Here is a 72,089-nt window from a genome sequence, read left to right as displayed (position 1 = left end):
GAGGTGAAGCTTGAAAGGCAGGAAGTGCCTCTCAGAGTCCTGGACTCTCGGGACTGGAGGGAATTACGTGCAGAAAGGCCCTCAGAGGGGGCTCCAGCTAAAGATGGAGTTAAATGGCCTGGAACTCAACTTACAAGTAAGTTAAAAAATAACAAGGGTCCTCCCTTTTCCCTGTTCCTTTAATTGAAGTATCTTCTATCTTGGAGGCCTCTTTTGAAATGCAATACTCCTGGGAGTGTGGTCACACCTTAAATTATCAGCTGACACTTTCGGAGAGATTAGCGGCAGCCCACAGAAAGAAAGAATGGGATTTAGGCAAAGTGCCTGGGAGTGGAGGGAAGGCCAGAGACAAAGGGGGGAAGAAAGCTTAGTTGATAACCAGGCAAATTCTCCTACTCAAGAGTGTTCTGGTCTGCAATCCAGACTCCTAACCTCTGAGTGCTGTCCTTTGACCAAAAAGATAAAGGATGGCTCACGTGTTGCTATGTAAGCTATTTCCGCACAGTCTCCCAGGTTATCCTGGAAGCAATTGGAATTCCCTGAGTGGGGCAGGCAGGACGGCAAACGAAATAAACCCTTAATACAATTGAAAAGCATTGACTTTTTACTTCAAACATATTTAGACAATCCCTGAGGGGTGTTTGTACACTTGAGATCAGACTTTAGAAAAACTATAAATGCACTTTAAGGTAAAGACATAGTCAACAGAATAGCAAGTACTGATAAATCTCTATCCTGAAAACTCATCAGATTCTTCTAGCGATGCAACTAAGATACTCTACCAAAAACTATGTTGCTGAAGGATTAGAAAAAGAAATTTCTGCTTCAGGAATCTATTCTTTTTTTCCTTTTTCAGGTGTACTTTTAAGATGTACTCTTTTAGCAGAATGAAATAATGCCATTGGCAGCAACATGGATGGACCTAGAGATTGTCATACTGAATGAAGTAAGTCAGACAGAGAAAGACAAATACCATGTGATGTCACTTACATGTGGAATCTAAAATATGACACAAATGAAACTATCTACAAAACAGAAACAGACTCACAGACATAGAGAACAGACTCGTGGATGCCAAGGGGGAGGCAGTGGGGAAGGGATGGAGTGGGAGTTTGGGATTAGCAGATGAAAACTCATTATATAAGATGGATAAACAACAAGGTCCTACTGTATAGCACAGGGAACTATACTCAGTATCCTGTAATAAACCATAATGGAAAGGAATATGAAAAAGAATATGTATATGTATACACATATATAAGTATATATATTTATAACTGAATCACTTTGCTGTATAGCAGAAATTAACACAACATTGTAAATCGACTATACTTCAATAAAATAAATTTTTAAAAATACTTACTCTTGGGCTTCCCTGGTGGCGCAGTGGTTAAGGATCCGCCTGCCAATGCAGGGGACACGGGTTCGAGCCCTGGTCCGGGAAGATCCCACATGCCGCAGAGCAGCTAAGCCTGCGCACCATAACTACTGAGCCTGCACTCTAGAGCCCGCGAGCCACAACTACTGAGCCTGTGAGCCTAGAGCCCGTGCTCTGCAACAAGAGAAGCCACCGCAATGAGAAGCCCGCGCACCGCAACAAGGAGGAGCCCCTGATCGCCACAACTAGAAAAAGCCCGCGTGCAGCAACGAAGACCCAACGCAGCCAAGAATCAATCAATAAAATAAAATAAAATAATTAATTAAAAAAGATATATATATTTACTCTTTTAGCATCTTTCAAATATGTAATTCAGTATTGTTAACTATAGTCACCATGCTGTACCTTACATCCCGTGTCTAAAAATAATCTATTTTTAATTTTTCTTAGTACCCTGGCTAGAGTATTTATACATTACCTTCAAATATTTGCTTGTATTGATCAATTTGCAACAAGCTTGTCGCAATGCTTCCTTGGAACCCTACCACGCAGAGAAAATAACCTGTTGCGTTTTTTTCGCACTTCCTCCTATAGACTTCCTAGAAGCGATAGCACGGAGCAAGCTCTTCAAAGTTTAATTGACCTCGCTGGGTCTGACGGCATTGGTAGACGCTAATGGCCTTAAGTGCCACCAGAAGTTGCTGAGCACGGGCTTTGGAAATACATGTTTTGTGAATATTAGCTCCATTTCTCCAGGTGTGATAAGGGGCAGTGTGTACAGCACAGAGAGAAGAAACCAAAAATTGCCTCCTAACTCCACTTTCACATCCATTTGTGTCTCTGTTGCCACGAAACTTTCCACCATCACTAACAATGAGCAGCAAAACAGACGTGAGTTTTCATTCATTCTCCCTATTTTCACACTCAGGTGACCATATTCATGAGCAATGGAAGGGTCAAAACTATTAGTATCCTTAGATGAGCATGAGAATCATTTGAAAGTGAGCGTGAAGGGAAAATAGGTTTGTTCTTTAAGCTTTAACGTGGCAGATGTAGCTGAGCTCCTCTTGCGCACCAGACAGTGGGTTTGAAAAGACAGGGGAGGGAATACGGCCGTCGCCTTTCAGGACAGTATCATGTGGCCATGTGCAAACTGGGTCTGATTTACGAAACAACTAGTAACGGTGGAATTGTGCTGAGAAACACTCAACTAATATCAGGAGACTTGGTTTATGATCTCAGTGTTGTCAATTACTAGGTGTGTGACCTTGGACCAGTCACAATGTCTGTCTCATGGGTTTCTCCCCGTAAAATGTGACATTTGGCCACGGCGAGATGGTTCCTTTCTGATCCAGAATTGTCTGATTCCATGTGAGTCAAGTCCAGTGAGGGAGCCACCAGGGTTCATGGCTAGAGCACCTGTCACCCGTTGGGTGGGTGACATGTGTTACATCCCTTAAAGCACCTCAGTCCCGTCCACACCTCTCTCTGCCGAAGGTCCTCAGTTTAGGCTCTTAACTGCTAAGGAAGAATAATTATTTAAATGTAGACCAATTGGTAAAACCAGCATATTTTAGAAAAAAGGGGAGGAGAGCTCAACTTCTCATTATGTAAAAAATTCAGAGTATCATGTCGGATGAGGGAAATGTGTAATGCGGACCAACACAGCCCCTGGTTAGTACAAGAATTCCACAAAGCTGAACAGTGATTCAACTGATCTGATTTGATTGAGGCAACCAAAAATGAGGTATTCTCTTGCTATTAGATTTTGGACTTTAAACAATTTTAGGGGAAAGTTCTATTAGTTAGCCGTATAAATACTATAAATCTACTCTGATTTCCCTGAATCTTTGTATGAGAACCTGTGTGTGTAAGGTCAGTAAATCTTAGAGAAAGCAATAAATATTGAACAATCTGAAAAGGTAAGTCAGAGAAATCCAATTACAAAGGCCACAGTTCAACCCCAAATGGATGTATTTGAAAGGAACGTGGCTAACACAGGCTCGTCAAAATGGATGACACCCAATCTACAGTGTCTGATTTTCAAAGCCTCACTCTCCTTCTGCCCCCATGGCCATTTCTAGGTCTTTCAAGAGAAGAAGGTCTTCTTCAGCTTCCTGGGGTGAGGGGTGCAGGCAGAAGGGAGCCTGAAACCCTCCCTCTCCACACGAACCCTCAGAGATAGGCCGCCTGCCACCCCAGGCTCACACGACGGACGGGAAGCCACGCTGCTTCCCAGGCAGCAGTCACTTGTGTGCTGTAAACAGTGACCTTGTCATTAAAAGTATATCCTACGTGGCAGCCACTGGCTTTGTTCAGGACCCAAACCCTCTGTCGCCAGAGATACCAACAGCCCTGTTTGCTCGTCAGCTCTGAGGTGATGGCCTACGGATGTGATGACCTTCTTCATTCTAACAGATTCTCCTGCTGTTTGGAGACTAGGAATGAAGAACCCTACTTAGTTTAATGCCCCCTGAACGTTAGACTGATTTGAAAACATCGTCGTTGTTTTGACAAGGATGTTGACATTTCAGACAGAAGAGCCACGCACAGTGGGGATGCCTCGGGCTCAGATCCAGCAAATTGGAAGGACTTCACGCAGCCCGGCTGAGGGTAGCGGCTCTGGAGCACGAGGTATGGTTTCCACCCTCATTTCCCACCTCCACGCTGGGTGGTCTTGGGCGAGTTTCATCATCTCTAAATCTTAATGGCACTGGAAGCGTAAAGATCACTGGGAGGTTTATATGTGACAATGCACTGAAAGCATTTTGCTCTACACCTTAAAGGCATGCAGTACCTGGCATATATATAATAGATATATAATATACGTAATAATAACTAATAGTGTTGCTTTTATTCCATTGTCAGGGCTGCCATAACAAAGTACCATAGACAACAGAAATGGATTCTCTCACAGTCTGGAGGCTGGAAGTCCAAGATCAAGATGTCGGCAGGGTTGGTTCCTTCTGAGGCCATGAGGGAGGGTCTGCTCCAGGGCTCTCTCCTAGGCTTGCAGGCAGCCGTCTTCTTCCCGTGTCTTCTCACATCATCTTTCCTCTGTGCGTGTCTGTCTCTGTGTCCAGATTTCCCATTTTTCTAAGGTCACCAGTCACATTGGATTAGGGTCCATCCTGGACCTCCTTTTACCTTGATTTTCTTGTTAAAGATCCAATCTCCGAAAACAGTCACCTTCTGAGATGAGCACTTCAAAATACGACTTTGGAGGGGACACAATTCAACCCGTAACACTGTTGCTATAAATAACAATAATAATAATTGATATTTTTACTGTAATTATCATGATCATTTTTGGAGCAGAGGTCATTCATTCCAGGGAAGTACATGATGTCTTTGAAACTGAGAATTCTTACCCACTATCTCGTAATAGCTGACTGAGAAGCGGGTGACTGGTTAAATGAAAGAACGAGTAAGTGGGTGAATTGTGGGCAGGATGTAAGTACCACTAAGGATTTATAACCAACAGGACTAACAGAGCTCCCAGCACTCGAGGGAATGAGTCACAGACACGAATAAGATACCCCATAAAGAACCTGCAGTTCCAAGCCCACAGCAATAGGAGGTCAAAGCAAAGACGTCTGTCTCAGAGGAACCAAGGTCAGAAAGAAAGTTGCAGCAAAGCAGGCTTGAGGACTTCCCTGGCGGTCCAGTGGTTACGACTCCACACTTCCACTGCAGGGGACACGGGTTTGATTCCTTATCAGGGAACTAGGATCCTGCATGCCACGGTGCGGCCAAAAAATAAAAATATATTAAAAAACATAATTCTTATTAAAAGAAGAAAAAGCAGGCTTGATGCTGAGTGGGGCTCCCTTTCCCCTCCCCCACTCCCCAGCTCTGTACTTCACCTCTCAGTACCTCAGGGTCCACAGAGTTGAATCTACGGGTAACTGTAAAATCACCCAGCTCAGAACCTACACATCACACCATCATATGCCCACAAACATGTTAGGTTTTTTTTCCTTCCCGCAATTATGTGAAGCTTCACAATTCTGGACCCTTCGGGATGGCCCCAGGAAGCCCAGGGATCAGCAGTGGAAATCCTGGAGGAAGTGCCCAGGGCTCTCCTCACTGCAGCAGGGGCGGGAAAGCCCTCCAAGCACAGAATTTCCATGGAAACCACCCTGAGGCGTGACTCAGAGGACATGGGCCTGTTTGACTTAGGTTACATTGTCGCCAGGTTGAGAGCATGGGGGCAACATGGCCTACGGTGCGTAAGAGACTCAGTGGATTTGGGGTTATACTTAGAGGGTTTGTTTGTTTGTTTGATTTTAGTATAAGAGAAAATTGCTTTATTTCAAAGGCCAAACTCATTTTCCTCAGAAGTCAAAATATTATTTAATATATACCTATTAGCCAACTGGAGTTGAATTATAACTTAAAAATGAGAAATAAGAATGTCCTTTATGAAAAGCAATAGGGGGGCTTCCCTGGTGGCGCAGTGGCTAAGAATCCACCTGCCGATGCAGGGGACACGGGTTCTAGCCCTGGTCCGGGAAGGTCCCACATGCTGCGGAGAAACTAAGCCCGTGCTAAGCCCGTGTGCTACAACTACTGAGCCCGCGAGCCACAACTACTGAGCCCGCGCCCCTACAGCCCGTGCTCCACAACAAGAGAAGCCACCGCAATGAGAAGCCCCGCACCGCAACGAAGAGTAGCCCCCGCTCACCGCAACTAGAGAAAGCCCGCGCGCAGGAACAAAGACCTAACTCAGCCAAAAATAAATAAGTTTATTTCAAAAAAATAAAAATCAGTGGGACACACACACAAAATCTAAATCCCTAATTCAACAGGCTGATTGTAAATATGATTGTAAGTAGCCTGTGGGCTACTCCTACTTCCAACAAAATATGCCTCCTTCCGGGTGACAGTAAAGCTCAGATAAACAGATAAACAGACACAGGGAGTCTGACTGATTAATATGAAGGGTGCTAGAAGGGCAGAACTTCGGAAGAAGAGAAAGTAAAAACGCCCCCCAAAAGGTATTATCAGTCTCCTACTGATTTGACAAAACAGCCTCATTTGTTCTTGGAACTCGATTCACAGTTGATGGTGAATTACAGAAAGGGCAAAAAGATGAAATTCCTTAAAGTATAATTCTCAAGCGTATGGAAAGGATTCAAAGAACCTGTAAAACTGAACACAGATCATGCTTTGTCTTCAAGGAAAATCGTATTTGAATTACCAACCTAAATATTTCAGTACACTTTTATGAGACAAACATTTTCTTGGGATGATAAAATATGCATTTTGCAAAAAATAGAAACCATGTCCAAAAGGACTGAAATACGTATTGAGGGTGTGTGTGTGTGTGCACATACACACATATGTACTTATATAATATAGACATCAATATGCATACACACCACATACATGCCCTGTATCACATTCATACACTATCTATCTATACACACACACACTAGTAGTCATTATTCATACCAGATCTATTTCTGAATACTGTGATCCAGCCTCACAGCCCCCACTTAATGGAGATGCACTACCACTGTGCCAATCACCAGGGTAAAACGCTGTGCCTATAGTTAAAGTTTAGTTTTACACTTAGAATTCACAGTTGGTCTCACAGACACAATGGGATTTGAGTATTTAACCGTTCTCAGGACTTCATAAAGACGAGTAAAAGAGAGATCCCATTGCTTTTGGAGAAGGAGAAAACGAGTGGTTTGTGCAATATTTATAATAAATGTAGATGGAATCCCAAACAAGAATTTGTCTTTAGGATGAACAGCTGAATTGGCAATACCCGGGCTAGCTAAGGGTCGTGAGCTCCTTGACCGTATTCGGTTCAAGGACTTTGATAAAGGACCGGTCATGGGGTTTTGAAGGTCCAGCCAGCTCCCACTGCGACACTGCCTACTGTGGACAATGGATCCTCTTTGGAAGAGCTTGGACCTTGTTAGGACAGAGAACGGCTGCACCAGGGTCAGACCTGAGAAACCAAACAACAGCAACGCACCCGCTCCCAGTCCCTGACCAGCCCTGGCGTCTGGACACACAGAACCCAGAGCAGAGGTCAAGTCCTCTGCAAACTGGCAGCAGGCGTGGCTCTGGGGCGATTCTGCAGACAGCCCAGTCACCCTCAGCTGGTTGGCTGAAGGATCGAATTTTACCACCTGTTGGAGACAGCGTCTGATTTTGTTCCAATATCTGAAGAAACTTTTAAAGCCAGAGTGCAATCACGTGGCCTCCTTTCCACATCCAGCAGGGGCTGGGAGGGCAGAGACAGACACGAAGTTGTCCTGCTGCCTGCAGTGCAGACGGTGTGCCGCAGACAATACGCATAATGGGAGACTTAATCAAATTTCAGTTTTCAACTCTGAACCCTGAATGGAGCCCGCCTTGTCCCCAAGTCATCAGCTAAAGAGAAAAGGCTACACCAAGTGACCACGTGGATACGCTGATTGCTGACCTCGTGGATGTCGGACGTTGGAAAGGATCAGGGGGCTCAGGGGGTTCCCTGAAGAGGAGGGGTCCCAGCAGGGCTTTGAAGGAGACGTAGGGTCCATGAAGGCAAAGTGAGAAGGGAGATCTTTCAGAGCCCCACACCCCAATCTATAAACCAGTCTTTCCCATTTTCTCATCAGTATTTGTCAGCATCATTTACCTTGAAAATTCTGTGCAAACGAAAACCATTGAAAGCAGTTCAGTTAATTCAAGATAATTATTTCAGTGGAAGAGATTTTTGTTTTCCTAACCCCCTCTCTGTCTGCAGAGAGGCAGCTCTTGGTTACACCTACCGTGGAAAGCCTTCGCTCTGCTTACTTTAAAGAATAAGCCACTGTTTGATTTGGTTTCTCATTTTCAATATGTAAACCCTGGTCTCTTGTGTCTCCATTCCAGGAAGGAAAAAGAAAAGAACAAAGCTCTTTAAATATCAGAGTGATGGCTGCTTACAGATGCACACAGCCTCCATACCTTATATAACAGCAGCTTAGGGGGATGCGTAAGAATTTCCCGGCTGGCAACCTCGATTTGACAGGTGAACCTCCACTGAACCAATCACTTCTTATTTGGCTGCAATTTGTTTCGTTTTGCTGGCTGCATTGCAAGAGTGTGTATTTATTCCAAAAGGCCGTTCACCTATTCCACGGTTCAAAGGGGCCATTTTGTTCATTTGAAGGGTGACTGTAATGATAAAGGGAGACACAGCCAAGGAAGGTGAGTTAGAATTGTGAGTCAACTTAGTAGGAAAACTTAGGAGTATAAACCACAAAAAACAAAATAAAAATATCATTCCTTCGTTTTAAAAAAAATTGAAAAAACAAACAAACAAAAAACCGCTAGAGCAAACCACACTGCGAGAGTTTTACTCTATACTAAAAGTAATAATCACAGCTGCCGTAAATACTTCGTTTATTTGTTTGATTCATATTCTGCATTGGCAACATATTCTGTCTGCTTGATTTAACTAACCCATAGCAAATGAAAATAGAGATTCATATAAATTTGTACCTAGATTGTAATGGAGTCCCTACCTGAACTTAGGGTTTACTTGATTGGATGAATAGTGATGTGTCTTACCCACCTCCTGCCGTACTGCTTGCCGCGTGACAGGACAATAGGTCAAGAGACCAGTTGTTGGGACAAGGAATAGTGACTTTATTCAGAAAGCCAGCAGACTGAGAAGATGGTGGACTAGTGTCCCAAAGACCCATCTTCCCTGAGTTAGAATTCAGGCTTCTTTTACACTAAAAGGGTAAGGGGTAAAAGTCCTGGTTCTGGTAAGACTTAGGAGGGGATATGTTCATTGCTTCCTTCCTGCAGCCATTCACAGGTGGGCCTGGTCAGGATGTCTCCTGTGAGCTAAAAAAAGGTGTCTTAGCTTAACGCCCATAACCTGGGAGGCACACTTCCCAGAGATGGGCCAGTATGCAGGAATTAAGCTTATAAGCAGCACCCCCTTAGTGATAAACTCACAATAGAATACAAAGGTTCTTCTCTGCTACATGAATAGCTTTCCCTACCCCCATGGGTCGGCCCACTTCCAGTGAACAAAAAACTAGACTGTGGCTCCATCATCTATCTTTTTATTCAGAAAAGGCCATGCTCGCAGCAAGGATGAGGGCAAGTATTTCCAAAAAGTGGCAGGTGTACTAGCTACGATCATATTCGACAAAAATCTTGCTTGGCCAATCAAAGGCTATCTTCAGGTAGGACAGGTGGCTGTCGTTGGTTGTACCATATTGAAATATATGATCTACATCAGATTTTTATAATCATACTGCAGTGGTTTTCACAGATGTTTGGCCTGTAAACATGCTGAAGTTTATAATTTATGTGCTACCATCTACCTGTATCTATGGAGGCTACGAGAAAGAAACCAGAACCACTTGGGAGCCGAAAAGCATCTGAATGAACTTCATCACGGACTGCCATAGGACTTTCGGATCTGAGTCCCCTCTGAGTCTGATTTTCCTCAAATGTGAAAATGCAGACAATATGACCTACAGCAGAGCTGGTGCAACTGCCAAGTTCACGTGGGTGGAAGGAGGGCTGAGCACGCTGCCTGGCGGGAGAGAGGCATTCGGGGATGCTAACCAACGCCTTCCCCTTTAGAAACCTCCGCATCGTCCCAACGGCAAACACAAGCACTGACAGGTGTGTGTCTGACCCCTCGGCAGGTGTGCCGGGCTGGGAGCAGAGGTCAAGCATCTGGACGGCTGTATTTATCCACTAACTGACACCCTTGCTCTCTCTCCTTAGGCTCAGCCTGAATATCTAGATGCAGAAGCCCGCTCTCCCCTCGAGGTGGGAACGCAGAGTCATGGACGCGAATGCAGACGCGGTGGGGTAATTACAGCTGTGTGCTGCCCATCAAGCCTTTCCTGTTATTTACATGCTCAGAGGAAGTGGGCCCTCTTCACAACCATGGTATCGACCCTGGGACTTGTACCAAACAGAACCTCAAACACAAACCAGAACCAACTGCGCTAATTTGCTGAACCCCAAATGGATCCAAATTCAAAGCTTTTATTTTCGAAAGTGCCAGTAGGGAACCACAGTTTCAAAAACACCAGGAAAACAGTCTCAACAGGACATCACTACAGGAAAGTTTCCTGCAATCTATTTCAGTGTGCTGTGGGTTTTTCTTCTTCTACTTTCTCAAATTGCTGAATTCGTCATTAAAACAATAACCGAAGTAATTTGACGTCTCCACCATGGAGCCACGCTTTATTGACCCTAAGATCTCTCAATCAAATGGAGATATGATCAGTGTGATCAATTTAGAGATTTCTACGGCATCTATTCTGTGACATAGTAAATCTATGTCTCTGTGAGACAAGTACATTGATTTTTTTCCAGAGCAGGATTATTTTTTTCAGTTCTAAGAAAGAACTGCTGAGGGCTGCAGAGCTGAGCAGATCGCCCCATGGAAGAATCTGCTTGGTTGATAAGATGGTTTAGAAGAAAAATCACCTTACTGCACATCCTGAATAACTGTCAGACTAGGTCACAAACACTGTTTGACTGGACCGTACCAAAATATTTAAGGTATCGAATTTTCCAGAGCTCAAGGTAACTGTCTTGCCTAAGACCTGGACCTCAGCTTAGATTTTCCCGTCATCCCTTCGTTCACAGCGACCATGTCTGCGGATCCAGTCTTTACTCTGTTGACTACACAGGTGTCTTTGTAATAATACCGCGTCTGATCTGAGTAAAAGGTAAACAGTAAAAGGTGATACTGAGTGCTGGGTGGTCATCACCTGAAGACAGGGTTCAAGGACCTAGCCAAGACCTGAAGCTGGATATGACTAAGTAATTCTGTAAGTCCTCAAACAAGCACAGTGAGGTGTTTATCAGAGCAAAGAGATGCTCCTTTACAAAAGAAAAAACATTTTCTTGATCTGTGGAAATGGCAGAACATCTCCCCTCTACCATGATGGGCAGCCTCTGCCTTGAACAGCAAACTTGCAGATTAATGAAGGTAGTAAAATACAGCACATCCTCCTGCCTCCAGGTATAATATTTTATTCATAGAAGAGCTGTGTGAGCCTTGATGTATATGGACTTCCATTAAAAGGCAAAATTCAATCTGAAGGTGTCACCTCCAGGCTCCCTTAAATTCAACTCTCAGTCAGATGTGCTGGGCGTCCCCCCTCCTCAGGTAATTCTTCCCAAAAAAGAAAAAGAAAAAGCAGGGGAAAAGGAAAGACAAGCAGGTTAGAAACAACTTGAGCGCCAGTATAACTCGTGCGGGTCTAGGTAGAGCCCTGAATCCCCCAGTCACAGAGAGAACAGCTCTAGGTTCCAGTAGAGCCATTTTATTTTATTCTCTAAATTTGTACTCCCAAGTTTATTTATTTATTTTATTAATCGAAGTATAGTTGACTTACAATGTTGTGTTAGTTTCTGGTGTACAGCACAGTGATATATATATAAAAAATATATATGTGTATATATATACATATGTATATATTCTTTTCCATTATGGTTTATTACAAGATATTGAATATGGTTCCCCGTGCTATACAGTAGGTCCTTGTTGTTTATCTATTTTTTATATAGTAGTGTGTATCCGTTAATCCCCAATTTCTAATTTATCCCTCCACCTCTTCCCCTTTGGTAACTGTAAGTTTTGTTTTCTATGTCTGCGAGTCTGTTTCTGTTTTGTACATAAAATTCACTTGTATCATTTTTTTACATTCTACATATAAGTGATAGCACATGACATTTGTCTTTCTCTGACTTACTTCACTTAGTACGATAATCTCCAGGTCCATCTATGTTGCCGCAAATGGCATTATTTCATTCCTTTTTATGGCTGAGTAATATTCCATTGTATACATGTACCACATCTTTTTATCCATCCATCTGTTGATGGACATTTAGGTTGTTTCCGTGTCATGGCTATTGTAAACAGCGCTGCAATGAACATTGGGGTGCGTATAACCTTTCAAACCATGTTTTTCTCCAGATATATGCCCAGGAGTGGGATTGCTGGATCACATGGTAGCTCTATTTTTAGTGTTTTTTTGAGGACCCTCCATACTGTTCTCCATAGTGACTGCACCAATTTACATTCCCACCAACGGTGTAGGAGGGTTCTCTTTTCAGAAGAGCAATTTAAAATCTTGTCAGATAGGTAATGTGTGGTGTCAGATACACCAAAATGTGTGATTTATTTTCTCCATAAATTGTGAATGTTTTCCAATTAGCCCCAAACCTTTAAGAAGCTCTAATTTGCCTTAAATAAAAATTCAATTATACATTTATCATCACTTCTATTCTCAAGTGTTTGATTTCTTTAGGTTCAGAGCCTTCATTCATCCACTCATTCATTCATTCACTTGGTTCCGAGCCTGACATCACACAAAAGCAGAATTGCAGGAAGTGTATAAAATCATGTAGGGACCCCCAAGTTGATTACTTTTAACTTTCTTAAACCATTAAAATGTAACTCAAGTACATAAATCTATCTGCCAAGAAAGGAAGTGGGGTGTTAAATTTTCTGATATATAGGACAGGATAGTGGACTCCTTGGGATTTGAAGCCCAGTATTTGAAGCTTCCAGCCATTCTAAGCCCTTGGCACTTGCCCATGACATTGGTGCAGGACCCTCGACCCACCCCAGAACGGCTCCAGTCTGGGCTGAGGGCAGGGATAAAGGCAGAGCTGCCCACCCCACAAGCTCACCGCTGGCTGCCACTCCCAGAGAAAACAGAAAGGTCAGCCCTTCCTTATGCAACTCCTAAAATTAATTTGGTGCTTAGCCTCAGAGGTGGATCAAAGGGTGGATTACCTGAGGTTGCCTCTGTACTAACAAAGGCATCTCTTCAGCATGGTAAATCGGTGTGATGGCCCTGGGCCCAGAGCAGCGATTTGAGAAAATCACCCATGGCAACAATTAGGCCATGAGTCTTCAGTGACTGCCAGGAATCTCACTGAATATTGGAGGGAGAGAGAAGTTATATGTAATCCAATTTAGAACAACAACATCAACTGAACATTCCCTGTTCTGCGAGGGCGAAACCCAGCCCAGGTCTGAAGGGACCCGATGGCTGTGCCTCCAGTGAGACATTTATCTCACAAAGCCTTGGCTTCCTCGTCTATAAAATGGGATATCAACCTCACAGGCTCCGTGAGGCTTCAAGGCCGGCACAGAAGCGCTCAGCACACAAGTTATTATTATTATGATCCTTCAGGCTGCTGTGATAGAAGGAAGCCCACACCAAGAAGCAAAGGCCTCCCAAACAAGGGAGCACCCTAATTGCCCTAATATAAGCCTCACAGAGATGCTCTCCGTGTGGAAGCTCAGAGGAGAGACCTGCAAGAAAGAGGTACAGAGCTGACATTATCAGCTCCAAGAGGAGGGAAAATTCAACCTCACAGCCTTCTTGCAGACCTGTGAATATCTGAAGTCTTTGAGAAAACTTCAACAAGGAAGAAATAGCAAAGCCACAAAAAATGAACTTTAGCAGCAGGAAGGAGCCCCTTTGGGCCCCAGCATCTCTGACCAAATGGAAGCAGATCTTGACAGGTGCTAATCAGGTGAGTGCTTCTGAAACACATGCCTCATTTTCCAGTGGAGACCCTCAGCCCTCACATGAACGGATGGAGGGCTGCAGTCACTGGTCAAGGAGCAAGAGATGGGTGAGGATGAATGATGGGGGAGGTCATCCTCAACGGGGCTGCACTCTGTCAGTTCCCAGGCATCTAAGGAATCACCTTTACTGGGAGAGGTAGGGGTCCAGGACGAAGCAATCGTCCCTTAATAACAACTATCTTTTATTCTACGTATTCTATGTGGCAGCAGTGTGGTGGCTATTTGAAGCAGGTGATACTTCTAATCCCCTCAATGGTCCTGGGACGTAATATTATTGAATCGGTTAGCTGGATAAGTGAAATGAGGCTCTGTGAGACTGAGTACCTTGCCCAGCTCAATACACATCGATACATATCACATTTTGTCCACCCTAACGTCCTTCCTTTCACTAGGATTCTGAATGCGGGTGGGCAGGAGAGCTGTCACATAGGGTGGACGCTGACCCAGGCTGCGGAATCAGGCTACCCCACAGGGTCCCCCGGTGACTGGTCTGGGAGTGAGCATGCAACCCATACAGAACCAGAATCATCTGGAGGAAACTTTGTATGATGTTGGGAAAATCTCTTTTCGAAATTGCTAACTCTGAAGGGAATGTAGGCCTGGGGCTGCCGGGAGCTTACTGTGTCAGGACTTCAACCCATAGGAATACAACACGGAGAGGTGAAGAGAGAAATAGACTCCTAGGAATTTCATCCCTGAGATCCAGCAGTGACGGGATCTCTGGGCCAACGGTTCTCAGAGTGGGATACCCAGGGCAGCAGCAGCAACATCCCTTTGGACCTTGTTGGAAGTGCAAATTTCAGCCACCCCAGACTCAGTGAATTGGAAACTCTGAAGGTGGGGTCCTCCAGGTGAGGCTGATGCAAGTTCCCCTAGAAAACCACGGCTCTAGGTCAACCACGGAGTCTTCACTTTCATGAGCTAATAAATGCCCTTTCTTTGCCTAGACTTTGATTAAAATAAAAGAAACAAAACCAAGATAGTTTTGAATTATTTTCATGAAAAAGTTAAAGTCTTTCTGTACATCCCAAGCAAACAATTATTTTCTAATGAGAAGCTTTTCACTACAGAGGTGCCTTGGGGGGGGTTTTAGTTTTGTTTTGTGTTTGTTAGTATCTGCCTGATGCTTACAAGAAAGAGGAAATTTGAAGCTCCACAGACAGAAGTCGCATTTGACGCCATGAGTGCTGAACAGTGGAAAGCACTGCTGGGGATATGGAATCTGAGTGGCTGTCATTTACACAGGAAGCAGTTAGCAATAGGAGTCCAGGCCACAGAGAAAGGAGGGGGCTGGGAGCGTAGATGTGGCCACTGGAGAACACCGCGATTCAAACAACATAAAACTCTAGTAAAGAGGAGAAAAATGACAGACGATGAAATCTTTGAAGAAAAATTTGAAGACTTGGAAATGACATGCATCCTTACCTTTGCTAAATGCATGGAGAAAGAATGGCCGAGAAAGGTATCACAGGAGATCAGAGGAAAGGAGAGCAGTGGATGAGGGGACAGTCCTCACCGGCAGTGGTCCACTGCATGCGGTGCTCCTAGAAAAGCAGGATGTGGCCAGTGGTTTAAAACTCCTCCCAGAGGTCCAGGGCTGTGGGCTTAGGAGCGTCCTTTGGATCTGCCCATGGAGAAGACTGGTGAGCTGTTTCAGCAGGGGATGGAGACGGGAGGGAAACTAAGCTGGAAAAGGAATGAGTAGATGCTACAGGCAGTTGTCCTGGGGGTGGTGCGTACACCCCAGGATACAGGTTGTGGATGGCAGGTGGCTGACGTGGAGCCTGGAGGAGGGCGTGTCCTAGGAGGATGGATGGCCGCATGCTTATAAACTGAGTGGAGGGGTGAGTAGGAAGCAATGGAAAAGAGAGGAGGTGTGAGGTATCCTATGAGGCAACCCTCTTGTAAAAGTGGGGAGGCTCATGGCTGCAGAGGTGTGAGAGAGAGAGAGACAGAGGCATCACAGGGCTCTCGGGCAGAGCTGGGCTGGAACCCCCTACCTTCTGGCTCCTGGGTTCCGTGCTTTCCATCCATAGGTCTGCACTCTGTCCCTCCAGAGTCACCCATCTGTTCATCCAACAAATGTTCAACGAGCACCTTCTACGCCAGGCAATGTGACCGTGCACAGAGACATAGCAACTCCCAAGGCGAGAGTCGTGTGACCAAGGCTGTCGCCCCAGAATCATACCCCTGCCCCTCCCTTGAATAGAAAACAATTACTGTTATCCAAGTTTCAGGAGGAAGCTACAAAGAGAAAAAAACAAGAACTGGTTCAAACCACCGTGACCCAAGATGGCATAAGATTCGACTTCCGGTGGACCTTGAGCCTCATTACAGGCTCACTGTGATGCATTAGCTAAATGACACACCAACCAGCTGCACACAGTTGCCAGTTGCCATGACGACAACCGGGAAAAGCCAAAACAAGGACTGAAAAAGACGGTTGCATCAATTCTGGGCCCAAGCCACAACCCTGTTTCCAGATAACTCATGTATTCCTCTCACTCTTTTCCAAATCCCTCCCTTTTACCTCGACCTTCCTATATACTTGGTGTCTCCACCCGAACTGTGTTGAGAAGTTGCTTTGCAAACTAGGTTCCCACTCCCCCATCCTTTGGCCACTGAATGAAACTGGTGCTGTTCCAGTCTCAGCATCAGTTTTGTTATTGGCTGCGTGAATCTGATCAGAAAAAGAGCCTCCCCAACCGAGACAGGTCGTCTCCACCCGGGCTACGACCCCAGCATGGGTCTGGTCAACAAATCTGGTAACAGTTGCAGGGTAGGGTTTGGGGCCTTAGCTCCTGCCCTGTGTAATCTCCAAGCCCTCAAGCCCCCTCAAATAGATGCTGGATATAAGTTAGAAAATAGCATTTGCCATGAAACTCAGCTTCCAAACAAGTGCCCTCCTCAGATCACCACCTCCCCACAGGTCCTCCCTGTAGAAATCCGGGGCTGCCCCTGCCCTGGGAGGTTTAGAGATGAGGACACCAACGACAGAAACTGTGACTGCAGAAACCCAAGGTCAAGGTAAGGAGGTAGTGACGATGCTGAACTGCGTAGAGCACAGAGGTCGACCCCAGGTGCTCCTGGGAGGCTCACGAGTCCATCAGAGCATGGAATTCCCGGAGGAAGCGAGAAGGGCCTGCGCCTTAGACCAATAGGAGCTACCCAGTTGGAGGAGGCGACTCACAAAGAGGCAACAGGATGTAGCAGGAGGAGAAGCAGGAGGACAGAATGACCAAGTGCAGGAAAACCCGGGCCATTTGGCATCCCCAGAGCAAGGGAGGAACTCCTGGGACCGTGAGGCCAAGCTGGTGATTGGGCTTCATCGTGAAGGCCATCGGGAAGCCCCGGGCACACGGCAAGACACCTGCCAGCACCGCGGATGGAAAAGAAACCAGTGCCAAGGCTGGAGGGTGAGAGTCACAATCCAGGCGAGAGGCAGGTGGCGGGCGGAGTTGCCAAAGGCAGCAGTAACAGTGGAAATGGGACAGCGGGGCAGAATGTGCAGGAGACAGCGTAACTGGGTTAGAAGGGGGCATGTGAAAAGCTGTGACAACGGGGGCAGATTTTGCATACGTGTGCAAGTCTGCCTTTCTCCCTGGGGACAGTTTTCATTCTTAAAGATGTCCGCGACCCAAGAAGACGTCCTTATCTAATTTTGGAGATGCATGCTGTCCATTGGGCGGGATTGGGTGTTTTACTGGTTAATGACAGGTAGGAACGGGGCGTCACTCTTAAGGCTTGTGGCTTCTCTCCAGGGAGCCTAGGGGGAGGGTAGCCTGCAGACACGCCAGGGAGAGGGCAGAGTCAGAGGGCACACGCGTTCACAGGTCGGCAAGTCTTAGGTGCACATGTTCTTTTGTGTGTTTTTTGATGTATCTATTTATTTCTTTATTTTTAAACATCTGTATTGGAGTAGAATTGCTTTACAATGCTGTAAACATTTAGTTTCTGCTATTCGTATACATATATCCCCATATCCCTTCCCTCCCACGTCTCCCTCTCACCCTCCCTACCCCACCCCTCTAGATGTGGCTATATATACAATGGAACATTACTCAGCCATAAAAAGAAACAAAATTGAGTTATTTGTAGTGAGGTGGATGGACCTAGAGTCTGTCATGCAGAGTGAAGTAAGTCAGAAAGGGAAAAACAAATACCGTATGCTAACGCGTATATATGGAATCTAAAAACCAAACCAAAAATGGTCATGAAGAACCTAGGGGCAGGAAAGGAATAAAGACGCAGACGTAGAGAATGGACTTGAGGACACGGGGAAGGGGAAGGGTGAGCTGGGACGAAGTGAGAGAGTGGCGTGGACACACATACACTCCCACATGTAAAATAGATAGCTAGTGGGAAGCAGCCGCATAGCACAGGGAGGTCTGCTCCGTGCTTTGCGCGTGTTCTTTAATTGGGTTAATCGGTCCAGCACGGAAGGAAGCTGTTTCAGTTCAACCCAGGGAAGACTCGTCAGCCCTGCTTCTTCAGGCGCCTCACCTCGGAGGGACCAGGGTCTGCTCAGCCCAGGGAGGTTGTGATACACTCTGCCCAGGTCGGGGCTGCAGACCTCAGCCCAGGAAAGAAGCTACAGTCTCACCCCAGGCAAGTAGGGTCTCCTGAGCCCAGAAAGACGACCTGCTTCACACGTTCCAAAGGTAGCCAGCAGCAGCGAATAGGAAGCAGCAGGAAAGAGAAAGAAAGGCAGCCGCTCTCCCCCCCATCAACGCTGCTTTCAGGCTGGTCCCAAACAATCGCCCAGAGCCACTGGGAGGCCCTTCTGATGGCCTCACCGAGGGGAGGGTGCATTGCAGATTAAAAACAACAGCCTGCCCGTCAAAGGCAATGCTGTTAAGCATAAGAAGAGGAATGCCACGGCAGGGAGCAGATCAAAGGGCTCTGAGCATCGCAGAAGCGGCTCACAGACTCACAAAAGCACCTCTGTGCCTTTAACAGCAACCCCTGGAAGGGTCCCCGGGTTGCACAACCTGAATGCTGCCCAGAGTGATGTGGTTTGGAAATTAACCTGCCTTTTCTTCCCACTGCTGTTTTACATGTTAATTAAAGTGTTTTCCCTGGATCTGGAATGCCTGCAGGCTGGCTGGGCTCTGCAAAGGCCCTTCACTCCTCCGGCTCTGCCCTGGCCCCAGGCTCCCTCGTGCAGGGTTCCGGGATTAAATCTCTCCGAGCCTGCAAGGGACCCTGTCCTCCCTGGCTGGTACCGTGCTAGAGAACACACACTCCAATAAGGCCTTTAAAAAGTCACCCGTCACTTCCCCCAAAGATGACTGTGCTGTGCAATTTAAGGGAGCTGGGCTGTAGGAGAAATTGCTGGAAGGGCCTCCATCTCTCTCCTCCCCATCAGCCCATTCCTTTCTTTTCTTTTCATGAGCCTATTCCTTTCTTTTTCTTGTTTCCTATTCCAGCAGTGTTTGGAAAAACACCGCCTATTCACAAGCCTATTCCTTTCTTTTTCTTGTTTCCTATTCCAGCAGTGTTTGGAAAAACGTGCAAACAACTCACATTTTAAGAATAAGCTGACTTGTTTTAGATCATATATTTTGAGGGAATCACAGTGGCTCAACGTTTAAAACCACGGGAACCTGAACCCTCAACATGCAGAATTGTTCCGCAGAGCTCAGCTTCCATCCGCCTGCTCCAATCTCAGGCTCTGTGTCCCGACGTGCACCTTCGAATATCTTTTTTTTTTTTAAATTGAAGATTCACAGTGCTGCTTCAGATATACGGTAATGCCAGGATTTTCTAGTTAGATACATGTGGTTCATATATCTGTCACCAGGATAATAAAATTAAGTCATAGTACTGCCTTAGGTTTTAGATAGCTCAGCCTAATACATCCTTTTCAGTTCTGAATTATAATTTGGACTGTATCCATGAACTTCTTGGATTATGATAAGCTTACGTATTTCTTTGTGATTTTAGAGAACTTTGTTCCCTATAAAATCAGGCGTCGGGTGATTTAAACTCAACAATGCCAAATGTAGGACTAATTGGTCATCTGTCACAAAGGCAACTCTGTTTCTATGGCAAAGAGAAGATTATTCCAAAATGTATCTAACACGTGGAAGTAGATAGCAGTATACATAAGGAAATCCAGTTGATTTACTGAAAATAAAATAAAGCTACTCTCTCTATTTCCCTACTTAGCGTTCATTTATAAAATTCAAAAGAGATCAGAGAAGGTCAGGATTCATCGCAATGAGGGTTTAGGGGTGCCACGGAAAGGTGGCCTCCACACCAAACGTGAGCTGTAGCAGCAGAAATTCCATCACCGTTGACGTATTCCTTGGAAGTATGTCTACAGTATATACCACACGCTCACCTCCACCCCGCCCCTGCGTAGTAAGAGGGCACCAGTTAGGGTGGCAGAAATCCTGTACCAAACTGGTTTAATTAATAAGGAAATGCAGCGGCTCCTCCGGAGCCAGAGGCAGGGCCAGAGGCAGGGCCTGCTTCAGGGCTGGAGGGGCTGGGAGTCCTGTGTTGCCCCCTCCCCTGCCATCAGCCTAGGTCTGCATTCTTCTGCTTGTTCATCCCGCATTAGCTCCGTCCCGGGCTGGCACCTCTTGGAGTCCTGGGCTGATTGCCTGAGAACTTACCTACATTCACTGAGTGAGCTGCTTCCAGAAGGTTCTCAGCGGTGCTGGGGAAACCCTTCCATAAGCCCTAAGCCTCCCTCACATGCCATCTGGGGTCCCAAACCACCCAGCAACGAGAAGACAGCCCCCCTGGAGCTGCAGGGGGACCAGCCTCCTTCTGGCATAAGGTCCGTCGGGGCCTCAACGTTCTCTTAGAAATGTCTGTGGAATGAAGCAGGGGATCTCTAGCAGAGGAACAGCGGTGCGAAGTTGCAAGTCCCCAACCCAAGAATAACTCAAGGGGACGGAAGTGATGGATTGCCAGTCGGGAAGTTCATCCCAGGGTTTCCGTACTGAGAGCTAGGACTCAAGCCCATCTGAGGCTTCTTCCAACTCCAAGAGCCTGTAACGTTACACCTGTTTGAAATGTCCCACTTTGTCAGGACAGAAGATTCACAAAGGATTTATCGAATGCCTACTGTGTGGAGGGGACTCTTCTTATAGGGTCTGGATAGCAGGAGTGAGCAAAGCAGACCTCACCGCCCAGGTCACTTACATTCTGGCAGGAAAGACGGACAACACACAGGGTCAGCAAATGGAACGACAGAGGGACAAGCATGAAAAAGCAACAGATAGGAAAGCGGATAGGAAGTATGGAGGCAAGGCTAGAGTTTTCATTTTAAATAGTAGCCAGGGAAGTACTGACTGTGAAAATAACCAGCCCCCTCAAGGATTTGGGTTCAATTCCTTTATCCGGGAGGCAACTCCAGGAAGCCCAGCGGGGAAGTAGGAGGTGAGCAGGGAGCCTGGAGAGTGAGCTGCACTGGGGCATCTGGGACTCAGGGCGGCTGAGGACCAGAGGGAACATGGGGAACACAGCTCAGGACGCCCCTCAGACAGAGGACCAGGGGGGACAGAAGGTTCTGGAGCACAGGGGGCTGCCCGTCGTGGTGAGCACGGGGGCACTCGCTGGGCACCAGGCCCCGCCTGGTGACTTTGGGAGATGCCGTGTGGCGTGGCCTGGGGAAGCAGAGCTGGGAATGGAGCCAGGAAGGTTTTCAGGACACAGACTTTTCCCCCGAGTCAAGTGGGGACACATCTGACCTATTTTCTTAACAGGGTCACAGTGCTTCCTAATGAGGAATGAACTGAAAGGCAGCGAGAGAGAAGCTGGGGGGTCAGTCCGGAAGGAAACCAGGGCCCAGGTTGGGGAGTGGGCTCTTCTGAGGACCACGTGGAGAGGTGTCGGCCGGGCAAGAGTTGGGTCAGGGGGTCCCAGGCAGCATTAGGTCAAGTCTGCATGATTGGAATGTCTGCAGGAAGAGAGAGAGCTGGAAACTGGAGAGAGGGAGAGAGAGAGAGGAGAGAGAAAGATGGAGGGAGAGACGGAGAGAGAGACGGAGAGAAAGATGGAGAGAGAGAGACGGAGAGAAAGATGGAGAGAGAGAGGAGAGAGACGGAGAGAAAGATGGAGAGAGAGAGATGGAGAGAAAGATGGAGGGAGAGAGACGGAGAGAAAGATGGAGAGAGAGAGAGTTGGGGCAAAAGTACAAGGAAGTTGGAGGCAGAGGGAGGAAGTGTGAATTAAAACAAATCTCCTTGTGTCGCCTTGTTTGTGTGTTTGCCTTTCTGACGCCAAGTCGGGATTTCAAACTTTAAATATAGCATAAGAGTGTGAAACATGCAGCTCACTGGAGTAAGGAAATCTTTGTATTTGCTGCTGATGGGGTAAGAAATGTGGGTCTGGGGGATGATGTCCTTTTCCATTAAGATACCTTGGCCTCAGGGAGGGAAAGCTGGACTCCGCTACCCGCCGCCTCACACCCCCGCCACGACTCAAATTGTTATTTTATTCCTCGTCATGTCTCCACATCATAAAAAAATGACTGTGCAGGGCTTCCCTGGTGGCGCAGTGGTTGAGGGTCCGCCTGCCGATGCAGGGGACGCGGGTTCGTGCCCCGGTCTGGGAGGATCCCACGTGCCGCGGAGCGGCTGGGCCCGTGAGCCGTGGCCGCTGAGCCTGCGCGTCCGGAGCCTGTGCTCCGCAACGGGACAGGCCACAACAGTGAGAGGCCCGCGTACTGCAAAAAAAAAAAAAAAAAAAAAAAAAAGACTGTGCATATTATGGGGTTTAACATAATTTTCAATGAATGAAAGAATTTGGGGAGAGGGTTTCTCAAAATGCCAATACCAACTGGTTAGATCTTCTAAAGATACAGCTAGGATTCTTCTATGAATAGATTTATTTAATCTGAGAGTCCAAATAAAAGAAGCGATACACACTTATGATATGTTTATCCGAGTTACACATAATCCTATCATTCAAGAACAGACCTGTCAAAATATAGAGAGCAGAGTGTAGCTGGCTAAGCTGACCTGACCACAAAAGTCATTTATCAAAATCCAAAGGTAGCTCCCTACAGAACGGCCTTTTCACACCAACCCGCCAGTCCACAAATGATTTTGAAGACCCAAACTTTGACATTCTTTGAGATCCAGTAGCAGTGGGGCGAACACTTTGACCAGGGAGAGGCCAGCCCGTCACTAGGGTTAATCCCCCATCAAGCCGTTCGCGCCCCAGCACCCGCGGAGCTTACCTCCCCCGTCCACTCTTCCGGAGTATGTTCACGCCGCTAAAAGGACTATCCCCGAGTTATAAAACCACAGCTACCACCATACTCTCATTTTGAGTCAATGTTCTAAACATTTACATCCGTGAAAGTCCAGGTTCGGGGTAGGCTGGACATTCGTCCATCCCTACCCTCGGAGAACATACACTTTACTAGAGGGGTGACCAGGTACCTCAACTCAGGGGCAAGCATGAGCCGCCGCAGCCACCTCCGTGCTATGGGTCCGTCGTACGTTTGAGGGAATCAGGGAAGTCTTCCGGGAGGAGGCAACAGTGGCGAAAGGCCTTCGAGCATGGCTAGGCTTTTACCAGGCCAACTTAGGGGACAGAAGGAAACAGCATCCACAAAGACAGGGGGGCGTAAATGTGTAGGGAGGGCTCCTGATTCCTTCCCGCCGCCCCTGGACCACACGGCACCGGGGACGCCCAGATGAGTCGCTGGAGATGGGGCTGAGTCGTAAGGGCCCGGAACCCTGAAGACCAGAGTTTAGACCTTGCTGGGTAACAAGAGGGAGATCTGTCGAGGTTTTGTGCGCTGAGCAGTGATGTGACCTGAGCTGAGCGTCAGAACGCCGAATCTGTGACGCCACAGAGGCGGGCTGGACGGGCGGAGTCCAGAGGAGCTGGCGCAAGACGCAGCATCCTATCAGCGGGGACGGCGAAGCAGGGGTGGAGCTGAGTGAGGCCCCGAAGACAGAAACTGGCTGGATGTGGGGAGGGCCCAGGGGGCTGTCGGAAGTAAGTTTCAGCCTCACTGACTCAGAGAACGTGGTCAGGAAGTGGAACTGGTTTTCAGGGAAGACAATGGTCCGTTTTTGGACCTGCTGGATTGACGATGCCATCAGGAAAACCAGGTGAAGGCATCCTGCAGGCCACTGTCAATGCGAGACCGTGGCTTCTGGGACTGAGAGATGGGAGCAGACACCAAGAAGGAGGTCGCGGAGGAAGGAAACGCCGAGCCGGGAGGTTACAGAAGCAAAGCGGGGCTCGATGAGGGTCAGAGGGCAGAGGACGCAGGAAGGGCTGGAGGAGAAGGACAGTTGGGCGACCAGAGCCCCGGGGGAGGGTGGACGCCGTGCGGAGGCGTGAAGCCAGACAGACTGGGCGTGAGCCCTTGGCCCCCCCTCCTGAGGCCACGGTACGCGAGGCTCCCCTGCCAGCATCCCCTCGTGTTCCAGGGGGAGGTGCTCTGAGGATGAAATGAGACCACAGGGTCTGGCCCACGACCGCCCCGCGGAGGCCTCTCGGAGGAGCCGTGACGTACGGCTCTGGTGGCCGGGAGGTTGTCAGCACCCGTGGCACCTGCTGGCAGGGGGCGCCGGAGCCACTGCGGGTCGTCCCTTCTCTACCTGGAAAACATGGAGACTGTCTGTCTCCCTGCCTTCCTTCGAAGCTATAACTGACAGTTTCTCCCTCGAACGCTCTCCTCAACTCTTCAAAGCAGAACTGGGATCTCAGCGACTGGCGTCTGCTGGTCTTTGTTCTTCATATGAGGCCCAAGGGGGGGCCACTGAGTTTCTCACCAGCTGGTTTGGCACCAGCCCGCCCACACGGATTAGACAGACAGAGACTCAAGCAGGAATGATGCCCATGTCCCAGAGCAGGATGGGATCAAGTGCTGGTTGTACAGTTGGCTGATGAGAATGAGGCAGAAGGAGGGGAGGGAGGGGGCTTTGCGTGGTAGACACTCCGTCGCCCCCCCCCCCCCGCCCCCATGCAGAACCAGGATCCCTGGGGCTGGCTGGACGGGGGGAAAGGGAGGGAGAAACCCAGGCAGCCAGCATCCTGGAGAGCGGGAGGGGCGGGGAGCTGTCAGTTACAGACCCGAGCCGGGATTAGAAAGTGCAGATTTGATGTGGGGTGTCCTCGTAGCCCGAGGTCGGGAAGGCCCTGACCACAGGGTCCTCTGGGCCAGGAAGGTGAAAACTGTCAGGCCTTTCTGGACTGATCTCCTGACTCTGTTTATGCTTGCCCACCTGCTTCAGGATAAATGTGCACCTGAGACCACGGGGCGGCAGGGAGGATGGGCTGGGGACGTAGAGAAAAGCGAGGGACAGTGTCATAACCATGGACAGCACGGGGGGAAGGGGGGCACATTCAAGAGGAGATCTTCCTGTCACCGAACAAGCAGGGAAGCCCAGTGGCAGACAGACCTTCCCCTTTGCTCCGAAGGGTGGGCTGGGAATCTTTGAGTCAGCTGGGTGACTTCTCCTCTAGCCTGGGCTCTCAGAAGGCTTTGGGACAACCGGCCTGACGGGTATCTGCTGTGTGTGGTCCCCCGTCAGCCAACAGACCAGCCTGGGCTTGCTCCACGGCGAGCCCCAGGCTCCAGTGGGGCAAGCGGAAGCTGCCAACCTTGGGGACGACCAGGTTCGGTCCCTGTCACTTGTGCCAGCATCCTCCTGGACACAGCAGGTCACGGCCGGCCTGACTCAGGAGCGGAGAAACAGACTCCTTTTCCTGATGAGACGGGGGTCACATCTCAGGGGTGAGATGCAGGGCGGGGCCGGAGAGGGACATACGTGGGAGCGTTTTTGCAGTAAATTTATGCCTGAAGCTTGGGGAAGAGGAAGGAGACAAAGAAAAACGGCGCTACGGTGGCGTCTGTCGTCAGGCAGGGAACTTCGGAGCGTGAAGTCTTGGCAATGGGTCATTTTCAACTCCTGATAAGGCCGAATGAGTTGCCACTTGATACGATGGTCTGTCGTGTAGAATGTCGTTTAGGGAATTGGGGGAAGGATCTTCAGAGTTTCTTATATGATTTATTTTCGTGCTTGTCACTTATTATAAAATTAATGAACTTTTATGAAGGACCTGTGCCTGACACAAGGTAGGTGATTAGTAGAGGTATTTGCTGAATGAATCTAATTCAGTCCCCTTTGAGATAATTCACGTGTAAGGAAAATGAGGCCCAGAGAGGCAGAAGAGTTTGCTCAGTGTCACACAGGAGAATCTCTTTCCCCGAAGCCTAGTTAATCCTGCCTCCTTTTCATTCTCTGTTAATTGTGTTTTTTTTTTATACGTGATAAGAGAAGAGAAAATGATTGAAGACACTGTAACATTAAATCACATAATCTGTTTTATCATTTTAAATTTATTTAACCTATAGCTTCGCTCAAAAGTTTTGTGGCTACGGTGGTATATTACACGACATGAAATAGATTATCCTGTAATATAAGGAACCAGTTTCTCTGCCGACTACCTAACACCACGCCTTGGGACATCAAACCCAAGAACGTTGTTCAATTATTTTATCAAATGGTACTTATTTTAGCCTCAGATTTTTCCAGGACAGCTGATTCCATATTCACTCCAGATCCTCTCTTTAGGTCTGGAGAAGTCGTTTCTTGAATAACTCAGCAAAGACTTCAGTACAAGAGGATCCTCTGCTTTTTATACTCAATCTGCTGGTCAGTGTTTCCCTTTGTCAAAGGCAAGTGGGGATTCCATCCTCAAACTGCAGGAGGGCCCTTGGCTAAGAGCAGCCCTGGACCACAGAGCAATGATACTACGGAAGAAAGCCCAGGGGAAGTAGTCACAGACGAGGTTCCAGAAGAAGCACGTGCCACGGGCAGTAACTGGGGGGCACGTGGTCTGGCTGGGAAGCATCTGTAGCAGCAAAAAAGACGTGATCAGCAAAGGATAGCTGTGTGTCCTGGGAGTGGATTTATGGGCGTCACGTTATGAAGGAAATCATGGGATCCTGTTTTTCCTATAAAGGATTCTATCCTTATCCGCTGATTATATAAATCAAAACAAAGTGGGATTAGTTAAAATAGGTAACCGACAAGGACCTGCCGTACAGCACAGGGAGCTCTGCTCAATCCTCTGTAATAACCTAAATGGGAAAAGAATTTGAAAAAGGATAGATACATGTGTATGTGTAACTGAATCACTTTGCTGCATACCTGAAACTAACACAACATTGTTAAACAAGTATACTCCAGTATAAAAGAAAAATTAAAAAAATACAAAACCAAAGCAAAGCAGGGCAGGTGGCTGGTGTCACAGGAGTGGCCCATGTGGCTTTAACACTTCCTGGCCCGAGGCTTCGCTCACTCTCTGGAGAGCCTTCATGCTTGTTCGCCATGTTGAGGGCACCGCAGGGCTGGGAGCTCTCCCCTCTACCCGTGGCTGCCGAAGGGCTCCAAGTCATTCGTCCAGTGCCGAGCGAGACTCGGACCCAGGCTTTGGTCTCTATCCTGGGCCCCGAGACAGCTCCCTGCAATGTCCAAGCGCCAGAGACTGAGAAAAGCAAGTGCATCATTCTTTGCCGTCTCCTGGCTTTGACTTTGAATTGTATAGCATCCTTTTAGCCATTTTCACATCCTAGGTGGGTGGGTACTTTGCAAAAGTCTCAGTCCGTTTGGGCTACTGTAACAAAATTACCGTAAACTGAGCAGCTTAAACACAGGAGAAACCTATTTTGCATAGTTTTGGAAGCTGGAATTCCGAGGTCCACGTGCCAGCCTGGGCAGGGTCTGGTGAGGGCCTCTTCTGGGTTGCAGACTCCTCATTGTACCCACGTGGTGGAAGGGGGCCATCTCAGGCCTCTTTCATAAGGGCCCTAATCCCACCCATGACCCCCTCACCTCCCAAAGGCCCCGCTTCCCAACACCATCACCCAGGGACGTAGGTTTCAACAAAGGAATCTGGAAGAGACACACACATCCCGTCTATAGCAACGAACAAAGATGAGAAGTTATTTTCTAGAAAATGACACAGAAACCATTTCAACCTATGCTTTCAACTTCCTTACATGTTCATTACGTGTTCATTTCGGTGCCTTTCAATCACTACAAGTCTCACCTTTCTAGCAGGTCTTGAATGCAAAGGAATGTAAGGAAAAGTCTTATTTTCTTCCCCAAGATACGAGCTTAGCGAGCAGGGTAATGAACCCGTGAAGTCCAGAAAGAATGAGGACGCGTGAAACCCTCTTTCCAGAGAACTTAGGGAATCAGCACCCCGGCATCCTTTGCAACAAGCCAGCCACCTGGCCCCTGCATCCCTCCTGAGTCACCAGGTAAATAGCTCAGGTTACTGCGAGCATCGGTGCCCTGCCCAGCTGTCTTGCACAGCTGTTCACTGCCCTCAGGTGTAGATATTTACTCCGGGATTGAGCATATTTTCAGCCACACCTGGATGCCTCCAGGTAGTCAGGAGAACACGTGGAAGGGAAACAACATCCCTTCGGCTGATGGGAGTCTGTGCAGAGGAAGGCTAAGCGGAGGGAGGGGTTTTACTCACTATCCTTGCAGTGGAACAGCTTCGCTTCCTACTGGAAACGTATGTGATGAAAAGCTTCCTGCCGTGTTCAGTTACCCTTTGGAGGAGGCCAGAAAGGGGCCGTTGGCAGCACGACTCCAGAATTTAGGCAAGCACTGGAGGACCACCCCGGGGGCTGCCATCTGGCAAAAAATCAAGGTGGCTGAGGGCACGGCTGAGCCGGAGACAGATGTATTATCAACTTTACATTCCGTGGCCCAAGCTGGATACACTCCCCTTCACGTGAGTCTTCAAAGGTCAGCTTGGTAAGTAACTCGGAGGGGAGTGAGAAGAAGAGGATTCCCCGGGCCTCTGTGTTTCTGCAGGACCAGTGGTCCTGACCTTGGAGGGCTGCTCTGGCCACTGGCCGGACGTCCTTGGTCCAGGCCCAGCAGATGAAAGCAGGAAGCGATGTCTGTGAGCCAAGAGCTGAGTGTTTTCAAAAAATAGACCGGACGGGAGGAAGCAGCACGGGTTTGCTTTGAGAGCAGTAAACAAAACTTTGGCTGCCTGCCAGGGAGGAGCTGACATCTCCAGCAGATCCTGGAAAGCTTGGCGGCTGCTGGGGCCTCGTTAGGGCTGGGAATGGGCAGCAGGAGGGCTGCTGGGCAGGGGCGGTGGGGGGGGGGGGTGCGGCGAGGTGGGGGAGGGGTCGTCCCTTCTCCTCCCTCCCTTCCCAGGGAGGGCCATGGTCCAGAGGAAGAGGAAGAGCCCGGGCTGGCTTTGGTGTTTGGGATAAACGCCACCAGGGCTCAGCTCCCTGATGGGAAAAGAGGATGGAGGGAAACGGCCAGGCGGCATCTCCCGAACTCTGCCAGCAGGTGCTTCTTGCGGGACAGGAGCTCGTTCACGAGAGGGTCCTGTTACCACGGGGTCCTGCAGGGAGGGCCCGTCTGGGTCTTAGCCCAGGGCTTCCCTTCCTCCCTCACAAGGAGTCTGAGAGGGGCATGACCACATCCACAAGGATTAAAGAACTTTGCAAAGACAGACCCTTCCCTGGGGTTTGTCGTCCGGTGCCCTCGCAAATTAACTGGCCTCCCTCGCTTTTTTAGGGAAAAACCTGTTTCTGCACACCCCGCAGGACACAGTTATGAACCGAATCTCTAATCTTGCAAAGTCGCTGTGGGCATGACCACTTCTGGGCATCCTCTGGCCTCGCTGGGTGGTGAAGGTAGGTGGCCTGTGAAAAACACTGCCAGTGAGACGGCAACTTCATTAAAACCTCACCTTCGATTATTGTAACAGGAGGTGCCCATCTCCCCTCCTCAGCACACCCGGAAGCGTTCATTCCGTGTGAGGACAAAAGGACCGTGACTCTTGTGTGTTTCACTTTTTTTGGACACAGCGTGGCCGTGCATAGCAGACATCACTGATGGTCATACTAACCAAGATCACAATAACGTGCTAACAGCAGTTATATCAGCGGATGAAGAAAATACACGGCCCGGCAATTCTGAATCACCCTGACTCATCACATGCGCTATCTTAAATGTAGGGCAATGGAAACAGCGTCATCAAGATCTAAAGAAGCAACGACCCCCTTTGTCTTTCAACTGGTGGCACTGAAGAGCGGAAATGACAAAGAAGTCGAACACTGGTATAGCTCAGGGTTTGGCCACAAAGAGGAATGAACCGCCTGCCCAAGTAGCCTGCAAACTTGCCAAGTGATCTTTAACCTGGGACTCAGGGGCTTCAAGACGGACTAGCTATGATCCTGCCGGACCCTTGAAGATGGTAACAGCATCACTAGATCACCAGGAGTCAATGTGCATCTTCCAAGCTGACCACTAATGGGTCAGAGTCAAACTCTCCCAAAACAGTGCAGGGGGGCCCTTGAGCCTTCAGTGCGGGATGCCCTGGAACCTAGCATTCTCCTCCAAGTTTATAAGTTGGTTTCTGGTGAATAGTTCCAGCATCTACGGGACTTTGAAACAACTCTTCGCTTCTTTATTTACAATCAACTTTTCTGGGTAAATACACTCGCCAATTCCTGCCTTGTACGACTCCCTTAGAATGACAGCCCTCTCGTCACTAAAATAGCAGATTTCAGGGATTTGAAACCCTGCAGATCATGCCTTCTTCCCGGTGCCGAACAGGAGCCCCCAGGAACAATCAGTCAGGGCACCAACGGGCCGCACGTCACCGACAAGTTCCCAGATGCCACACAATGCACGCCAGTCTGTGACTTAAACTCCATCATTTAAAAATCACCTTCCCGGGGCTTCCCTGGTGGCGCAGTGGTTGGGAGTCCGCCTGTCGATGCAGGGGACGCGGGTTCGTGCCCCGGTCCGGGAGGATCCCACATGCCGCGGAGCGGCTGGGCCCGCGAGCCAGGGCCGCTGAGCCTGCGTGTCCGGAGCCTGTGCTCCGCAACGGGAGAGGCTACAGCAGTGAGAGGCCCGCGTACCGCAAAAAAAAAAAAAAAAAAAAAAAAATCACCTTCCCCATCGCTCTGATTTTATTTGTTCAAAAGAGATGACACCCATGTTATTGCATTACTATGATGCCCAGGTAAAGCGGAGGTACAGAAAAACGACTTCTAACAAGGAGGTGAAACCATCCTTGATGAAAACCAACAGACACCATTTTCGTATCTTCCACCTCCCGAACTGCACCTCTTGGCTCTGCTGACCTGACTGCCACATGCTCTGGATGTCATCTGTCCCGTGCCTGTGTCTCGGAAGCAGGATGGCAGCAAGCACACAGGCACAGGTTCCGGGGCTGTGCTTCTGCGTCTGAGTCCTGGTTCCGCTGCTAGTGAGCCCTGTGCCCTCCGGCGAGTCCTTTAACCATTGTGTGCCTCAGTCTCCTCATCTACAAAATGGGATGGCGAATGCCACCACCGAAGGGTGTGAGGGACGATGAAGGAGTGAGTATCTGTGCAGGACTGAGAACAGCATCCAGCACACAGGCAATGATTCTACGTTTGCTGAAGTGAGTAAAATATTCTTTTTTTAATTAACACATCGACTTTTCATAAATGTTGTGATGTGTGGGGTATTTTCTGGTTTCCAGAATACAAATATTAAGTGAATAGGTCACACAGTCACAAAGTGTTTTTAAAGAACCAAATATTTACTTAACGACCCCAAACGCCAGAAGAGTGGCTTGATGTCAAATTCATTATCCACACAGGAAAAAGCATTCTCCAGGCTTTCTTCATTTCATAAATAATGTATTTTATTGTATTGCATATGGCTATTAAGGAGAGCATCCATGATCATTACAGACTAAATACAATGCACTAGTCTAGTTCCATTGAGTCTGGTTTCCAGCAGTGCCATATAGGCCCTTATATACAGCAAGGACAGTGGAAGACAGCAAGAGAAGGTCAGTCTTTTGTCATATCACAATAGCAAGAAATATATTTAACATCTTGATCTCCAGAAACAATACGTACCCCAAAAGAAAACACTGTTTAATAACTGTTAAAGTTTATATAGCAAAAAATATTTTAAATTTAAGGTAAGTCAGGCAAAATGTACAAAGACCCAATATACATTGTGAAGTTTTAACAAACATAACATTTATACATTTTGGTTCCATTCTGTAAACTAAATTAAAAATGTAAATATTGCATATGCCTTTTTTTTTTTGAAATGTACAGAAGAAAATTTAGTATATTATCAACTTTTTACTTCGCTTGTTTAAAGTTGCAGGAGGAACATGAACCATGGGAAGGGTGGCAGGACCAAGTGAAGGATGGGGAGAGCTACTTAAATACGAGTCAGACACTGCGATCAGCAGCGCCCACGTTCAGTCCTATCTACGGGGGGGTTGTGTGTGGGGGTGGTTTCCATAGCAACTCCATCCATCCCGAGTCCCAAAACTAAACCAAAACTTTAGGACATTTTATACATTTTAATAAAGTCTCTCTATATTACACACTGAAAATGACCATCAAACTAACGTGGTATAGTTTACGCGCTGTTGTGCTGTGTGATTCTCTAGAAAAGTGAAACTTGGAAAATGCTCAGGGCGATCACTTTACATTCAACTTTGTCTTGCGGTACAATCCTCTGTTCTAAAAGGTCAGCATGGCAGGAGAAAGACTTTTGCATTGCAATTAAATACATGTTTAAGACATTGAATTTTTTGGTCTTCCTCTAGAAAAGCCTCATTTTATGAATGCATTATTCTATAGTGATATCTATCTATATATTTATATATATTTTTCTCCCACCCCCCCCCAAAAAAAAACCCCAACTCGTATCTCCAATGAATTCATGTAACCTCTACAGGACTCTCAGAGAAGAGGCACTGGGGACCCAGACACGGGAGGGGGGCTCTAGAGCTCCCCCGACGTGTCAAGGCAGCAGAGAGATGCCGTGACATCCCGCAGGTCAAGGGCAGCGTTTCTCCCCAACACCCGCGGTAACTACCACCACACCGATACTTTCAGCACACTGAAAACATGTGCAATAGGGGTAGCCTTGTCGGGAACTTTTTTCACAAGTGACATGTACTGTAAGATTGTTTTTCTTCTTCCTTGTCTATTAATAACATAGGGGCCAGAATGCCTCTTTTATCAGTTCCTTTGTGTGTGTGTGTGTGTGTGTGTGTGTGTGTGTGGCTGGCTGTTGTTGAGGGCAGCCTCGTTGCCAGACACAATAGCATCATAGTAAAGATAATACATTTTAAAAGAAATCTGCCAAACCCTTGACCAGCCTTGAACCGCTAGCATGCCTACGTGAATTTTTGGTTAGAGAAATGCAAGCTCAGGATTAAGGATAGCAGAGACGTTTGAGCTTGTAAATAGGATCAAAGGCGTTTGCAATTTGAAGTACCTACATAAACATCTACAGAGAGAAGATTAAACAAGTCTGTTAAAGGTAAAAAGAGATACTCACCCCCTTCCCAGACCCCGCCCCTCCCACCCCCCCATCCCCCAGTACAGCTGATGGTTTTCCAAAGTAGGTTGCTTCAGTTACATATAATAATTATTATTTATCCATCCATCTTCAAAGTCCAATCTCAAATTTCATCTCCGTTGGGAAACGTCAGTCCCACGCTGGGCTCTGTCTGTGAGTAAACACGCAGGTACCTGGGTTGGAGTCTGACAAGCAGCTGTGTACCGGGCCTGTTCGATGAGGCAGATGACCGCGCTGGGACTCTAGGTACCCAGACGTCCTGCCGGCCCCTGACCACACCGATCTGGCTTCACCTGGAACTGAGGTAGGACGGTGGTAGTTTTGAGAGGATGCCAGTAAATACCAGATTTTACCACTTTAATGCGAATTGGTAGAATCTCCTAGCATGCTGAGGGATATATCTGCTTTGCCAAAATGAAAATTAAGGAGAAATTAAGACACTGGCCACAACGGAAAAGGCCGATGAAAACGTCCAATTTTCTCGTGAATCACTCCTTCCGCTAATTTTGTCGAAAAACAAAACACAACACGACCAGCACAAGGATGAATGCCCCCTGTGGGAACGAGGGATAGAGACGGTTCCACGTCTAATCCAGAGGCGTCCACACGTGGTAATCGCTCAGATTCAAAAGGAAACTGAGCAGCTTCAGATTTTAAAAAAATGCTGAGCATCTTCTGTTCATGTTTTTCTCTGATGTGTGTCGTCACGGGGATAAAGCCAGGCAGATCTTCACTCTGAAAGAGGAAGAAAAGAAGTCAGCGGGGCCGCTGTGCACACAGAGCCATCCTACTGCGGGAGACGAGGCCCCTCTCAACCCTCCTTTACCATCTGTGTCACTTTCAGGAAATGATCCACTTTGGGAAACAAACTTTTCCTCATTCCGTTTTCCAGAGACAAGTTCAATGGGTAAACTCCCCTTCGGTTTCCCCAGGAGCAGGGCGACTGGGTTTACAGTGAGTTGGGAGATCCATAAAGTGAGGTTCACATTTTCAATGCAAGAAAACCATTCATGATTCTACCCTTGGGAGAGGGGCTGAGCGACCTGGCAACGGCCCCTTAAATGCCCAGGTCTCAGTTCTTCGTGCGGACAGAGGGGGAGAAACCACTGCTTTCCTCACAGGGCTGCGGAGAGGATGAAAACCACGCCACGTGTCACCGCGTGTTCTCAGCTACACGGATAATGCCAATGTGGGTCGCGGTAAGAAAGTGGGAGAAGTAATACGTTCACACTTCTGCCCTCGGAAAACCCTTCCCACTGGGTACTCTATCCTGTTGCTAAAACGACCCAAGATTCAAAAATAAGCCCCCGTTACACACCCGCTTCCTCTGCCCTTGGGCGGAGCCAGCAGGACCCTCACCAGCTTCAAGTGCTCCCCTCTTTCTGGGCTGAAAGATCAAACTTCCTTAACTTTTTCCCAGTCCCCAATGTTTTCAGCATATTTTTACTGGATGTGTTTGTCCCTTTAGAGGACACACCAACTGGAGAGACTGACTGACATTTCACAGCATACTGCCTTTTTTTTCTTTTTAAGCCTCTTGGCTTTTAAACAAAAATGCCAAGTTGTTCATCACTCCCCATGCTGGTAACTACTTGGTCACATGCGTGCCCGGTGGGTCACGCCCCACCGTAAACAGAGCAGTGTCTTCCTTTGCTTAACCTGCACCTCTGAATATTCCTCTAATATCACTCAGAATTCTGCGCTCGGCGCTCACCACACTCCTGGATTTGCTTTTATTGTGTGTCTACTTCTTTTCTGTTCATCTTGAGTTCAGAGGACTAATCCCAGCAAGAGAGAAACTTCCAGTATCCCACAGCCAAGGGTAAGCACCTGCTCTGTAGCCCAGCAGAACCCAAACAAGAGCCTGTGTAGACACGTGCTGTCTACACGCAACATAAATACTGTATCTTTTCATGACGTTTTCAGAAGTTCCCTACAATGTGACATTTTGAGGCAGTGCCACTTCATTATTTTTAAAAAAGCTTACGTCCTTTAAGAAACGTAACAAGTAAACTGTTCAGCACATGAAACTTAATGGAGAACAGGGTCCCAAAGTTCCTCCGAAGGGAAGATGTGTCTCCAGCTATTTTATTCATTATTGTGATTTCTGGTGTCCTAAGAGACTCTGGTGAGAACCTGAAGGTTAGTGTCCCTTAATAAATACAGCATTTGCTAAAATCCACCTGGACTTCAGTCTCACCCTAAATGAGTTTGCATTTTGTCACTCAGGCCCTGACTGTGAAAAGAATCTGACGGCCACCCTAGAGGTAGTACTACCCTGTGGGTCCACTTTCAGAAGGTTTCTATTCAGAGTTTATTTTATTTTTACACTAACGATTAGCTAAATGTACCTAATTGTCTCCTGTTAACGCTAAAACCCCATTACCTTGAAAACAGCTAAGCAAGTAAATTCTTTAATCCCTCAAACTCAAACACACAGAGTTAATTATTGCTGAAAAACTTACATTCCTTTACTGCAAACTCATAGGGCCATGGACATTTTTGCTGTGTTTTTAAGGATGCTTTATTGCTATGAAATAATTATCATTAGACCGTCATGAGCTCTAATCAAGTTGAATGTGTAACTTCATTTTTTTGAAGTACAAACAACACAATTGTCAAAACCTTAATTTCTAAGCACTAGCATTATGAAAGAAAAGAGCTGCTAAGAAGCAAGGAAATAATTCATGCATTTATTCACACAATGACCTTTCAACATTACTTCCAATTCTGCTCCGGTGCAGGGCCTCTGTGAGGCACACGGGAGAATGATGAGGTAGAGAATGGGAGTCACATGACAGCTGTTTTCTGGGCAGGGAAGGAAGCAACTCTTTCAAAGGTGTGCTGCCCTCTGCAAACACCTGCATTCTGAAGGATGCTCGGCTGCAGTTACCAGCAAAGGGAGATGAAAGCTCTTCCAAGGGCACAAGAGAGATTCGGGCTGTCGGCCACCCAGTGAGTCAACTTGATGTGGGGACAGTAAGGAACATGGTCCCCTAAGATGCTGAGCCGTGGGCCGAGCAGCCCCAGGCTTCCACAGAAGGGAAGGGCCAGGGATGTGGTCCCACACATGGCCAGGGAGAGCCACGGATGACTGGGGAGGGAGGCTGAGCACGCGCGCACGTGCACGCACGCACAGGTACCATCACAGGGAGGGGGATTCATTCACGGCACGTGGGAAGGACGTGAGCAGCCTCAGGCCAAGGAGACCAGAAAGAGGACGGCCACCAGCTCAGAGACAGATGTCTGGGCGAGAGCTGTGCCGTGCTTCACATATCTAAGCGTATAGATGTGCCCTGGAGCCAACACATCGACCCAACGTGGATGCAATCTGTCTCCTACTGGGTCATATAACAGTGGCCTTGCACAGACACCTCGAGGCAGAGAGCCTCCGAACTTCAGTCCATGCCACCCAAGTCACCTGCCACTGAAACCTCTTGGGTTCACCCCCAACTCGCGGGGAGATCCTCCTGCACGCACCCCAGCAAGAATCCGGACCTAGGATCACCGGGAGGGGGCCACTCGGGGAAGATGCCTGGGATTCGGGGCTCAAGTGCGTCAAGCAAGCAGACTCTCTGCGGCCAGGCGAGCAGCCAGCCAGCAAAGCCAGACCCGCCTGCCACGAGCCGCCTCTCACTGCTGTCGCTCCATCCCGCATCCTAGGAAGAAGGGGACGGAGGCAGGAGCGGGGACCTGGGAATGTGAGCCCACTTTTGCCTTTTATTTAGTTACTTCTAAAGTAAGTTAAATTACCCCTCCCACTGAAAATTAGTCTGCTTCAGCCAACTAGAAAAAAAAATCTTCCAACACTGCTAGCCCATCACACTCAACTGTTAAATATGTGTGCTTCGTAACAATGAGGTTCCAGCAAAATTTTATTTATTTTATGACCTATGTTAATTCTACTAGAGGCAAAGAACCAGTGATCAATTTCACAATTCCTCCACGGTGAATATCATTAAGATGGGAGACGTTCTCTGAACTGTGAGGGTACAGGGGCGACACAAAGAAGAAATAAAGGCCAGAACCATGTGTTGCTGGTGAAAATTACAGAGTAACATGCACCAGTTCTGAATCTGCTCCTAGATGTAATGCTTCTAAAATAATTTAAATTTATTGATACACATTGCATTTGTGGTATAATTACACACTGTACTTGTTCTGTAGCCTAGACATTGCTTCATAAAGAAACTCATTCATGGAAAGCATCAATCTAGAGTTATTTGATTGAAAAAAAAAAAAAAACTTTCAGCACAAAGATTGACGTTGTTCCATATGGCATGTCACGCAGCCCAGCTATCCTTTTCCTTTTCGCTCTGTGACATATGACAAATGACGTTCATATGAGGGATACAGTCCCTTATGCAGTTATCCTAACTCCCTACGGACCAGCGCTAATTCTGCCCTTTCTCTTCCATTTAAAAGACCAATCAGAATGCAAATGAGCACGGGTGTTGTCAACAAAGGCCCCACCTCCAATTTGCTCTATTTTACAAAAAAAAAAAAAAAAAGGAAAGAAAAAGAAAACAATCACTGAAAAACTCTGTCCTTGAGCCCAGTGGGGAAGCTCCCTAGCCACGGAAGGCTCGGATGTCAGAACACGGCCACATCACACCACCGCCGAGCTGGCCTCCAAGATCGCAAACACTTCAGTGGAAAATGCAGTGAGTGTCGGGTCGAGAAGGTTTTAGAAATAAATCGGGTAAACGTGCTCAGGCAAATAAACTCAAGCAGCATTCTGGGAGCATGTTCTGACTCACGGCTCTTTTTTTTAATGATTTCTTATGATTACTTGGGTTTGGATGCAGACAGAGTCCCATGTGGGGCTCCATGACACAGCAGGAGGGAACGGGGCCTGGTCTCATGGGCCTTGGGTGAGCAGCAGTGGACAAAACAGACAGCAAACCCACGTAGCAGGTACCAATGACTTACTATTTTCAGGCAGATCTGAATGAGGACCAGTGCAGACACTTATGTGCATGACAAAAATGAAACACTATACTTCTTAAGATTAAAATTTATATTTCTAGTAGCAACTATGATTGAAAAAAAAAAATAAACCCTATGGTGAGCCCAAACATGTCCTTCAGGTCCATTGAGACTTTTTATGTTAAACACAGAATGACGGGAGAAAATAAACTTTTCTGTTACATGAGAAATTCCTAGAAAAGTCAACCTGATAATTCAGTATCTCCTCACTTTACTAGAAGCAAAAACACTCTTAGAATATACCAAAAAGAAAGTAAGGTCGGGTGTGATAACAAGCCAGGGATTCTAAGAAAAACGGTTACTTGAACTTTGCAAGTGGAAAAAAAAAATAACTTAAAAGGAAAATATGGAAGCACAGGGTTCCCAGGACAAACAGGCTCAGTAACTGACTTCACCAACCCGACTCGTGAAAGATTTAGAAGCTTCTTGGAGTTGAGCTCATCATTTCCACTGACAATTAAAATCATTTCATCCGGAATGCTTGTTATTGAAGTCATTTCCCAGCATCAAGTTGCAACTTGATGCTAATGACACAACGTGAAACAGGATGAGACAACCAAGTTCTCACGTGAGGCTGGGGTTAATGAAAGGCATCTCTCTTTCTTTAGCTCTTGTTTAATCCTTCACATAAGACCCTGTCTTAATCACCAAAGACTAGAGCAATCAGGTGTCCTAGACTGTTACCGCACTTCAAATTTCCCCCCATTGTCCAAGTTTCACCCACAGCAACCAGCATAAACTTTATAGTGAATAGCCTACACCAGCTTTATGTTGTAATACTTAAGTATCCATTCCTTTTCTGTTTGTTATTGAAAAGCCTGGTGTGTGGATCCTGGAAGCTACCCTTTTAAGAGTTTTCTAGCATCATCGGAGAACTATTATCATGCCCTAACGCAAACACCCGAGAGGCAAAAATGTCCTTAAATTGCTGGTGGACCCTTCTCTTAAATTATGAAACGTTAGACCTTTTCTAGGTAAAAACCAGATGAGGGAGCCTTGGTGACTTGCCCGCTGCCTTGGAGCTGATCAGCAGGAAAGGAGGATCCTTAACTTCTCCCAGAACTTTCCTCACTGCTGCCCTGGGGGCTGACAATGCAGCCCCCATTTTTGCAAATAAAAGACGGGAGGACTCGGGAAGGAGTGAGAGGAGGTCTGGAACTTCCATTTGGGTCCTGGAGTTTAAACCTTTACACGGTACCATCAGCTGTTTATCAACTCCCCAAAGACACCGAACCCTGCAAACTGTGCGTTTCTGCTTCGTGCACCTATCTCTCCTGCTGGTCAAGGGCCTGGACCACCTCGGTCCCCAGCATACAGCACATGCCTGTTAGGTCCTTCATGAAGCTCTGACGAGCTAAAGAGAAAGAAAAACCCATGTGGTTCATGCCATGTCTCATAGGCAGAAAAGCAGAATAAAATCTTTTAAAGGAGCACAGAACTTTAGGACTGTCTGAGGCCCAAGAGAAAAGAAAACCTTTGTCGTCTCACACGAGAGTGGCCTTCTAAGGGAGAGGTCAGCAGAGTACGGCCAAATCGGGTCCTTGCCTGTTTCTGGAAATAAAGTTTTATTGGAACACAGCCACGTTCACTCACTTGGACACGGCTGTTTCTCACTTTAACAGTGGAGGTGAGTGATGGTGACAGAGACATTGTGTCCCAGGACACGAGGAAGACAAGGAGGAGAAAGAAGGGTAAATTTGTGAAAGTTACAACACACATTTCCATCTGTGGGTTACACCTGGAGACGAACTGATACCCCCTCTGAAAATTATCGGCAGGCTTACGTGCTTCAGAGATGCAATCCCATTGACTTAAAAGCCTGCTATCCTGTTACAGACCCTACGGAGGAGGAAGCAAGTCATAAAATCATTTATGAAGCTAGCACACACTTTAGGAATTAGTTTCCCTTACTCTTCCACTTGATATTCCATGCATAATACCATAGTACCGAATAAATCTCATTATTACTAAATATATCCTACAGTACTACTCTTTCAACTTGAACATAATAAGTAAATTTATATATGATAGATCTGCAATTCAGAAAGGGCCCAAATCTCTTCTCTTGCTTGAGTCATTTGAGAATGCGACTATAAGCATTATGTTCCTACGCTCTGAAACAACATTTGGGCCAAGTGACGGAACTTGCGTTAAAATTGCAAATATCCTATGAACGGTGTAATTCTCCCTCAGGGGTATATTTTTGTACACTATAAAAATGTTTATATTGTGTCTGTCTGAGGTTCTCAAACCTAAATATTAAAGTTTTGCTATAAATTTAAGGGAATGTAGAATAACAGTTTGTTCAAAATATATCCAACCCCAGATATCCTGTTAGGTATCATTTCAAATGAACCGTTCTTTCCTTCGAATATTTAAATATTTAAGAGTTGCTACTGGGTTTTCTTCGTTTTATGATTTGATACCTTTTTTGTTTTTATTATTGAGACTGAAATAAGCGTTTTCTGGAAGTCTGAAATTATGCCAAATGTAACTCAAATTACCTCTAGAATATCACTAATAGGAAACGTACCTATGAGTACAGCTAAAAAGGTACACCTTCAGGAATCTGAAATTTACTCTGGTTTATACATAATGATAATCCAATAATTTGGAAATGTTCTGAAAACGGGATTTGTGAAGTGCTTGTCTGTCATCACAGAAAAAGAAGAAAAAAGAAAGGATTAGAAAAAATGGGGGGAAACATATTGTGACCCACCACCAGCCCAGCCAGTGCCCCGAGCTGTCTTGCTGGGCACAGACCCACAGGGCCTGAGCAGCCTCCGCCTCCAGACTGCGAGTACATTCCCTCCCATGGATGACACCTCACTGATACGGACGCCAGCGTCCTGGCTCGGGGGAAAGAACACACCTTGTGCAGACGTACACCTGGCCTTTACATTGAGATGCAGGATCTCCCAGCAATGAGGAGGCTGAGGGCCGTGTCCTTTGCCCTGGCACAGGTGGACACCCATTCCTACCACCGGCCACCTCAGGAGCCTTGCTGGGAGCTCAGGAGGGACTCAGGGCAACCGTCCCCACGGCTCAAGGACATGCGAGTGTGGAGAGCCACTGGCCTCACCTGAGTCGGGGTCCCCAGGCCCAGCAGGCAGCACCCACCAGGCTGTTCCCTGTTAGGAAAATGGGGACATTATTCTTCTGCCCTAGGTTTCTCACTGGGCATGGGGAAACTACCAAAAGAGGTTTTATGCATACAGTATATGACTAAGTAGTACAAACAGGAAAAGCATACATACACACACAAAAATAGTTTTTTCCACACACAGTAAGCACGTGCTGCTGGCAGGATGTGCACCTTGGGGCCGGGTCCTTCTGCCTTCTTCCCGCCCCTTTCAACGATGTACACGGGTAACCACACGCTGCGCTGGGAATGACAAAGCCCCAGGCCTGGCAGCCCTGTGCACTGGGAATCTGAGTACATCCATCTGCCGTCACGGCGTCTCCTCCATTCAAAACTACACCCATGAATGACGTCACCAGCAATTGCAACTTCAAGCAGTAAGTAAACAAGCCATGAATGCACAAACACCAGGGCGAAGAGCTCTTGGGGGGGGGGGAAGTGAATAAACTTGTTTTCATTGGCTAGAAGCGGAACAGAAGCAGAATTGTGTGTTTTTTTTTGGGGGGGTAACTCAGGGCCATTTAAAGCTAACAGTTCTCAGACCCTGCCCAGAGCACCCTGCCTGGGTGCTTTCTGCACGCCTCGTGCACAGGCCGCGCGTGTCTCTGCATCACCAGAGAACGCACACATCCCTCTCCGCATCGCAGGGCCCGCGAGCAAGATGCCAGCGGCCGGCGGGGCCCCAACTAGGCGGGGCCTCGGGGCACAGGACCTCAGTTCTCTCGGGGGTCACACACGGCGGTGTCCCATAATGCAGAGAGACATTTAAATTCCTCTGTAAATTCCTCTGTGGCCGAAGAGAGTGATTTACATCCAAAAGGAGTACCCCTGATTGAAATTTCAGGAATGAAGAGTGGAACGTGCGAAGTTACAGACCATCTTTATGAAGTGCATTTGCTAAAAAGTAAAGTAAGACAGCAGCCGCCGACAGCCACGCCTTCCCAGGAAAGCAGGGCCAGGGGGACCCAGGCCTCGGTGCCCCAGGCTGCAGACCACCCCCAGCTTCCCCGGCAGGCAGTGCCCAGACCAGCCAGGTGAAGCCGCCCTGCACGCTCGTTCCGCCCAAATGCTGAAATGTTTTTAATGTCCTTCACAACTTGAGCCTCAGCTGGGTACACCTGCTGAAGAGAACTTGTGCAGACTTGTCAGAGCCCAACCTAGACATTCTACTTGCTCGTTTGCTGGGAGGGACCCTGCACACCAGGGGCCTCAGACCCGGGACTTTCAACGTGGCATCGGGAGATCCGCAGAAACCTGTGGTTGGAAACTTTGGCCCCCAGCCCCCTCCTGGAGTGCCCAGGGCCACCAGCTGTCAGACACGGAGCAGGGAGGTGCCTGCCGCTGCCCCCAGGTGGGAAGCCTTCATGCCCGGGGCTGGAGGGCACCCAGTCCTGTCCAGACGGTGACACACAGGGGGACGCTGCTGGGACACCCCTGATCACAAACCCGTCTCATCCTTCCCTCTTTTCCAGGGAGAAGGCAGAGGGCAGGACCAAAATACCCAGCGACATAAAGTCAGCTTCCCAAACTGCTGAAGGCTTGGAAAGGTGGGAAACGATCCATCCATCCGGTGTAAAGACGGCATTTCTTACTGATTGACACGAAAACCTTCCCGGGCTCCAAAAGCTGGGCAGGGTTTGTCTATGACTTTTTTTTTTTTTTTTTTTTCCTGCGGCACGCGGGCCTCTCACTGTTGTGGCCCCTCCCGTTGCGGAGTACAGGCTCCGGACGCGCAGGCTCAGCGGTCATGGCTCACGGGCCCAGCCGCTCCACGGCATGTGGGATCTTCCCGGACCGGGGCACGAACCCGTGTCCCCTGCATCGGCAGGCGGACTCTCAACCACTGCGCCACCAGGGAAGCCCTCTCTATGACTTTTAAGAATGGATTTAGAGAAGACATGCCTTCCCAACCACCTCTTTAGGAATCAAAAACACAAACTCCAGACTGAGCAGAGGACCACTTGATAGACCACAACGACGCCCAATACATCACACACACAGGCCCCTCCCCTCCAGAAAAGCATCACGCAGACAGGGATGTCCTGTCCGGAGAGATCACTTCCGCCTTTTCACATTTAGCAGCGTTATGATTCTGTGACACTCGGTCTCTATGAATTAACATAAAATAACTTATTTTCTCCATTCTCCTTAGAGGGCAGCCGGCCATTCTGCAAAATTTACTCGTTGTATCGAACTGAACACGAATGGGGGCGTAGGCTTCAAAGTGACCGAAACAGAAGCAGCAGAATAAACTTGCCCATTCATTGTAACTTTCACTATATTTACAAATTGGTTGTTTCAATAGGCTCACATAAAGAAAGATTAATATTTAGCCATTGTCATTCTTTGGAGATAAGCTTGAATTGGAGCCTTATTTGACTTGCCCATACTTCACACATTTTGCACAGATCTGACAAGACTACGCGTGAATCAAGTTATTTACAAGTCTATGCTAGCAATCTGCTTGTAGGGCGAGAGTGGCAGACACAGAGGGGGAAGCACAGCCCCCCCGGCCGTGTGTCCCCGCTGAGACCCTGGGTGTTGGTCACAAACCTCCCCCCAACGTGAACACGCAGCCTCCCGCCATCCACCCCTTCCTGCTCTGATTCCTTACACATCAAATTCTGAAGAATGACTTGAAGAGACCCACGAGCATAAGCGTGTTTCCTAAAATATACACTGGACAGAGAAAATGCAAATTTCACACTTCCGGTCTGGACAAAGTAATAGCAACCCCTACAAGAAGGAACAACTACTAATACAGTAGAAATAAATAATTAGGATGGGATCGTCATTTTTCTCTTGTCTGAATGGATGAGCTTCTTTAAGACACTTCATGCAGGCCATCCCTTTTTTACGTATCTCAGAAAAATTAAGTAAAACCGAGCTTACGTTCTGAAGGTAGACCTAAACCCATGTCAAGTCCTTAAAGTGACATAAGCTACAAATAGCCACAAAGTCCACGTACTAAGGGTGCAGTTTCTCCACAGAAAGGCTAGAAGAAGGGGAGGGTCTTTATCCACACGCGGTACTAGCTTTTCTGGACGTCTTACACCCCTTAACTCCAAGCTCACCCCCATCGGTGCTTCCACGCTGAGGCCCAATCTCCATGAAATACATGGAATAATAGCTTTTCTATCATTTTAGTTTCCCAATGAGCTGATGAAGAAAATCAATTTGTTGCAGAGCCTGAACTTCACGCTCCTTACCGGAAAGCACACTGTGTGGATGGATGCCCTGGGGAGGGGGAGTTGGGAGTAACTGACCCAGTTTTTCAAAGGAAGCCACTGGGGGTTCTGAGAAGACACAGAACCAGGAAGCAGCGAGCGGACCAGAGCATCGTTCCCTACAGCCCGGCAGAGGCTCCCCTGAGGTCCACTGCTAAGACCCCTTCACCCTCGGGTGGTTCCTTTAAAAAATAAGGGTAAGGGCAAGAACGTTCCCTCCTTGGAGGTTCTGAGGATGAAACACCATCTAAACATGTTATAAGGTGCTTTACAAATAACGTCTGGGTAACCGAGCATGTAATTCCACGACCAGACACTTGTGCTTTGATGGCACTGTTTATCTTGTGACAATTTCCCTCTGCCTTCCCCAGTGCAATGACATCTCAGCATATTCCTTCCCCCAGAAACTTTTAGGTCTTTTCACCTTTTACATCATGTTTTTGAGAAAGAAAGTCAGGAGTTGACATATACCACACTAAGTGGAAAAAGATGCTATGGTGAAATGATATGAAAAGTTTTTAAACACTTCACATACTGTTCCAAAGAAACTATATTTTCCATCTTCGCTGTTGAACATGAACAAAGTCTTTACACTGGTTGACCAGGCTCTACACGTCACGGTTCATTGTTAGTTCCTTCTCATCACCTACTACTCTCTCCCTGCTCCCTCTTGCTCAGCTACACGGGTCTCCTTCTGATCCTGGGACACACCAGCAACTTTCTGCCCCAGGGCCTTTGCACAGTTAGTCATTCCCTTTGCTCATGACTCTCCCCCTAAATACCTACAGGACTTGCTTCCTCTCCACCTTCTCCCTCTCTCTTCCCTGCTTTGTTTTCTGGAGCACTTGTTACTACCTACACTACTTCATGCTCCGAACACATGTCAACATTACATTTATTTCCTTGGTTTCAAAGGTAGGCTTGAAGATTCGGTACTTTTGGTTTTGGGTTGGTTTTTCTTTGTTTGTTTTAGCTTGGAAGCCAAACCTCTTTCTAGCCTGCACTGTAATATTTTTCAAATGGGTGAAATAGTTTTAAAGTATGCAACATGTCACAATTAGCATCTCTGTAATGAAAAAGTAAGAAAACGTAACCATTTGGTTAAATCTGAAAGCTGAAGGAAGATCTAACCTTTCCCGCCTCTGTCTCTCCTGCCCCACAAGCCACCTTTCTATCCTCCCAAGGAGCCCTTAAGGGAAGTTCCTGTCATTTCTTTGTTGGCTTTTTTTGGGGAAAAACAGATAAAACACACACTTTTTAAAAAGGCTCAGAGCTGCCTGCACGTGGTTTCAGGTGTGTCTTAAGAAAACAGAACTCTACTTGGAAATTAATAGGACGTCTGAAAATTAAGCAATTTTGAAGCCTGCACTATAAATAGAACTGTGATCACATGAAATGTCTGTGGATCATTTATGAGGAAAAAAACGAACTAAAATCGAAATGTTGACTTCTCACGGACAGGCAGCAGCACTGAGCACATCTTACGTGTGAGTTTTCTCAGCTTTGCAGCTACGCATGCTTCCCATCACACAGACTACAGGTGAGCATCCTTCTTCGGCAAGAGCTGAGGGTGAGCAGGGAAGCCTCAGAAGGAACGCGAGAGGGAGTCCACTAACCTCGTGAAGTTTCTGGAATCCAAAGGCTAACAGCAAAGACAGAGCACACAGAGAAATACTGGGAGTTCTGAGGCGAGGCTACCCAGAGCTCAGAGAGGCTGACAGCTCGGAGCCGGGGCCCAGCAAGATCAAACCTGTGGTTTCTCGGAGGAGAAAACTGATGTGGAAATTCCACTTCACTGGATGGACCCCAAGTGTGTGTGTGGGACTGGGGCACTACACGTTTGAGTGGTTCCACCAGACTTTTCCAGCAAGGACACCTGCAGTCCCAGCAGGGACAGCCCATCCTGTGTCTTTGGCCAAGAACGGCTCAAGAATAAATTCAGAGATGAATTCTGAACATTCCAGCTGAACGGCACGGACTCCAGACTCGTGAAGATGCATGCTTATCACCCAGAGTTATTCTAGGAACCGAGTTGAACGCTCCACGCGTTTAACTTGGGTTAAACTTGGGTATTTTACTGCGGTGCTTATTTCATTGAGAACTAAATCTACTCATAAACCAGCACTACCCACAAGCTAAACCACAAATAACAGTAAGAGGTAAAACGGAATTAAGATCTGTCCGTGCTACTGCGTCTTTACAATTTTGATTATGACCCTCAGCACCAAAATGTCATTCTATCAGTATTTGGAAGCTACTGCAAACTTTCAACTTGAAAAAGAAAATGTTCATTTCAAAAACTTGTCAAAATAAATAAAATCGAAAAACTGTTTCAAAATTCATGAATGTTTGTATTTATAGAAGTGGGTCAATATTTCATATCGAATATTTCCACACAGTTCATTATTAAAAGTTTAAATTTTTTTTGTTTATTCAACCAGTTAAAGTGAGTTTTCTGAAACTGACTGAGATAAACGTCCACTCTGGTTTTATAATATTCTAAAGAAAGAAGAAATACAAATTTTGCAGTTTCTCAACTAAGATATTTTGCGAAAACGCACCTAAATATTTTCAGCTGAACTGTACATTTATTATAAGTCTAACTGGTGAAGTAAGTTTCACCAAACTTATTTGATATAAATATTTGATAAAGTATTTGTTTAAAAAATTTGATATAAATATAACTGGAAGAGCTTATGAGTAGCTCATGGATTTGTTTTGTTTCATTTGCATAATACCAAAAGTATTAGTTTAGGTCCCTTTCATGCTGGAAAACATTTTTTAAATTACCTGCATCATATAAGAATAAAACAGAAGCATAACACCACCACAAATCACGGTAGCAAATTATCTTTTAAAAAAATGCATCCAGGCTGTGGTATAAGAAACTGACCACTTTCCCTTTCTAGGAATTCTTGTTGCCTTAGTATTTCAGGAGCTCTGGCTGTACGTCCATCTCTGATTTTCAAACAAAATCAATGTGCACAGCACCCTCTAGTCCATGCCCTGTTTAATCCTGCTTACTGCCTGGAGTTTCTAAAATACTATATGCACAGTTTTTAAATTTAGTAAGAACGTCCTGGCCTGTTTCCAAAACTTCTCCCCCAGCTAACAATTCCCTCCATCCATCCGTCCATCCGTCTATCCATCCATCCATTCATCCACCCACGTTGGGCTCTGGAAGCCCTCCAGGAAGAAAGAAGCAGGGGACCACAGGGGGCCTGAGCTGGGCCTGGCAGGGCAGAAAACGGCTGCGTCACTCACATGACAGGTTGGGGAGGCTTCTACGACCTGGGGATCCAGGGGCATCAGACGGTCACTGAGCTCAGCCTCTATTTTCAGTTGCTTTCCATCACTAGCACGGGGCCGGGAAGCCAGAGCTCCGTCCCAGGTCCTCCGAGGAAGACAAGTTTTCACAGAAGGGATCCAGACCTCATCCAGGGAAAGACTACCGGGTTTACTTACAAACACTCCCCACATAGCACATCAGCATCTTTATTCCCATCCGCTTTCCACCTAACTGGGAAAGTGCTCCACAGAGCCAATGCCCCCTGACAGGGTCCTCTGAGCTTTGCTTTCTTCTTATCCTGAGAAGCAGTTTCATCACTCCATTCATTCCTGACAGGGGGACAAGCATTCCCGTTTTGTTACCCTGCGCCGCTGGCCGCCAGCGATGCTGGGTGGATTACTGGCGCGCGTGGCTTCTAATGGCAGGCGTGTGGCCGTCTGCTAGGAAGGAAGTGCTCTCTCTGCGGATGCTGGAGAGACTGGCAGCTCGTGTAAACACAGCCCTGAACCACTCCCCAGAGCACAAGGCTATAGATTCCCGACCACGCTTTTTCAAACATGGATAGCTGTTGTGTGAGCTGTTACGTTTGTTTATGTCTTCTTTTATGCCTTTCAAAGGGGGGTTAGAATCACATCTTAGGAAGGCAGTGCCTTCTGAAAAACCATTTCTTATCCCATAACAGTGAAGTTAAGTAAGTTTTTTCTCGGAAAAAAATACAAGATCTTAAAAACAAGAAGGGCACCGGTGAGATAATCCACTCCCCAGAAGATCACCACCTAGCAACCACTGATTATTCATGGGTCCTTAGGCAAATTCTAAAATGGTTCGTTTCCAAATAGACTCATCATGAAATAGAGTGATGACTCGTCATGAAAGAGCTTCTTAGGAAACTGCTAATGGCCTTATTCATAATGACGAGTATAGGGTATCTCACTTAGAGAAGAAATGCATCTTAAGGACCCCTCAAGGAAGGAATGAAAACACAGCTCCATTAGATGTCAGATCAGGGCCCCAGGATGACCCACTGATAATGAAAAAGGACTTACATTTTCCCAGATCACAGAGGCCTTTCGATTTGAATTATCCCAAGAATTTTCTTTCTTCCTCTTTTTTTTTTTTTAAACACAAGTAAGCACATGATCTTGAGTGTCTGCCAGGCCTTCACCCTTCTGCCACATCAGAAAACACTGCCCGCGTGGGCATCAGTAGCCTATTTCTCTAACTTACAGCATTCTTCCTTATTCAAGTGTCTGCTTTCCTCTAGTTCTGTCCACCAGCATACCTTGTAGTATATGCATGAAGCCATTTCCTGCAAGGCTCCCAAATAAAAAAAAAAATAGCACTTCTACAAACAATAAATCATTCTAGAGGGAACAGGCCATATCCTAGGAGAAAGGTATTCATCTCCACACAAAGGCCCACAGAGACAGAGCAAACTGTATTCTTTCCTGATAATATTTACAAACATCTCTACCCACTAATTAAATCAGTGACCTTGGAAAAGACGCACGACCTCCCTCGGCCTCTGTCTTCACAACCTTAAAATGAGTTACATTAGACGGATGGTTCTCAACTCCTCTCCCTCAAAATGACCTTGTATTTCTTTTCCTGTCGCCACTCTGTGTGGAGAGCGTTTTCAAGCATTTAGTGTTGTGGGGGTGGGAGGGTATCTTATCATGTACAATATACAGTTTGCTTTACTAAAACAAAGACAGCTGGAGGAATATAAGTTTTCCAACTCTGCAGACCACTGGAAGTCCAGGAAGAGAGCCTGAGAGGCCCCAGAAGAGACGACCAACCGACATTTTGATTCAGCTCTAAAATTCACCAACATCACAAGAGCTTTGAAAATGTCGAATCCTGAGCTCTTCCAACTGGCAGGTGTGGAAAACAGTTTTAAAAATGAGGGGGACTTCCCTGGTGGTCCAGTGGTTAAGATTTTGCCTTCCAATGCAGGGGGTGCGGGTACGATTCCTGGTCAGGGAGCTAAGATCCCACATGCCTCGCGGCCAAAAAACCCAAACATAAAACAGAAGCAATATTGCAACAAAGTCAATAAAGACTTTAAAAGTGGTCCACATCAAAAAAACACCAAAAACAAAAAAAAGAGGGAGCTTTCTGAAACTAACATGACCTTGTAAATCAACTGTACTACAATAAAAATTAGAAAATAAAATAAATACATTTTTTAAAAATGACAGAGCTTTCCTTTATTGTCCAGTCTTCCTGCTTTTAGCTGTCCCCATCTTACTCTGAATGAATAACGTGTGGAAGAGAGAGAAATTAAGTTACTGCCACCAAGTGAAATAAAAACCCAGCTGCTAACTCGAAAGCTGCCTAAGGCCGATCGACAGTAAAATCCCAAGGTCACTATTGTATATGAGCTTCCAAAGTAGACAGTGTGTAGGACTTGGATAAGATGGGATATAAAATAAAGAGTACTGGTACAACAGCGTCTTCGTGTGGTTCAACCCATCACTACCCTTTTCTGTCTCAGGGATTCCCAGGCAAGTCACTGGGACTCTCTAAGCTGCAGGTTCCTCGTTCCAAAAATGGAGATCCAGGCGGCCCTCCTATGACACAGGGCTTTCGGAGTATTACGTGAGACTTTATGTATGAAAATGTCTTAACGCTATAAAGTGAAAAAAAAAATACTTTTTGGATTTTAAACACTTCTTTTGATTGAAAGGGGAGGGGGCATGCAATTATCTTTCAATATTGATCAGAACAATGGTTACGTTTTCATCCATCTCATCGACTTTAGTAGCATTCTTTCAAAATCATTCACTGTCCACCAAGTTTTGGGGATTGTTAGTTACACTTATAATTTGGAGGCAAAAGATGGGTGGATTTAAGTAAGTACTTCTGAATTTGCATAGAGAAAGCCCTGTGTTGCATTCATAAATATTAAAGATTAGGCACTGATTCTATGCAAAAGTGTAGGTCATTCTTGAGCTATACGTATGGATTTTAAGGTAATCATTAAAATCACTAATATAATGAACTCTATCATAATACCTATTTTTTTCACATTGGAAAGATTGAAATTTGGTACTAATACCATAGTAACTCACTCAAGCAGCTGTACTAACATCAGTATTGGAGCTTCAATTATGAAAATAATACCCACATCCAGCCTCTTGGAGCACAACTGGATGAGATATTATGAAGCTACACACATGTACACATACACACACACATCACCCCAAAATAGTAATTATTTATCTCCCCCAAATTTGGTACTCTTTAAAACTGATACTAAAAAGCCCAGTATTTACAAAATGTCGTACACGTAATCATTCATCTTTAAGGTATATCATGGATCACAATATTTGACCAAATATTCCAAATTTCAGTAAAAGCACCATAAGCAAATCGCATCTCTGGGCATAAATATCACGTATGGCGTAAGAAAACTGGGCCAAGTCTGAAGACACGTTTGCCTGATCAACTTTTACGAAGTCTCTGGACAGGTAAAAGCGACCTGATACAAAGTTAACATTTCCTAGTCCAATAGAAAAGACATTCAGAGCCGCTAACTTAACCACTTAACCACTGTATCATTTGTAAACGTGCAGCCTGTAAGTCTTAACCCAAATCCATTTCAGCAGAATGCAATGAATTCAGTTCTGATGCAACGAATTCAATTAAATGAGACGGCCAAGCACAGAAGCACCTTGTGTTATTCGCACCCACAGAGTGAAATGCTAGTGTCCCACATAGACTCCAGCTCTATTCACACTTTCTTCTGTGCCCGTTATTTCAGCGCACAGTTCATGTAAGTCTCTGCAGCCACATCTAGAAAGAAATGGAATCATCAGGAGCAATTAGCAGCCTCAGCATTTCCTCCATCTTGAGTGATGACTTCACCAGTTCTCTTCAGAAAAAATCTACCGCTGAACTCTGTCTACAATAATCGACCTGGAGTGATTCAGAATAATCACTGCCACCTTGAAGAATACGTTCAAATTAATGAAACGAACACAGAAAGAATCTTCCCATTGAAATGTGGCTATTCTCATAAAACCTACCACCTGATCGATAACATGTTTATATCCGCTGATCTTGGAGGTTCAGAAAATTCCGCTTGGTGGATAAGAATGCCAGCATTCAAAGGCCTTGCCCGACTTGTACGGAAACATGCATTCTGCTCATGTCTGCAGTAGATAAAGTCTGCAGAAAATTCACCTATCACAGGAGCCCCAGTGAAGACCGGGCTGTGGGGACGGGCACGCTGGTCCCCTTCCCTCCGAGCTTCCCCAACTTGGTGTACTTGGCAAAGCAGATAAAGGAGTCAAGGTACATTTTCCCTTAAGTTTCTGAGGTGAAATGGGAACACCTGATTCTGTGCTACCCAAAAAAACAAAACAAAAAACCCTCTCCACTTGCCAAATCTGATACCAAAAGTTAACCGGCTCTTGGGACTCTGCTTCTACAGAAAACGCATTAGTGGGAATTTTAACAGAAAACCCATTATCCCTGTGCTGGTCCTGAAACTTTCGCAAGTTCTTTTCAGAAAGAGATTCATTTTAATACTAAGAGTTCTAAAGAAAATAAAGCATTAATTACCTATGAAAATTCCTCTTCTGGGGGTTAGTGGGCCTGTGGAAGAACAAAAGAAACGCTGGAGGTTTTCCTACCCAGTTTGACAACCAGTCAAATCAAAACAGGGCAGGAGTGATCACCCTCATTAAATCAACCCTGAAGACTGAAGCCCCAGGCCAAACAATGGCCGATTCAGCAACTAACAGTTTAAGGGTTCTGCTCTTCTCATAAGGCGCCCCATATTAGGAGCAATACTGTCAATTTAAAAAAATCTATATTCCACTTACACGTTTTTCATCTTGACACTATCTCTTACAACCACGTCGCAAAAGGTCATCAGAAAGTACGGTCCTGATGTAGTTTCAGGATCGGAATGCTCTTTTCCTTAATTGTTATTTTACTCTGTAATTTAAAACACTACTTCATGACAATTGATAATTATCTAGGAAAAGAAAAATCTCAAGTGAAACAAAGAGGGGGAAAAAACAATGGTTCTCGGAGACTGGAGTAAAACCAGCCACCAAAACAGAGAAGGCCTGAATTTCTTAGGAAGGTACCGGCTCCACGTTCAGACAACTTTGAGCATCCTGGTTTTTAATTTAAGAACACCCGTTTACAAAAGTGTCTTTCCTGTACATAAGCATGAGTAGCATCGCTGGATTTATTAACACGTTTCTTTAGAGGAGCTGAACCGCTCCGGATGTTGACAACCTCCTGGGCCTCCCAGGGGCCCTGAGCACAGGAGGAGAGGGTTATAAGGACCCCATTCTACAGACAGAGAAAGTGAGAAAGAGGGATTAAATGGCTTTCCTCTCTCGCACGTGACTCACGCAGCACAGCAACTAGACACCTGGCTTCCTGATTCCTGGGCTAGTGTTCCACACACCCTGCTTCCTGCTCCGAAGTACTATTTTGGTAAAGGTTTCTCTTTCAATAAAGGAACTAGAACAAGTCATGTGACTTTCATTCAGGAAAGCCTGTGTGTGTTTTCATTAGCACCTTAGTTGTCTGTTCCTGGGAACGGGGTGGGAACAGGGCACGGATTACCTTATTATGACAAGAGCTAGCCAACCAAAGCAGAAAAGCTTGCACGACAGGAAAAATAAAGCGTGTGTGGTTTGTCAAGTCATCTCCTTGGAGTTCTAAAAATATTCAAGCCCCTTGCTTTAAGACTTCAAGAGACAATACTTTTAAACGTGCCTTGTGACTCTGTTGCCCCTTCAGAAACAATTGTGTTGCTCTCTCATCCCTTGATTCTTTCACTGTGGGAGGTGAATAAACAGTCCTTTTATGGAACAAATTTAAATACAGATGCTTTCGGGGTAATTCTTATCTAATCTGCCTTGTACCTACACGTAAACCAATTCTAGAACAAAAACCCCACTAAAGAGGAATAGCAAAATAGCACAGTTTATGGTATACACCGATCTATAACCTTAACGGCCAAATATATAAAGTTCATTTTAAAAAGTGGTTTTAAAGCACAGTGACTCCAGTAGCATAGTTTCAGTTCCCAAACAACAATACTCTAAAGATTGGTTGTATTTTTTCCCATACACACCCACAAAACACAGGGTAGGTAACCTTCTCCCTGCTCCCAAGTAAGATGCATAGTTTCGAGTTAAATTTGTACCTGCTCTGCAGGACCTACAAATACATACACCTGTGTCAATCTAAGGCGTGCTAACTTTTTAATTGGCTCCACCACTGAAACCCCACCGCCATCCCCAATTCTATTGGAAACAACCATCAAACACTGCTGGGACCTTACCTCTTTGTCACCACCTCTCCAAATACCAAACGCTACCCCCCAAGGGACCCCGAATGGTTCCACTTCAGTGTAATTCGTGAAGTTTTTCCACGCGGAACCCAAGGAGCTGGATGTGGAAACACGGCCACTTCCGAGAGTCAGGGCAGCACACCCAATGACTCAGGAAGTTCATTTTCCATTTTATCTTCAAAGAAATGCTTTGCAAGTCTTCCTTCCATAAATCGTGCTCTCAAACAACACTTATCTCCCGTGAACTTTTTATTTAGGAGCATCACAGACAAATGTCTACGCGTAAACGTGAGTTCAGTAAAAGTGGATGTTCATTCTGGGTTTCTCTACAGTCCCTTTCTGGCTCCACAAAATGCAATTTAGTTTCCCCGTTAATTAAGATGAGATGCTCGTCTTCCCTACCCTACTGTTCTCTGTGCTCAAATTAGTTTACTAGAAATCCATTTAGCATGTAGTCCTTTCTTTCAAAAAAAAAAAAAAATGTGGTTTGGGCACAATGGACCAATTGTAGTTATCCATTTTGCTTAAAAATAGTCTTTTTTCCTTCTTAAGAGAGTGTTTACGTTAACGCCCACAGAGACTCTGGACAACCAGCAATCCAAAGCGACCTCTCATCTTTGTTCAGCCACCACCGAACATACAAACCGCTGTTTTGATTTCAGAATCCTGAATCCTATAGGTTGTAAGGAATTTTATACTGGTGGGAAATCTGAAACAAAACAGGCCAAATCAGGCCTCTCATAAACTTATCTCTTGCGGTTTAACATTTTCCCGCATCTGAAAAGGGCATTATATTAGACGTGAATCACGTTTCTGAAAGTATCTACTTTATCGGAAAGGCCTTGAATCCTTTCAGGCCTGGAGGTGCACGCTCCAGCTCGTTCGCCCTGTGACTGCAAGAAACACCTCCCAGGGCCCTCCTCAATCCAGTCCAGGTTTTTCCCGCCTACTCCACCAGAAGCAGTAAGAGGTGTTGTGTTCTCAGGCTGTTTTTCTGATTAGAATCAGATTTCAGCAAAATGTACTTTCGTGCTCATGATGGCCTATACCCATTCCTGTGTGTACAGATTTCTCCTCCACTCAAGTCTAGTTACGCGGGTGTGTTTATCTGGTCTGCATCTTGGACGGCAGCTAATCATCCTTCAAGTCCCAGACACACGCGCAATTTTTCAGATGCACCTGTAGGGCTTAAGTTAACTCCAAGCAAAGCGACCTTCCGCTGAGTGTCGTTTATGGGACACATCCTGACAACTTCCAGGGGCTTCGTTAGATGCTGAAGCACCATGCTCTGATAGCTCTCCGTGACTCTTTTTATCTTGTGTTCCACAATTTTAATAAAAAAGCAGGTAGCGTTTCCTCTGTTATATTGGATTTCCAGGGTATCCACTCTACAGCTATAACTTTAAATCCCATGGATACTAGAAAACACATGCTGGATTTAGATGGCATTAGAGGGATCTGTTCACTTTTAGAAAAAAAGGTGTACGGATCCCCAAGCTACCTCAATCGTCACCCTGTAACCCTTGCAGACTGCTGACCTCGGGCTAGCATCTAAGCCGTGTTCACTGCTCTGTGTTCTGCGGTTCCCACAAAGCCTCTATCTTCCTGACAACGCTGCACAGAAGCGGCTACAAAATTAAAGAAGAAACTCTCTTGAACCCACCCGCCCCCCCCCACCACCACCTCTCCTCCACCGCATCATTCAAAGTTTGAGACAGTCAAGACCTCTGAGACAGTCAGGACGCACCTGCAGGTGCAAGGAAAGCACACCTCTCTCCTTTTGGATCTGTGATGAGACTGCAAAGAACAATACTGGACACCATCCCTTCCAATGGTTCCTGAGAAGACTAGCATGGTCGTCTTTCACTGTCTCCTCTGAAGCCCAGATTCACATCACCTGGGCGGCCGAAAAATGCTGGGGGCCTGGGCCCCGCCCACTGGCCGCTTCACATGACTGAGCCTGGGCTGCCCCCATAGGCCATTTCTCAAGCCTACTCAGGCGGTCTAACTGGGTCAGGTGCTCCCAGCCATGGTCCCCAAACTGGCAGCACCAGTACAACCTGGGGGCTTCTTAGAAAAAGCACACTGGGAGCCGCATCCCAGACCCACTGCACTGGAAACACGGGGATTCACCTAGCCCGGCCGTCCGGGGCTCAGCAAACTCTCCAGGTGACTCCCAGGTGGGCTCGAGTTGGAGAACCACTGCTTTTGAGCTGTGTTTAAGCAGCGTTACCATTTCAGCCTGTTCGGAGCAAAGGGACGTCTCTGGTGGAAAAGCTCCCACAGGCTACGTGTAAACTTGAAACGGTTCGCTGTTCCCTGCAGCAGTCACCAAAATGGATGTTCGTTTCCTAAAGAACTTTTGGGCCTGTGTTTTATAAACTCTGAGGCTCGGCAAGAGTCAGCCGGGCCTGGCTCCAGGAAAACAAAGAGAAAGGTGAAGGCTGCGGCCTGGGAGCTGCTGGAACTTCAAGTCCCCTCCCGACACAAGTTTCCCACCTCTCAGATGGAGAAGACCCCCTCTGCCGCCTGCCTCTCCCCGGGGGGCTGACCTGGGGGCACCCGCCAGGTGTGTTCATGGGAAGACGGGGAGTCTGGGCCCAAGAAAACAAATCAAAAGTCTCCCGAATCCAAAGATTCACACTCAGCTCAAAGATGACCTGAGTGCTCCTGGCAAGGTCTCTGGGGTTCGAGAGCTGACATCGGCCCAATAGTGAAACAGAACAGGAAACCTGCACCCACACTCTGGCATTTAGGTTGAGGTACCAAAGAAGGGAAGAGGCTCTAGCCACGGATGCCCCCGCGTGCCCACCCTTCTTCCACCAGCCGCAGGAGTCTCACCTTTCACGACCGTGGCCTCTTTCAGGTGATGCGTCAAGAAGTCGAGGCTGGCGTAGGTGCTGGCGGAGGGCAGGGCGCCAGGGCCGGGCCCTACACACACCCCGCCAGTGCTGCCGGCCCCTACCGCGCCGATGAGACCCCCGAGGCTCCGGGTCCGGCCCCAGGCGCTCTTGTCTCCCGTCTGAGGATGCTGCTGAGGGGACGGCGACAGCCCGGGCTCGTCCCTCACGTCGATGGCGATGTAGTTGAGGCCGTTCTGGAAGCCAGCAGAAGTCTCCCGGCGCATCGGCGAGCCACTGCCCCCGGGGCAGCCGACCAAGCCCCCGGGCTGGCTCGGCGTCCAGGGCCGCGCCTGCGGGTGGAGCGGCGGCGGCAATTGGCGGGGGGACGTGGGGGGCTCGTCACCGCCACCCAGGACGCTGCCGCCGCCCCCTTCGCCACTTTTCCTGAGAGACACGTTCTCCACCGAGGCCGAGTTGTGGCGCTTGGGGTTGTGGGCGAAAGACGGGGACACGGGGGTCACAGTGGTGGTCGAGGAGAAGGTCTCCGAGCTGTGGCGGCGGCGGCCCCCTTGCGGGTCCGCGCGGATGACCTTGGCCCCGCGGTGCGGGTCTGGGGGCTGGCTGGCTTGCAGGAAGGCCTCGACCCCCGACACCTGGTCCATGAGGCTTAGCCTCTTCAGGCCGGACACGGGGCTGCTCACGCGGGCCCCGTCGGGCTTCGGGGGCGCGGCGATCGGTTGCGGCGGCGTGGCAGCCACGCCGAAGGCCATCTCGGTGTAGTCGCCGCTGTCGCCCGCCCCCGAGGATGGAGAGGAGGCCGCGCCAGGGCCCTGGGAGGCAGGTGCCGGAGGCAGGCGGTACAGCTCTCCGGGCGGGGGCGGCGGGGGCGCCGGCTGCAGGGCCGAGGAGGGGGCGGCGGGGCGCGGGGGCAGCGGCGGGTACGCGGAGGCCTCGGGGGACAGGAGGGCGTCCAGGGAGCCCACAGGGTCCCCGGCCTGGCCGCCCGGCTGGGGTGACTTGGGCGAGCTGAAGTCGAGGTTCATGTAGTCGGAGAGCGGGGAGCGCTGCCGGCTGTCGCCGCTCGTGCCCGGGGTGCCCGAGCCCAGCGACGAGGCCGGGCTGCCGGCGGACAGCAGCGACGACGACGAGGCGGCCGAGGCCAGCAGCGGGGGCGCGGGCGGCGACAGGCGCGCGCCCGCCTCGCCGAAGTCAATGTTGATGTACTCGCCCGGGCTCTTGGGCTCGGGCGGCAGGGGGTACTCGTGCATGCGGGTCAGGGTCTGCAGCCCCTCCAGAGACAGGCGCGTGGGCCGCGTGGCCCGACAGCGCTGGCCCAGGAAGCCCTCCAGGCGGCCGCTGCCGCTGCCACCGGGCCTCCCGGGCGAAGGTACCGCCGGGTGGGGTGGCTGCGGGTGGCCGCCGCCGCCCCCTGCCCCGGCCGCGAAGGCGCCGGCTGGCTGCGTGGACCCCGGGCTGGCCGTCGACTCCAGCCGCTCCTCCTCCAGAATGCGCCCTACGGGGGAGCTCATGAGCACGTACTGGTCGTTGTCCCCGTTGCAGGTGTAGGCGGCCTTGTAGGAGCGCGGCAGGGAGCTGTAGCAGTAGCCGGGGACGCCCCGAAGCATCTCCCCGCCGCCGCCGCCGCCGCCGGCGTGCAGGACGGCCGAGAAGAAGTCGGGCGGGGTGCCCGAGGCTCCCGCGTCGCCGGGGGACATGTTGAGGTAGTCCCCGTTTGGAAGCAGCCTGCCGTCGGCGGCGCTCTCCACGGACAGCTTGGAGCCTCCGCACCACATGCGCATGTACCCGCTGTCCTCCGGGGAGCTCTCGGCCGGGGAGTTGGTTTTGTAGCCGCCCCCGCTCCCCGGGAAGGCCCTGCTGGCGGCAGACGCGGGCGTGGGCCCCGCGGCTCCCGTGGGGGGCAAGGCCGCGACGGCGGCGCGCGGCTGCAGGATCTGCTTCGGGGCGGACACGCTGGTGGGGCTCATGGGCATGTAGTCGTCGCTCTTGCAGCTCCCGCCGCCGCCCGCGAGGGCCACGCCGGGGGTCATGGGCATGTAGCCGTCGTCCGTGCCCAGGTTACTGCTGGAGCTCCTGTGCGATCCGATCTCGATGTCGCCGTAGTCCTCGGGGTAGGGGTGGTAGGCCACTTTGGGGGAGGACGCGGGGCACGACGGGCACAGGCGGCCTGAGCTGCCGGAGAAGGTGGCCCGCATCAGGGTGTATTCATCCAGGGACGCGGAGGAGGGCTGGGGCACCGGCCGCTGCCGGGCAGGCGTGGTCAGGGAGTAGGTCCTTTTCCTCAGCCCCCTGTCCAAGTCCTGGGCCCCGTCCCCGGAGACTCTGCGGTAGGGTCGGCCGCAGTGGCTCAGGGGCCGGTCCATGGTCATGTACCCGTACAGCTCGCCCCCGCTGCCGTCCCTGGCCGGGGGCGTCTCGGCGATGGACTCGGGCGTGTTGCTCCTGAGACTGCAGAAGGCTCTCAGGTCCCCAGGGCTCGAGCCGTACTCGTCCAGGGACATGAAGCCAGGGTCGCTGGGGGAGCCCGAGGCCGAGGCGCTGCCGCTGGAGGGTCGCTGGGGGTGCAGGGGGTGCTGCATGTGCGGGTGCGGGCCCGGGGGCGGCGGATAGGAGCCCGAGCCGTGCCCGCTGCTGGACGACAGGCTGCCGGGGCTGGTGGCGGCCGCCGGGGGCGAGTGCGCCACGGGCATGGACATGGAGCGGCTGTGCTGCAGGGCGCCCCCTGCCGGCGCCAGCGTCACCTTACTCGCGCGGCCGCCGCAGCCGCCGCTCAGGGTGTGCGAGCGGCTCAGGGGCGCGCGCACCGGTCCCGGGCTCAGGGGGCTCCCCGCCACCGACACCGGCCTGCCGCCCGCCGCCCCGGCCCCCGCCGCCACGCCGCCGTCGCCCTCGCTGGCCGTGCGCACCCGGCAAGAGTTGCACTTGGCGGCCGGCGGTGTGGCGGCCAAGCTGTCGGTGCGCGAGCGGCGCACCAGGCCCGTCTGGCTGGGGGGCAGGTTGACCAGGTGGTGGTGGCGACGCGCGCCGGGGACGCTGATGGGGTGCGTGGCCGACGAGCCGGACGACTGGCTCTTGCTGCGCGGCCGGAACTCGAAGAGCTCCTTGAGCGCCTTCATGGCCTCCAGGATGGTCTCGTGGATGTTCTGCGCCACCACCGAGTCGTCTGCCTGCATCCACAGCTCACCGGGGCCCGTGACGGCCGAGCGGCCCACCTCGATGAAGAAGAAGCTGTCCGAGTGGCCGCAGCGGCGGATGTTCATCAGCTGCAGCGTCACCGACGGCTGCTCGCAGTTGAGCTTCACGAAGCCGATGGTGCGCGCCGACAAGCACAGGCGGTACACGCCCGTCAGGTTCTTGCTCTGGCCCAGGCCTTTGGGCTTCAGGTTCACCTGCCACACCTCACGGTAGGCGGCCGTGGCGGGCGCCACCAGCCCGTAGCTGTCATCGGCCGCGGCGGCGACGGCGGCGCCGGCCGAGCCGCCCAGGGCGCCGGGCAGGGAGGCGCTGCAGGACGCGGAGGGGGCGGCGGCGGCGGCGGGGGGCGCGTCGCCGGCGCTCGCTCGGCCCTCGCTGACCAGGTCGGTGAGCGCGCGGTACCAGCCCTCCTGCTCCTGCTCGTTCTCGGCCGCCACTGCGAAGTACTCGTCCTTGGTGTAGAGGGCGATCAGGTACTTGTGCTTGGCGTCGGCGCGCTTGTTGATGTTCAGGCAGCAGTCGAGCGCGATGACCCGCTTCGGGGCGCCCGCTTTGCTCCGCCACTTCTTCTCGCTCTCGTAGTACTCGAGCCGCGGCGGCTGCGGCGCCGGCCCCCCGCCCGCTGTCGCCGCCGCCGCCGCCTCGTCGCCGCCCGCTCCGGGTCCGCGCAGCACGAAAAAGCGCTTGTGGCCGTGCTTCTGCTTGCGCAGGTAGCCGCACTTGCGCACGCCGCTGTTGTTGTTGTTGTTGTTGTGGTTGAGGTTGAGGTTGGGGCCGTCGCCACCCGCCGGCCCGGGGCGCCCGTTCATCGGCGGGCTCGCCATCACCGGCGCTTCAGGCCGCGCCGCCCGGCCCGGCGTGGAGGGGCCGGGGGGAGCGGAGGGGGCGCGGGCGGCTCCCTCCCCCCCTGCTCGCCCGCCGGAGCCCGCGTCCCTCGGGCCCAGAAGGTGGGGAAGGTTCGGGGAGCCCCGCCGGGTGGAGGGCGGGGGGCCGGCCCCGCGCGGTGGCGCAGCGACCTCCGCGCTCCGGGGCCCCAGAGGATGCCCGGCGCGGGCGGCGGCGGCGGCGGCAGCGGCCGCTGCCTCCTGGGCTCTCGGGCGGCGCCTGGGGCTCGCGGGCTGGGCCGAGAGTCGGGGGTCCCCGAGCCTCGGGGCCGAGCCTAAGGCGCGCCCGGCCGCACGGGTCCCGCCGCCGCGCCGCGCTCCGGGGTGCCGGGGTGTGCCCCGGTACTCGGGGTCCGCGCCGCCGCCGCCGGGGCTGCTGCTGCTGGTGCTGCCAACGGCGACCCGGGCTCGTCGCGGTCCCCGCCGCACAGTGAGTAACACATCGCGCACCGAGTGACTGAACTAAGAAGAGCAAAACAACATGTGACTCGGCGTTACGCAGGCACACACGGCGCGGCCCGCCCCGCCCCGCCGCCCGCATTGGCGCCGCGCTCCGCGACGGACGGCTCGCACGGCCAATAGGCGCGGGGCGCGGGGGGGGCGGGGCGGGCCGCGCACCCCGCCCCGCCCCCCTTTCTCCCGGGGCCGCGTTTCCCGCCGTCCCCTCCCCCTCCCGCGGAGGCCAGGGCCCGGGTCGGGTGGGGGCCGGCTCGGGCCTCATTAATCAGAGGCTCGTTGTGGATGCCGGCGGAGGAGATGCCACCCAGGGCGGGAAAAGGGGCGCGCGGGAGGGGCGGGGGCCGGCGGCCGACGCGCGGAGGGCCCTGCCCTCCCGCCTTTGACTCAATTAATTGGGCTGGGAGCTTCCGCCAGGGAGGGGACTGGGGTGGGCGGGGGGGGGGGAGGAATTGGGACTGCAGGGGAAGGGGGCCGGCGGAGATCAAGGGCCGACACCGCCCGCCAGGGTTCGGTGCGTGGGAGGGGACGGTGGCACCGCACTCGGGCCCCGCATCGCCTCGCCGCCGCCCCACTAGCGGGGGCCAAGATAGGGGCAGTGAACTTGGCCGCCCTCTCGGAATCCCCTCCCCCCAGCACACACTTTGGCTTGCGGATCCGGCGCCCCGGCTTGGGGTGGACGCTCGCCCGCCCGGCTGGGCGGGTTTGCTCCTGGGTGGTTCCCGGGTGCCCGGCCCGCGGCTTGTTTACGAGCATCACGTTAGCACCAGTGAGCTCTGGATCCATAGCAGTTTCGTGCCCCTTCCTGGAAGGAGAGCCGGGGTGCTCCCGGGGTCCCACCCGCTCAGGGGCGCCCTTCCCTCGCACCGGGTCGTGGGCTCTTTCCGGGGCGTCATCAGCGCCATTCACTTGTCAGGGTCTCGGGAAGTTGAAATCGTCTGTTGGATGTAATAGGAGAAAGAGGAGGACGAGCAGGCGTAGAAAACTGCAGTTTCCTTAGTGCCGGGAAGGGGGCGCGTTCCAGCGAGCACACAGCCCTGTGAGCCGGGTCCCCGCGGCGGTTGCCCTCCGCCTGCTAGGCCCTCCGCCCCACGCGCGGAGGCGCGGGAGTGGGCGGTTCCAGACCCGCGCGCCCTTAGCCGGCAGCGGCCGCCGCGTGGAAGGCGCCCATGGATGCTTCGAATTTTTACATCTGTGTGCCTTCTGTGACTTTCAAAGTCGATCACAAATAAGGACCCACCATACAATCGCGTCTCCTAAATGACAGTGAGGGCTACTGGTGAGGGTGGGAGTCCCCGAGTTCAGATCAGAGCAGGCTCCGGATCCTGTAGAAACCAAGAAGGCTAAAAGCAAGCCTGTGTCTTTGTTTTTTCGTTTTTTGTTTTTTTCAATTGTGTGTCTTCACGAAATGATTTGGAACAATAATGTTGGTTATTTTTTTATTAAGTCCTGGAAGTTTGCCTTTGAATGTCCTCTGTACTTTATAAAAGTCTTTATTTTAAATATAATAAAGTCTTAAATTTAAGAAAAGTAACAAGATTGTAATATTTGAAAGGGTGATATATATTTTAACCTGTTTGTAAAACTGTGACCTAAAAATTCTGCTAGTTAATTTTATGGGCCAAGAGATCCTTACTTACAGAAAGATCATAGTAGTTTTGTTTGTTGTGTATACACATTATGATTATTGATGAGTAACAAACATAAGAATAATCAATGTCACAAAAATCATCATAGAATTTGCCTCAAAGAGGTGTATGTAGGGTTCCCCTGGTGGCGCAGTGGTTGAGAGTCTGCCTGCCGATGCAGGGGACACGGGTTCGTGCCCGGGGCCGGGAGGATCCCACAAGCCGCGGAGCGGCTGGGCCCGTGAGCCATGGCCATTGAGCCTGCGCGTCCGGAGCCTGTGCTCCGCAACGGGAGAGGCCACAACAGTGAGAGGCCCGCGTACCGCAAAAAAAAAAAAAAAAAAAAAAAAGAGGTGTATGTAAAGTTGATCTTTCATTTTAAACCATGCTTTAAAAAGTAATACCTCTGGGAGTGCCCTTTGAAGTGTGCATGTGTATTTCTATGTGTGGGCCTGGGTGTGTATATACATTTGTGTGTGTGTGTGTATGATTGTGTATGTGTTGGGGGCACCACCCTTATGGACATCATGCTTCGGTTTTTTATTCTTTTTAGATCTCGCTGCCCCTTTTATGGTCACATGTTGCCTAGCAATCTGCTAAGTAGTTAATATCCATTCATGTTTTCTTCTTCCTTGACCCTTTGAAAAATAAAATTCTTAGGAACTCAAAAAAAAAGAAAGAGAGAGAGAGAGATGAAGGGGTTCTTATCTGGGAGCTTGAAGAAAATGTGGCCCAATTTTATTGGCTTTGTGATGAGTTACCGTAAAGCAGCGCTGCCTGTATGTTCAGTAACCCTAATGGGCATAGTGGGATCATGGGGCAACCTGTTTTCAGCATCATGCCATAATAATTTCTTCTGAGAAAGTACCTTTTCTTTTTGATTTTGACTTTTCATACAAAATTAAGTTTTCAAATATTCATTGAATACTTCTTTGCTGTGCCCTTCAGATGTTAACAAGTCCATCTTGGATTTGTTTGTTTTTTTCCCCTTAGAGGGATTACAACGTTCAATGCCGGTTTCAAGTAAAGGTGTCAGAAGCTCTCCTTTGGCAGTTGACACTTTCCCCATGTAGTGCTGCCTCAGTCACTGATTAGGGGCAGACAAGGCAGGGTGAAGAATGATCTCCTCTCTCAGTGACGTTCTCATACTATAAGATCACAAAGCTACAGCAAAACTACTTGTCATTCTGAAGTCCTAGAACCTCTCACTACAAGTGTGGGAGCACAGTTTCCATTCTCATTAAGAAGTCAGTCCATGAAACCAGCAGAAAGGAGCTCTGTAATTAGAAGCATCCCAGTCTTCTTCCTCAGCGAAGGAACTGGTTGTCTTTCCCTTTCCATTGCCAAATAAGCTATTTATTTAAAGGTTGTGTGACACCTTGTGATTTTCCAACTGCTCTCCCATACTTTTCCAGCAAAAGTCAGCTGAATAACATCTGCCTACCTGCTCTCTGCGCAGGGCTGGGTGCTGCTGTGTGGCCTGTTGCCAGCAAGAGCCTGGATGACATTTTTTCTCATGGTCCGAAAGCTTGCATCAGAAATTCTCTTTCCTTTCATGGATAGCAAAATGGCCATATCTTTAAACAAGGAGGGATTTTTGTTTGTTTGGGTTTGTTGTTTTGTTTTGTTTTTTAACATAGAATCTTACACAAGGATTCTTTTACTAAAGCCCAAAGTCCTTTCTGGAATAATTTAATTACCTTTCATAAAGTAGTAAATTTCACAAAAGTGTAGACATTACATACGTACCATAAATCCATAACACAAATAACAGTAACAATAATAGTGACCATCATTAATTTTCTTCTCTGTTTCATATAAGGAAGCATCTGTAACAGGAGAAAAGTAGATAACATGAGAGGGTTTTTTTTTGTATTTTTGGTTTTTTTAATTCTTAACCCTGTAGCTGTTTGACAGTATTTTTGGTCTGGATGAACTCTTATCTAACTGAGTAAGCAGATCACTAAGTGGAATATTATATGACCAGTTTTAAAATGTATTTTAGCCACATAGCACAGGGAGATCAGCTCGGTGCTTTGTGACCACCTAGAGGGGTGGGATAGGGAGGGTGGGAGGGAGACGCAAGAGGGAAGAGATATGGGAACATATGTATATGTACAGCTGATTCACTTTGTTATAAAGCGGAAACTAACACACCGTTGTAAAGCAATCATACTCCAATAAAGATGTTAAAAAAATAAAATTAAGATATACAGTGTAAAAATAAATAAAATGTATTTTAGGAATAGAAATTTTAACATCAGAGGTTTACATTGTAGTCTTTAAAAAGAGTGGCAACATTTCATCAATTTTGCTGTGTTAAATAATGTATGACAGTTGCTCATTTAATACATTTCCCTTTCTGTGATGAATGAACCCTGAGGACAGACTTTTCCTCATCTAGGATTCATATGGGGACTTCCTACACTTTCGCAGCTAGTTTTTTTCTCTCACGAATGTATTTGCTAATATGTTTCAACTGAAATTTCACAAGGATTTTGTAACATTCCAGTGCTGTGCAACAGAATGATTTACATGAAGGAATGTAACTGCTGTTTGGATCATTCACTGTCAACGGGTGGCTTTGCAAATGTTTGAAAAAGCAGGATTTGTTCATAGATTGTATCGGTTTCTCGGAAGTTGTAAAGGCTTTCCACTTCACTATTTCTTTCGCTCATTAAAAATCCTGATATATTTTAAATAGTCCTTTCCTTAAATATTCATTTGGGGAAGAGGAATTTTCTAAAATAAATGATTTCTCATGCACATGTATGCTAGAGCAAACTAACACTTAAGAATTATTCTGAAAAGTGTATGAATTGAATTAATACTGTTTAGAAAAATGCTCATTTAAGTAGTAGGCACCAGGATAGGCTAATCCAATATTAAAAACATTTTTATTTTAAATAGAATTGTGTTGAAGAAATATTAACACATAAACAACCAATTACATAGTGACTGCTGTCAGTGACTTAAAATTCTTATTCATTAACCCCTGAATTTTGTTGTGTTTAAATTTCGAGAATATATTTCTAGATTAAAAACAAAACCAAACAGAACTTTTTTTTTTTCCCTAAAGACTTCCCATGATTGAAATAAAAATTTCACATTAATGGCTATATAAAATTACTGAATCATTAAAAAAACAATCAAACAAAAAACCTGTTCCTTCTTAAAATATCCCTCTTCCTTGGAATTCTTGGCCCTGAAATAGAATATACTAACATTTTGCTTGACTAAATTGATGCTTTGCAATGTTCTGGCTGCAGAGTTAAAACGTTGTTTATTGTGTTTGTTTGTTTTTTCCTGTCAGAGCAGAACAAAAGTGTCTGCTTCTCAACGTGTAGTTCATGAGCAGATGACATTAAAAAAAAGGGGGGGGGGCTTTAAAATGACACAGCTATATTTTCTGGGAAGGGAGGGGGGATGAGCAGTGAGGCCCGCTGGGAGTGCCCTTGAACAGAGCGCAAATGTTAAGAAAGGGGAAAGATCATCCCGAGTTCATTGATCCCACTGTTAGTTCTGGGAACAAGCTTTCGCCCTGTTTTTGCAAACTGCTCAGGACACAAATAGGACACGGCTGTCCCGCTTTGCGCCAAATGCTCTGGTGTTTTGGGCTGTAGTCAGAAACCTTCCACTTTTCTGCAGTCGTTCACGTGCTGTTTCTAGGCTTGCCTTTCAGTCTGTTTTCTAGAGTTGTTTTGAAATCCAACCTAAAGATAAGAGAGGAAATGTGACCCGCTCTTGTGAATGCTGCCACCAACTGGCAACGCTTCTTCCCAAGGCAGGACCAGCTCCCAAGCGAGTTGTCACAGCCAGAGTGGTGCCTGCTTTTGTAGAAAGCTGGTTGCAACCTCACCTACACTTGCTCTGCACAAATCTTTAAATAAATCAATAGAAACTACTTGAGATAAAACAAAGAAATATCAACAAGTGAACTAAGGGCAAAGTCAGATGACAAATGAGGGATGAGTATATTAGTAAGTTTAAGAATTGTTTTTTTTTTTGGATTGGGTATCAAGCTAACATGGTCACATTTTCTAATCTTTAAATCTCAATTTGCATCTTTAGTTACCAAGAACAGCTACTGTATAAAAAGTGTATAGCAATGTCCATTTAAGATTTTAGAAAACTACTTAACCAACAATTTAAAAACAAGAATCTAAACAAGATTATTCTCGAGCATTTCCTGGAGCAAACCTAAGGGTTACAATAGGGATACAAACTTTTCGTTGTTTTCTCCACTGAACCGACCTATCAGTCTCAATTTTTTTTTTTTTTTTTTAGAATAAGCCAAAGTCATCTTGAGAGATAGTGAAAAGCAAAATTTGAAAAAGTATGGAGGAAAGGAAATATATTTTAAAAACTATAAATAACATTTTAAAAGCTATAAATGACAAATAGCAGTGAAGTGTCAACCGTGGCTATCTTTCTGATTAATTTGAACTTATGAACTCATGGCTTATTTATCAAAGCTAAATGTATAAATTATACCATCTTTCATAATTGCTCTAGTCTCAGTTTTTAGGCAATGCCAATGACAGAGATAGTCAAGTTAGTGATGGTATTTGAGCTAAGTTACCCAAATAAGGTGAAGGGATCAGAAGATGGGATTTATTTGCTACCAAATTTGTTCTTTTTTTTTTTTTTTTTGGCTACGTTGGGTCTTCATTGCTGCACGCGGGCTTTCTCTAGTTGCAGCAAGCGGGGGCTACTCTTCATTGCAGCGCCCAGGTGTCTCATTGCGGTGGCTTCTCTTGTTGCGGAGCACGGGCTCTAGGCGCGCGGGCTTCAGTAGTTGTGGCACACGGGCTCAGTAGTTGTGGCACGTGGGCTCTAGAGCACAGGCTCATTAGTTGTGGTGCATGGGCTTAGTTGCTCAGCGGCATGTGGGATCTTCCTGGACCAGGGGTCGAATCCGTGTCCCCTGCAGTGGCAAGCAGATTCTTAACCGCTGCGCCACCAGGGAAGTCCCCAAATTTGTTCTTCAGGCACCTTTATCCTGGATGAAAGAGGGAAAAAAAAAAAACCCAATAGCCATAATAATAATAATAACAACTAATTAGAGTGGTTTATCAGTGTATTTACATGTTACAGCATTTGATTCCCACCAATCTGTGAGTATCAAATCAAATAATGTAATATATATTATTATATTATTAATTAATATATTATAATTATTATAGCTGTAACTATATTATAATAATTAATAACATATTGATATATTATTATAATAGGTATCAATGTAATATAATAAAATACATCATTCTCCCATAATGCCAATATTATAAACATATGGTTCTGACACAAGTGAGCATCCAGCTAGATCTTTAATTCCCGTTCTGGGTTATCTTTAGTAACTTGAACTATGAACCCACATACGATGTTTAAGAATGATGAGCTATTTATATGTGTATGCTACTTTTTGCCTTGTTTAACACACGTAGAACACAAATGATATTAACTAAACTGAAGTAACTTGAGGCAAGAGGGATTCCTGAGGTTCACAAGAAAATAATTAGAGCAACAACTTGTGAAATTAAAGCAGATGCCACTATCGCCATTCCCCACTGACTGTTAAATGTTAAATGGAGATTTCAGTTCAGATAAACACATTCTAAGAATCCCTGCTGGGCGTGCACACATCAGCCTGCATTTTCACGTTTGTTAGTTCTTCATTAAAATGTCAGCCTATCGTCTTGCTAGAAGAGAGAAAAAAAATTAGAATTACTTATTGAAAATTTCTTGAAATGACATTTGATACTATAAGAATGTCTTTTTAGGTAGTTAGTAGTAAGGATTAAAAAGCCATATTTTTCTCTGCTGTTAAACAGCACACAGAAAATGAAATATATTTGGTATTTTGAGACTTTATTATTCTGTTTTTATTTTGGCAAGTGTGTCCCTGATTTTAAAACTTCTACACACTAAAAGTGGATTCCAGTTTCAAAATGGTAACTGTATCCCTCATGGTATCAGTTTAAAAGGAAATTGATATGCAGATTGTCAATGAGCAACATTGTTTAAAGTTACATTATTTTTCAGTTATAGAATGATAGAAAAGTAGGCTTATCCTTTATTACGCAGGTGAATTTTTATCTTTCTCAATTTAAAATATGAAAATCAGGAAATATCATATTATTAAACATATGTTAAGTATTTGTTTAAGCATCAAACATTTTAGGAATTATCTAGAACACAGGTTTTTGCCCCTTTGGTTTTCTATCTAAATAATAAATGATTTACGTTTGAGAAATTTCTTTCGTTACAATATTGTCACATATAATTTGGAAACAAAAATTGTTATATGTTATTACAACCGTCATCTGGCATTTTTCTTAATTTTCTTAATGCTGTATTTTGGTTCCTAATGTTGCTATTTTAACCTCTTCTAATTAATAATATATGGTAGAGAAAGTGATTTTCATCTTTAAGCCCAGGAAGTTTCACAAAGTATCCCATATCACATTAGATAACATTTAGGAAAATTCCAGGAAAAGGTGATATGAAGATATAATAAGAAAACAAAAGCTGAACTTCATCTTGGTTACATGGAACTATCTTCTGGTTAAAATTCTGTTTGCAATTAGAAGAAAGAAAGAGGATACATGAGAACAAGTAAAAGGTAAATTGAGGCAACTTTAACATTAACCTTGTTTTAAATGGCTTTTTATTTTATTTTATTTTCTTGATGTGAGGTGTTGAGCAGTTAACATTTAAATCAAATTGCAGGTGATCCTGAGCCATCAAAGACCTTCCACCTGGTCTCACAGGAGCATGTGCCTGGCTCATCTGTCCTCATTCCATGTTCAGTTAGAGTAACAACCCCATTTTTAATGCTATTGAAGTTCCTGTCATTCATTTCAAAATGTTTCCTAACTGTAATTAAGCTGTTTGTTTTCCACTGGTTCTTTTTCTTTTTTTTTTTTTTTTCCTCCCTTTAAATTCTTAAGCAAGTTCACTTTACTCTCTTCTCAGTGCTGTTTGCAATCTCCAGCTGATTCCATAGGAGGGAAAACCCGTGTTGTCTTCCCAAATTTGCTTTCTGGATGCTGTTCCCAATCGTGATTGGACTACAATTTCAAACATAGCCATGCATAATTAAAACATTTTAGTGATAATAACAAAGTGCCCATTTTACAAACAAGGCACATCCATTTAAAAGAGATTAAGTGTGCTTAAACCCTGTGCTTGCTTCCCAAGCTGAAAACTCCGCAGGGAATGAAAATTGTTTTAAAAAAAAAAAAAAAGTCTCTAACTTTCATTTCATGGAAATTAGTTTTAACTAGTCAAACATTAGTAATTCTATTTAGACTCTTTTTAGGTTAAATTTTTTAAAGCTAATATTTTAGACAACCGATCCTGAAGGTCTACAGTAGGGAATACTAGTAGATGGTCCGCAGTTAACGTTATCTGGTGATAAACTCATACTAACCCAATAAAATATTTGATTCTATCAAATTGATCAATGTCTCCAGCATCTACTTTGAGCTAAAGTCTGTGTGGTCCTGTTGGCACCAAAATGCAAACCCACAGCAGCCCCCGAGCTGTGCCTGTCGGGAGGGACGGCCTCCCACAGGTGTCTCTGGTCCCCATACCTCTTGCTGGGTAAGTGAGATGTGCAGGTCCCTGGCTCCCCTTTACTCAAGTCATTTCCAGGGACTGCATTTGCAGCAGTCACCCTAAGAGATAAGGTGATGGATGGCTCCCTCCAGGATAAAGAGCAGGCTTGCTTATTTCCTGCTACAAAAGAGGTGGATTTCCCAAGCCCGGTGAACCACAGCTGTGACAGCCTATCCCCTGCTGCAGGGACATCCATTGGGACTCCCCATATCACCCCCGTGATGCTTGGGGGGGTGTGAGGGACAGAAGCAGGTCTTGCTCTTTTCTGTGGCACAAGTCTCTGACCCGAGAAGCACACATCCTCTGCCAGTGAGCATGTCACAGTGACAGGCTAAGTGCTCAGCTCATAAGGAAAAAGCACAATGAAATCTCAGCCTGAGATACTGCCTTTCAGGAGGCTCCGTCTGAGGGGACAGAGAGCCTGTACGTACATAGCCAAAGCCAAGGGCCAGAAGCATTCAGTACAGAAATACATCCAGCTTCACAGGGGAAGTTGGTGTACTCTAAAGTTGGCATTTTATTTCGTTTCTGGAGAAGATAGACTCTTTGATAAATGATGTTGGCACAACCGGAAAATAAATCTGAAAACACGTTACAGTTGCATCCCTGTCTCCTTCCACTAAAATGTCAGATGAATCAAAGTTCTGCATCTTAAAACATGAAACCATAAAACTTAGGAGAAAAGGAAAGAAATATTGATAAATTTAACTTTCTGAAACAGAATTCTGAGGAGAAAAATACAAAATCAAAGTACAGACAGCAAACTGGGAAGAAATCACAGCCAATATCACAGATGAAGTGCTAATTTTGTGTTTATTTCATACCGTCAAGTCTCCTGTAAGGCAATAATAAAGAGACAACAAACACAACATAAAAATGGATGAAAGATCTGAACACAAAGTTCACAATGATGAAAATAAACGCAAGAAAGTCTTAATCCAATTAAACCTTGCTTAACCTTTCTCATAATAAGATAAATGCCAATTAAACCCACAGAGTGGTACAATCGTTCACCTATCAGATTGGCACCAATCGAGAAGTTTGATAACACAGTGTGTTTGCCAGAATGTCAGGAAAGGTTCCCATACAAGGATGCTGGCGGTATAGACTGAAGCAGCATCCATGCAGGGCAATTTGACTGAATC

The 72,089-nt window shown here is 47.7% G+C and overlaps 1 protein-coding gene across 1 annotated transcript; it reads right to left on the bottom strand.

The window, feature by feature from the left end:
• Positions 1-31,608: 31,608 nt before the first annotated feature.
• IRS2 (insulin receptor substrate 2) lies at positions 31,609-61,671 on the bottom strand. Its single transcript, XM_022576776.3, has 2 exons — positions 57,139-61,671; positions 31,609-34,060 (listed from the first exon to the last, which is right to left on the bottom strand). The coding sequence occupies exons 1-2, from the start codon at positions 61,175-61,177 to the stop codon at positions 34,056-34,058; spliced, it is 4,044 nt and encodes a 1,347-aa protein (XP_022432484.2). The 5' UTR covers positions 61,178-61,671; the 3' UTR covers positions 31,609-34,055.
• Between the last annotated feature and the right edge of the window lie 10,418 nt (positions 61,672-72,089).

The sequence above is a fragment of the Delphinapterus leucas genome, chromosome 18, assembly GCF_059928025.1.
Source record: "Delphinapterus leucas isolate spDelLeu-1000000601 "Yukka" chromosome 18, BTC_Dleu_Yukka2, whole genome shotgun sequence".
Classification (NCBI taxonomy): Eukaryota; Metazoa; Chordata; class Mammalia; order Artiodactyla; family Monodontidae; genus Delphinapterus; species Delphinapterus leucas.
Note: the sequence above shows the minus strand (reverse complement) of the source record. Positions and strands in the feature narration are given on the sequence as shown.

Excerpts from the sequence above, each read along its gene's own strand:
- IRS2 (XM_022576776.3), bottom strand. The coding sequence starts at position 61,177 with ATGGCGAGCCCGCCGATGAACGGGCGCCCCGGGCCGGCGGGTGGCGAC.